Here is a 72,089-nt window from a genome sequence, read left to right on the forward strand (position 1 = left end):
GTTGTAGTTCAAAAAAAGTAACTTTTACAAGCTCTGAGAGGAAGGCAATGGTAACCCCCCTCTGAATACTGCTTACCATGAAAACCCTATTCGTAGGGTTGCCATAAGTCAGGATCGACTTGAAGGCAGTCCATTTCCATTTTCCTTAGAGGAATAGGTGTGTCTTGGCAGTAGGACTGTGTGTAACTTAAATCTCCCTGGGTGCATTTAGCTTAATCCCTCCAGGTGTGACGGGGCTGTTGGGAAAATGGCATGACCCCTGGCTGGCCCTCCACGGTGGAATTTTTGTCCATTGTGCTGTTATGGGCAGGGGCACCACTACAGCTATTTTGGTGTTCCCACAGTGTCAGAATGGCATTTCCCCAACTGTCCATCACTGCCACTCAGTAAATTCCACCGGAGAGATGGGCAGGTGGCCTAGTGGACAGTGCTGAGCTATTTGGCCCACCAACAACTGCTCAAAGAAGCCAGGTGTTGCCACCATCCTGGAATCCCACAAAATCTGCCAGGTCAAGTATCATCTTTGAATAAAACACGGGACTGAGAGATGGTTTTCCAAATGGCAAAAGGGAAAAGCAAAAACAGCACATTTTATTTTCTATGAATGTGTTGACTTATTCATTCAAAACACTGTTACATGGACCTTCATCAAAAAACTATCAGGGCAGTTCGTAACATTATAATATAAAACAAGCCAAATGTCATAAATCAATAAATACAATGAAATAAGGCTAAGGATGAAACATTTTTAAACTCCAGAAGCAGCCCCTGCAATTAAACCTTCAATGAGAAGATGCCGTTGTATAAATCTATGGTGCGGCCACATTTGGAATACTGTGTACAGTTCTGGTCGCCTCATCTCAAAAAGGATATTCTAGAGTTGGAAAAGGTTCAGAAGAGGGCAACCAGAAGGATCAAGGGGATGGAGCGACTCCCTTACGAGGAAAGGTTGCAGCATTTGGGGCTTTTTAGTTTAGAGAAAAGGCGGGTCAGAGGAGACATGACAGAAGTGTATAAAATTATGCATGGCATGGAGAAAGTGGATAGAGAAAAGTTCTTCTCCCTCTCTCATAATACTAGAACTCGTGGACATTCAAAGAAGCTGAATGTTGGAAGATTCAGGACAGACAAAAGGAAGTACTTCTTTACTCAGCGCATAGTTAAACTATGGAATTTGCTCCCACAAGATACAGTAATGGCCACCAGCTTGGATGGCTTTAAAAGAAGATTAGACAAATTCATGGAGGACAGGGCTATCAATGGCTACTAGCCATGATGGCTGTGCTCTGCCACCCTAGTCAGAGGCAGCATGCTTCTGAAAACCAGTTGCCGGAAGCCTCAGGAGGGGAGAGTGTTCAGCACTCGGGTCCTGCTTGCGGGCTTCCCCCAGGCACCTGGTTGGCCACTGTGAGAACAGGATGCTGGACTAGATGGGCCACTGGCCTGATCCAGCAGGCTCTTCTTATGTTCTTATGTTCTTAAGAGCTTAAAAACTTTATTTTAACACTTAAATGGATGGAGCCAGCCACATTATCTCTTTTGAAAGGAAATTGCACAGGACAGAAGTCGGCACAGAGAATTTCCCGTCTCTACTGCCCACTGGACTAATTTGTCTTAAAGGTGGACACATGAATAGGGCCTCTGAAGCCAATTTAAATTATGGGATGTTCATCTGGATGTCTACAGCACTTCAACTCAGCCTCTCTTTTCAGTAACAATATGCAAGCAATTTTCACAGAAAGGGCATCTTGCCAAATGCATTTAGGGGAGCAAATGCAAGCCAAACCGCCACACTTTCCCTTCACTCTTCTGTCGCCATCTCCAAGCATCTTAACAGCAATCTTCACTACGGGGCCTGATCTATTCTCATCATTAATGAACAGTGGAGTTAATCATCTTTGAAGCTGAAAGTGAGGAGACTAAAGAGAGCCGTGCCTTGCTGTCTGCGGTTTGTCCCCCTTTCCTGCCAGCAGTGTGGGCTCTTGTTCAGAAGCCCCCAGAGAAGGCCCTTCCAGGTTCAATTGCCTTGCAAAAAGCTCTGAGCTCTGTGCAAAGGTAGGTGAGGCAGCTGCTACTGAGGCTGGTCCTCTGGGGAATGGTGCCATCGCGATGGGCTCCACCCTCCAGGCACTTCTGGGTCCAGAGGAAAACTGCAAGATCTTTAAGGGAATAAAAACAACCACCTTGGTTAGACATCAGGAATCTTGACTTAGGACTTGTGAGACAGACTCATACCTTTCTGGTTGGATTATTCTATCCATATAGCAGATAATCTCTGTTATCTTTTCGGCGCCGATTGAAGACCTTCCTCTTTCAACAAACCTTTTAAGTGGAGACCTTATCCCAATCTGCGTCTGTGTTGGAATTGCTTTTTAATATGTTTTTTAAACTTTTTTTAAAAAAATATGTTTTTTAACCTTTCTTTTTAAAGATGTCTTCAAAACTCTTTAAAAAAATGTTTTTAAAGTTGTTTTGTTTTAATGTATTGAGGTAGATGGGCCAATGGCCTGCCCGGACAAGACAGTTTCCTATGTTCCTATGACTTACGGATAGCTGAGAAAAAAATACAGTAGTGTACGCATTCAGGTGTACTAGAGTTACCATTATTTGAGGTTCCAGTCCTTCCCCTTGAATGGGGTAGTGCTAACCAGATAGTAAATATGACTGTGTTTCAATTTCTGCTATCAAATAAGTACAACCAGATCTAGTGTGAGATTATTGTTATTTTATTTGAAGGGGGTTGAGAGGAAATATTTGGTTCAGTTTGCCAACAGAAGATTCAACAATGGCTCCGTGCTACTTCCAGGATCATAGGCAGCATGCCTCTGAATACCAGTTCCTCGAAAAAACAGAAAAAGAAAGGGATTCAGCTGCTGTATCTGTACTTGTAACATACAATCATCTCAAAGTAAATGTACTGCCTTCAAGTCGATCCGACTTATGGCAACCCTATGAATAGGGTTTTCATGGTAAGTGGTAATAGTATTGTAAGAAACGTGGTTTTCCTTAAGGGAAAAACCCCCTATGAGACCCTCAAAGTGGTCCCCTGTGGAAGACCCACGACAGAGACAATTGTGAAGCAGTTTTAAAGCTTTATTTTCGTTCTTGCAAGAGCGGGTGTCTACCAGAAGGCGGACACACCCAACATGACATCGGTACAGACTTTTATCCCCTAGCCCGACGCAGTGGGTCCCTCCCTTGTTTCCTTATTGGACAAAGTACTCCAAGGTTTACAACCTATCAGAGCCGCCTGTCCCTGTCACATGAAACTCCTCCCCTGTTTACATCTCCCACTCCTCAGTTTTAGGCTACCTTATACCCTTATTTATTATTTCCCATATATGGTATATTGCTCCCCTCCCCTCCTCATTAACTAAGCATAAAAACTCCCTTTACATCAAGCAAAGCAATGAAGGACTAAAAACATCAACTGAATTAGTCAAGTGTAAATCCCCTTTCTATTTTGAAGTGGAACTTGACCACAAGTTGTCTCGTTCTGCTGCTTTGTTTGAACTTCAGACAGCCACGTCCTGTTCTAAGAAAAAGCCCCTTTTCTCTATCTACATTAACTCCAGCCTCTATAGAATATCTATTACAAACAGTCTATTAACCTATTAACTATTTATTCTTAACAATAAAATCACATATTTTATTTATCCTTAGAATATTCTGAAAAAGCAACATATTATATACATTTCTCACAGTATCCACTCTTGGTTTAGGTTATTTCACACTAAATAGTAGGTTAGGCTATATTACCGTGCACCAGTGGTGTAGTTGTCCAGGGTCTCAGGGGGTGTCAGACCCCTCACCATTTTGGGAGCAGGGTTGCAGCCAGGTCATACGTACTTCATTGTCCTTTCCTGCTGATTGGAGCCAATCAGAGTGAAAGGAAAGGAGGTGAGTTAGCCACTGAGAAGCCTCTTCTCAGTAGCTAACACACTCCTTATTCACGCTGATTGGCTCCTCAGGATGTCTGCTATCGTGGAAGAAGGGGCATGGCGGAAGGACTGAGGAGTGTGAAGATGATAGTGGAGAGCAAGCAAGCAAGCGAGGCAAACTCCACCGATACATACAGGGAGAGAGTCAGCTCAGTCCTTGCTAAAAAGGGCAGCTTCAGCCTTCCTGAAACACAACCACAAGCTCTGTTTCCCTAGGTTAAAGAAAGGTCAGGCTGTTCTAGGTGGGAAAACAACAAACACAAAAGACTTGCCTGGAAGGCGCAGCCCCTTGCTGAGATTAAAAGCAGCCAAAACCTTAAACAGCCCCGCCCCTCGCTCAGGAAGGAAGCCTGAGAGAATACTAAAGAGTTAAGCCCCAGCTGATAGCCATCAGCCTCAAGTAACACATTATTGGCTGGCAGCAGTAGCTGGGAGGAACCAGCCACACATATAAAGTCAGAGCACCCTAGCGAGGGAGCCTGCTCCACGAGCTAGAGGGAGCCCCAGCTGACAAAGCGTCAAGGCGAGTTAAGCAGCAGAGCGAGTTCGGCAGCAGGGCGAGGAGGCCAGGGCCCCCCACTCTGCCCGTCTGTTCCCTGACCTCAACTAAACCGCAGTTTCCAACCCATTGACGTAATAAACCTTAAACAAAACTATGCAGGTAAGAAGCCAGCAGGGGTGTGAGGGCTTTCCAGTGTTTTGCACCGCCTGCAGCATGTACGACTGTCTGCCTGTTGGACAGAAGTCGTGGGTGTGCTCTCGGTGCAATGAGCTCCTGGCTCTCCGGGAACGACTTCATTTCCTTGAGACCAAGGTGGCGGACCTGGAAAAGCTGAGAGAGGCAGAGAGGTGTGTGGAGGAGGCCTTCAGGGACGTTATAGCTGTGTCCCACTCCAACGATGATAGCTCTCCTGCTATCATGGACAACGATGGTCTCGGGGAAGGAGAGCATCCAGCTGAGGAAGAGGGAAACGATCCCTTAGAAGGGACCCATTCCTTGGGGGATGAGCAGCTATCCTCTCGTGCCGAGGATATATCTCCAGGGGGTGGAGGGATCCTTGTAGTGGGTGATTCGATCATTAGGAACATAGACAGTGGGGTGTGTGATGGGCATGTAGACCGCAAGGTGTTTTGCCTGCGTGGTGCGAAGGTTGCGGATATCGCCCGTCGTTTAGATAGTTTGGTAGACAGTGCTGGGGAGGAGTCAGTGGTCGTGGTGCACGTTGGCACCAACGACATGGGGAAATGCAGCCGTGAGGTCCTGGAAGCAATATTTAGGTTGCTAGGTAGGATGCTGAAAGCCAGGACCTCCAAGGTGGCTTTCTCTGAAATGCTACCGGTTCCACGCGCAGGACCAGCCAGACAGGACCAGCTTCACAGTCTCAATGCGTGGATGAGACGATGGTGTCGGGTGGAAGGGTTTGGATTTGTTAGGCACTGGGGAACATTTTGGGACAAGCCGGGCCTGTACAAAAGGGACGGGCTCCACTTGAACCAGAATGGAACCAGACTGCTGGCACTTAAAATTAAAAAGGTGGCAGAGCAGCTTTTAAACGGACTGAGGGGGGAAACCCGACAGGAGCTGAGAAAGGTCCAGTTCGGAATAAACCTCCCCCCTGGGATAAAAACCAAAGAAATGATGAAATTTTAAAAGGGGTAGGCCTAGAAGTAGGCATTGTGAGAGCAGGGGCACAGAATATAAATTCAGAAGAGCAAAATTACCACAGGCCTAACCACAAGTGCCAAAGACACTTGAAGAGAGACACTGCTTACAAGTGCCTGTACGCTAATGCTAGGAGCCTCCGAACCAAGACGGGAGGACTGGAGTGCTTGGTCTTAGAGGAGAGCATTGATATAGTGAGCATAACGGAGACCTGGTGGAATGGAGAAAACCAGTGGGATACGGTTATCCCTGGATATAAACTATATCGGAAGGACAGGGAAGGACGTATTGGTGGCGGATTCGCTCTATACGTGAAAGAAGGCATTGAATCCAGCAAGCTCGAAACCCCAAAAGAGGCAGACTCCTCCACAGAATCGTTGTGGGTGGTGATACCATGCCCCAGGAGGGACTTAATACTGGGAACAATCTATCGTCCCCCTGATCAAAATGCTCAGGGAGACCTGGAGATGAGATATGAAATTGAAGAAGCATCCAAACTAGGAAATGTGGTAGTAATGGGTGACTTCAACTACCCGGACATAGACTGGCTGCATATGTGTTCCAGTCATGACAAAGAAGCAAAGTTTCTAGATATTCTAAATGACTATTCCCTAGACCAGTTGGTCATGGAACCGACCAGAGGGACGGCAACCCTGGACTTAATCCTCAGTGGGGACCGGGACCTGGTGCGAGATGTAAGTGTTGTTGAACCGATTGGGAGCAGTGACCACAGTGCTATTAAAGTTACCGCCAGGGCCAAGAAGATGCCAGCATGGTTAACGAGCAAAGTCAAGGAAGCACTTAGAGGCAAAAAGTCTTCCTTCAAAAAATGGAAGTCTTGTCCGAATGAAGAAAATAAAAAAGAACACAAACTCTGGCAAAAGAAATGCAAGAAGACAATAAGGGATGCTAAAAAAGAATTTGAGGAGCACATTGCTAAGAACATAAAAACCAACAACAAAAAATTCTATAAATACATTCAAAGCAGGAGACCATCTAGGGAGGCGATTGGACCCTTGGATGATAAGGGAGTCAAAGGTGTACTAAAGAACGATAAGGAGATTGCAGAGAAGCTAAATGAATTCTTTGCATCTGTCTTCACAGTGGAAGATATAGGGCAGATCCCTGAACCTGAACTAACATTTGCAGGAAGGGATTCTGAGGAACTGAGACAAATAGTGGTAACGAGAGAGGAAGTTCTAAGCTTAATGGACAATATAAAAACTGACAAATCACCGGGCCCGGATGGCATCCACCCGAGAGTTCTCAAAGACCTCAAATGTGAAATTGCTGATCTGCTAACTAAAATATGTAACTTGTCCCTCGGGTCCTCCTCCGTGCCTGAGGACTGGAAAGTGGCAAATGTAACGCCAATCTTCAAAAAGGGATCCAGAGGGGATCCCGGAAATTACAGGCCAGTTAGCTTAACTTCTGTCCCTGGAAAACTGGTAGAAAGTATTATGAAAGCTAGATTAACTAAGCACATAGAAGAACAAGCCTTGCTGAAGCAGAGCCAGCATGGCTTCTGCAAGGGAAAGTCCTGTCTCAGTAACCTATTAGAATTCTTTGAGAGTGTCAACAAGCATATAGATAGAGGTGATCCAGTGGACATAGTGTACTTAGACTTTCAAAAAGCGTTTGACAAGGTACCTCACCAAAGACTTCTGAGGAAGCTTAGCAGTCATGGAATAAGAGGAGAGGTCCTCTTGTGGATAAGGAATTGGTTAAGAAGCAGAAAGCAGAGAGTAGGAATAAACGGACAGTTCTCCCAATGGAGGGCTGTAGAAAGTGGAGTCCCTCAAGGATCGGTATTGGGACCTGTACTTTTCAACTTGTTCATTAATGACCTAGAATTAGGAGTGAGCAGTGAAGTGGCCAAGTTTGCTGATGACACTAAATTGTTCAGGGTTGTTAAAACAAAAAGGGATTGCGAAGAGCTCCAAAAAGACCTCTCCAAACTGAGTGAATGGGCAGAAAAATGGCAAATGCAATTCAATATAAACAAGTGTAAAATTATGCATATTGGAGCAAAAAATCTTAATTTCACATATACGCTCATGGGGTCTGAACTGGCGGTGACCGACCAGGAGAGAGACCTCGGGGTTGTAGTGGACAGCACGATGAAAATGTCGACCCAGTGTGCGGCAGCTGTGAAAAAGGCAAATTCCATGCTAGCGATAATTAGGAAAGGTATTGAAAATAAAACAGCCGATATCATAATGCCGTTGTATAAATCTATGGTGCGGCCGCATTTGGAATACTGTGTACAGTTCTGGTCGCCTCATCTCAAAAAGGATATTATAGAGTTGGAAAAGGTTCAGAAGAGGGCAAACAGAAGGATCAAGGGGATGGAGCGACTCCCTTACGAGGAAAGGTTGCAGCATTTGGGGCTTTTTAGTTTAGAGAAAAGGCGGGTCAGAGGAGACATGATAGAAGTGTATAAAATTATGCATGGCATTGAGAAAGTGGATAGAGATAAGTTCTTCTCCCTCTCTCATAATACTAGAACTCGTGGACATTCAAAGAAGCTGAATGTTGGAAGATTCAGGACAGACAAAAGGAAGTACTTCTTTACTCAGCGCATAGTTAAACTATGGAATTTGCTCCCACAAGATGCAGTAATGGCCACCAGCTTGGATGGCTTTAAAAGAAGATTAGACAAATTCATGGAGGACAGGGCTATCAATGGCTACTAGCTGTGATGGCTGTGCTCTGCCACCCTAGTCAGAGGCAGCATGCTTCTGAAAACCAGTTGCTGGAAGCCTCAGGAGGGGAGAGTGTTCTTGCACTCGGGTCCTGCTTGCGGGCTTCCCCCAGGCACCTGGTTGGCCACTGTGAGAACAGGATGCTGGACTAGATGGGCCACTGGCCTGATCCAGCAGGCTCTTCTTATGTTCTTATGTTCTTATGTGTGTGGCATGACTATCATGAAGGGACCCTGCACTTCTGAATTTGCAACTACGCTACTGCACTTACCTGGGAATAAGCTCCACTGAACACAGTGGGACTTAACTTCTGAGTAAATATGCATAGGATTGTGCTCTTATAGTATACAAGTGTTGTTATTGTATTGGCATGTTGCCAGCTTACATGGGCGATCCCCCTAGTTTGTAGCAAACACCCACCGCTAATGGTGCTGGTGCCACGTCCCCTTTATTGAAATGGTTGCATGGTGCCCATGGACAAAAAGTTCCCAGAATGACACAATGGCACCAGGCACAGGAAACACGTGCGAACAATCACAAACACACACACACTGCAAACATTTCATATCGACCTGAAGCCTGACAGCAGGATAAGGGGGGAATAGCACCCTCTAGTGTCCGCAGACTCTACCTGCGGTAGGCAGGGAAGCAACGCCCCTTGCCCGCCTCCGCAGTTAGCGTTCTAATCGGGGGCGTGGCAAGAAAGAAGCACTGATAGCAACACACGCGGATGCATGTGAACGCTGAACACCAAAACAGCAAGTTTAATCGTTCCGAGGGCAGAAGTATGTGAACCATCCAAATCTATCGTGCTTGAAAAAGCAGCATTTAAAATGTGGATCCAAGTCGCCATGTGAACAGGCCCCAAGTGTCATCCAGTCTCACGAACACTGATCAGGCCTTCTTAAGACTAAAGAAGCCTGTGGAAGCCCTTAGACATCTTTCCCTGCCTACGTATCAGCCTATCTGTGGGCTCATCCAGACGACTGCAAAATGTGTGACACGTGCACTATGTGTGTTTATTATTTTTCAGTTGCCCAAATGACATCGCGCAGTGTTACGCATTTTCATGGGTTAAATCCGCTCCTTGCAATACCGGCACAAATGCGATTTGCTGTTTGAAATCGGGAATCATTGCTGTGCCACAGAAAAATGTTTTTTCCATTGGGAAACAGCGAACAAAAAGGTAAAGTGAGGACTATCAGATGACAAACGGAATGTGGAAACCGTGGATTATACCACTGGATAAGCCCTGTATCTCATCCAGACTAATGAAGACTAAGAAGACCTTATTGAGACGAACTGAGCCTTTTGAATCCCTAACCCTAATGTGTCGCTGTAAATCTATCTACAAGAGGGTAGTGGGTAGCAGAGATGCTGCCCTAAGCGGCTAAATCACTGGGTATCATATATACAGTGGTGCTACCTTACAGGGCTGTCCAGTAATTTATGCTGGGCTCAAAGGGATCCCTTGTCTCTCTAACATTTTCTTCACTGTCCCTGTGATTCAGGGAGGGCTATTAAGAGGCTGGATGCCATCATATAGTTGTGTGTGTAGTCCTGGGGAGCTTTTGGTAGATTCAGTTCAATCTAGTCAATTTTGTTTTAAATATATACTCACTCGCTTAGAAAGCAGAGGAGTCTTTGGAGACGCAGCGGCTTTGAGGGATGCACACCACACACAACTCTGAAACGGAAAAAACAGAGGTGGGGAAGGGAGTTTTGATTGGCTGCCAGCGTTTGTGGTTTACTGCTCTGCAGATAGGCGGGTGGCAAGGCCACCTCACAGGGCTGGACAGTAGTTACGTACACATATCATGGACAAGCTGGACTGAAATCAGTGTCTGTGTCTTTAATTCAGAAGGGATTAAGCAGACTGGCTACCAACACACACACAGAGAGATTTTACCTCAGAAAGTACCACATTTCGTCATAGCTCTCCATACTAAAGGAAAGTCTTGCTGAACCAGCAACATGACTCCTTTGCAAACTGACTGAAACGTGCCTCCGCTTTCCAAGGCCTGTTCAGCAACAGCCAGAGAGGGAGCCACGTGCCCTTCCTACCGAGGGAGCACTGCATCCGCAAGCGGCTGATTTAGAGAGAGAAGCAGCTACAGGCAGGCGATTATGTAGAAAGTCATGCGGAGACGCTGGGCTTCCTTTTGGAAGGAGGGAGATGGGAGAGGCACTTTTCAGATTGGGAGGGGGGCTGAGTTTGGCAATGCGCTGAGGAATCGCTCAACACCCACCCTAAGTCAATTGAGAGGGCCTTGGGACTACTCTTTGTATATTAACACCTCCTGCCTTTTGGCAGATCTCAGGTGCAGCATGTCAACCCAATACAAAGCTTCAATGGAGTAAATGTTACATGGGTGGGTAGAAACACAGCATCCTGCTATTAAACATGTAATCAGTGTCTGTCCTCGGTTGAACATGGCTTCGATGCTTAAAGACAGATATAGTAATGAAAAAATGGTGACACACTAACGAAGGGGTTGCATGGCAGAATCAGTAATCTGTGACATTTTGTTGCCCTGGGTCAGTGCATGCGAATGTTGTAAGACCTTGCTTGGGCCTAGTTCCACAGCTGGCTTTCAAAGGTAGATCAGAAGTGGCTTAGTTATTATGCGCTTAAGCTCTTTTACTAACTGGATTTTCACTGTGCATTATATTTTAATTTTATTAAATTATAATTTAAGAAGGCATGGGGCAAAAAAGTAACTGCCCTGCCTTGAGAGCTTTGTAGACACAAAAGTGACGTACCTATTATTTTTCACACTATCAGGTTTTTGGTTATATAAAAGGATGTACACTTTGACCACTGGCCATTGTGTGGATCTTAGCTTTTGCGACTATAAGGAAGTTGCTAATCCTCAGATTCCAAGTAAATCTTGGAAGTGTGGCTTCGGCATCTGCCCATAAACACATAAGCACTTGAAAATGACTTTTTTTTTAACACCTTTGAATTCCTTCTGTGACTCCTGGTGCAAGAGATCTTGGGTTTGATTCTCAGAGACAGCTTTGCAGCGAGGGAATGAGGGAGTGCACCTTGAGCAATCTTTTTGGAGACGCACCATAGCTAAGTGGTGCCTCCTATGCCACTGCATCTCGTAACACCCTAATAATGAAACTGGGATAAGAGTCTGCTTAACCTGCCCTGAGGTGGGGTAGGAAGGAAACCTGCATAAATTCATATCTATTTTTTACCACTTCTGAAGTGGGGGAAAGGGTGGAGGCACCACCAAGCAACTCTGAAAGAATCTGAAGTCGAGAGGCTGGCAAGTGGCACCACATTGGTGATTGAGTGGGGCTCCCCCCAAGCAGTGCTGAATGCCTGTTATGGGTAGGGAGGGGGGACTTAGTACAAAGATTTGAGGTTTCTTCCATATGGACCTCGCTTGAGCTGAGGAACTATCAGCTTAACAGCAAACTTGAGCAAACAGCAGAGCAGCCATGATGGATGACACGTTCAGTTCTGTGTCGCTTTGTGTACACTGCTTCTACATTTTTTGCTCAAACATAGTAACGGTCATATGAGACCTTTGCATCTTGGATGATGAAAACCTAATGACAAGGTTAAAGACCATAAAGTACTATCAGAATAAGATGCTGAAGAGCAAAACTAGGGTGTCACAATGGAGGAGGAATCACAATGTTAGGTCCAAACCCAACACGCAAGCTGTCACCGTCTACTCAGCTCACATACATCCGGGAAGGTGCAGAGTTGAGAGCAAGAACCTATTGCCAGAGGCCAGGAAATAACACACAATATTACCTTTGCAAAGGGGTCCCAAGACTTGCCAGCAAGTTGCCTTTCAGAAGTGGGAACCCCGTTTATTGATACACACAAGATTTATATAGTTTCCCCAACGGTTACAAAATGGGGAGCAGACGTCATAAAGAATAGAAAACATTGCTAGACATAGTAATATCTAAGATATGTAAAAAGGGGTGCTTAGCCAGGAACATCTTGCCTTCTTTCAGACATAGGCTTGCATAGTTTATATGACCTTGAGATAAGCACTCAGAGTCAGAGGAACAAAGGATAGATATGAGCAGGGGAGGTTCGGTTACAAGTGGGATCATTAAACTAAGAATACACTCAGGTTACATCTTCTACATTTGTAAGAGTATGCGTGTCAAGGTCTACAACCATGTAAATGAAGCACAGGCATTCTTTTGTGATACAGTTGGTAACATCATATAAGACATTGAGTATAGATATGCACAAGGAAATAGGAGGGGAGCACATTTCCAGTTCAATCAGGCTTTTAGTCACTTAGCCACTGGGATGTTTGGGGTCAGGTCATCAGGAAATAAACCGATATCTACTTTATATCAAGTCAGTAATATTTCCATACCCAACAACAACATGATTGAAAATGGAATACGGCAAGGTGACATAAGAACTTTAGAACAAAGGTGTCACAATGGATATGGAATCATAACGTTATTGAAAGTGGAATGTATCCAAGTGCCATCAGAAGAGCGGTGCTGGGTCAGGCCAAAGGCCCTTCACCCTGTCCATTTTCTACACACCGTGCATGATTTTATACATCCCATCATGCCCCATCCCTTAGTCATTTTTTCCTCCAAACTAAAAAGTCCTGAATGTTGTGACAGTGACCTTAATAAGGCAATTATGGAAAAGTGGGGTGGGGGGGGGTCCAATTTATACTTTTCACGAGATAGATTATGGACATCCATAGCTTAGACCTTATGTCGGTTTGCCTATGTGAGCAAGTAAAAAGTGTTTGGGGAAGTAATTCTTGTGCTCTCACTCCATTTTTTCTGCTGCCTGTCCAGCTCTTCGACTAGCCACTGACTCTGTTTTGAGAGCCAGGGACTGGACTGGTGAAGGGAGGTAGGGCAAAAGTCCAATTCTTCTGGTGTAGAAAGAGACTCCCAAAGTTCTTGTGTGCATAAGGGCTGCGCAAGCAGATTTTTTTTTAATTGTACACTCCAAGCAACTGTGATTGATGCTTAATGTATCATGCTTAATGACATCACTCGGGCCCGCCCCTAAAATCTCAGGTTTTGGGATGCTTCTGACCTGGCAACCCTAGTCCTATCCCTAATTAGCCTAATTAGGACAGTCTCTTGATTTACTTTGTTACTATTGATGTGGCCCATCCCCTTTCAATCTCACATTTTTTTTAAAGAATGCATGCAGTGTGTGTGTGTGTGTGTGTGTGTGTGTGTGTGTGCGCGCGCGCACGCGCGCATGTGTGCAGTGGGTATAGGTGAATTGAAGATTTGGTCTGCCACCAATTTGACTACCCTCAATGTCCCTGCCCTCAAAGGAGGCTGATTAGGCACAACCCCTGACATCCTATCCTTATGTACCAGGGGATTAGCTGTTTGGGCTAATTAGGATATGTATCTCTCACCAACCCCTCAACCCCCAAACCAAACCACCCAAACAACACATTGTGATATTTTTAAAGTGGAAAACAACAACAAAAGTTACTGTTTACACAACCAATTATAGTTCATACATATATGAACTATTTATTTATTATTTCTTGATTACATTATTCCCCAGCTACTCCATGCTACCCACTAATATTTATTACAGCTGCTACCTCAGAGGGTAGTAGAGCTGCTACCCTCTAACATCTATTCTCTAATCTTTTGAAAACACATTGAGTTTAAGAACATTCCTAGATCTGCACATCTATTCCTATCAAACTCTGAAAAGCAGGGAAACTGGGTTGGCATAGTGAATGCACCAGCGGTGCGGGAGACCACGGCTCCCCCTCTTTGCACTACAGTACAAATCTGTAAAAATGCAAACACAATTTGAAACACAATCTTTCACAGTCCAATCTACTTCCTGTGCAGCTTCGACTGATTTGGTAGGGCGTGCCTCATATGGTGAGTGCTGGCAACACCTGCAATGTGCCCAAATAACAGAAACAAGACATGACACAACACAGGAAATGGATTGTGCTGTAGGGTTTGATGTGGAAAAACACATTCTGTCCTATTAGTAACAGAGTGAAACTGCACACACTCAGATAAGGAAGGGAGGGGGAAATGAGTAGAGATTGGGCCTAGTGGAAAGTTACTGAGTTATCTGCACATGTAAGTTGGAGCATGATGCAGCTTGAAATTTTCTGATTGGACTAAATAGGTCACGTGGTGTGTTTGCAAAAGGGGATATAAGGTGGAGCATTGTAGAAGCTTGCCGCTTGTTGCCTTGTTCCTGTAACACTTTAGCTCCTTACTATAGTAAGTAATAAAAGACAGCTGTTTTGCCTTTCAACCTGTTTATCCTCTTGTTCCTGTAAAAGAACCGAGTTGGTGGAAAGTTTTCCACAACAGGTTTAAGGTACCTAGTTGGTCAATAGGATAACTTACCCCAGCCCTCTCATCAAACCACCCAACCCTTAACCCCTCCCCCCAAAATCACAAACAACATTTCTAAAGTGCAAAGATAAAAAACCCAACAACGTTTACTATTAAAACAACAAGATTTGGTTCAGCAAAAACAAGAACATGTATAACACTTACGGGAACACAATAAAGAAATACAGACAGACACACGCCCAAGACACACTCTCCACACACACGCACAAACATCAACATAAAATTTTACAATTGAAACAACATGACAATGAGATATTAACTTGGGGGGGCAGTGTGTGGGGATGGGAAAAGGATGTGATGAATTAATGATCTAAGTCTCTCAAAATGAGCGGCCTCTGCATTACAAAGTTCTCATCCTCCTCCAGAGAGGAACTGGGGGGGAAATCAAGCTGGTACAAAGTGAGCTCTGATATAAGGACGGTGGCCATGAGAGCCCCTTTGCCCATCCAGTCACTGGCCTCTGGAGGGACCACAACCTCACTGCCTTCAAAGTTCAGAGTCCTCATGCGCACCTGGAGGGACTCTGGGATTTCACTCCAGTTCGATGTGATGATGGATGGAAGGAAGATGACTTCTGTCTTATCTTGGAACTTTCGTTTCAGGCCGACGGGGACAGCTCCATCAAGGCAATCGTGGAGGGAATCCAGGTTCCGGAAACCCACGCCTCCCCTCATACCCTTTGTCTGCAACAACCCTCTCCCAACACATCGCCAAAAATGACTAACTGGGTGTTGAGGGCCCTCCCGAACTCGAAGCCCAGCCGCTCTTTGCACTGGTTCACATTGAGAGACAGGTAGGGAGAGAGCCAGAGGCCCAGGAGGTGGGCCATTGTCATCTTCCCTGTGTCGTAGGATCCAGCAAAGAGGAGTGTTATGAGGCAGGGCCATGGAGCCTGCTAAACTACAATTCCCACCCCACACCCCCACCTAATGGTATGGCTGGTTATGCTTTCCCACGAGGTTTTGTGCGAAGAGTAACAAGGGCAGAAATTAAGATACAAAACTAAAGCTACGGCATAAATGTTCTGCATAATTGTTATCTTGTTCTTTGGCAAATTTCCCTCACCCACAGTGAATCCCATTGTTTGTTAGGAGCCTTAGTTTTCAGGGTCAGTTAGAGATACACACACACATACACAACATCACCAGACTTTCATACCCTCCTTGGCAGGAGGGGGGAGAGGAAAAAGTATTTTAAAACCGAGGCTTGAAGGTAGAAAAGGAGGGAGGAGAGGAAGAAAGAGGGAGGGGGGCTGAGGAACACCAGAGCTCCGACACATGTGTACTACGCTCTCAAGGAACGCATCAAGGACTGCAGGGGCAGAACCGGGGAGACTCTGGGTCTCGGTGCAAAACCTTGAGACCAAGAGATTCCTTCCTGGTTTTGGATCAGAGCTCTTCCACATAGCTTCAGCTGTATTCAACCGCCCATTCCGGGCATAGGATAGGTAATCTCTCTTACCTTTCACCTCTTATAGTAATAGGGTCCTTTGATTTCTTTAGTTTAAAGTTATGAATGGGTTAGGATATTAATGATTAATGCTGCCATGCACCCAAGTAATTCTGTAATGCTTTCCTACTCTTTCTCTCAATAAAATCAAGCTTTGCTTTATTTTGGTTTGGACCTGCATTTCTTGGGTTAAATATATACACCATTTAAGCACATTTCAGGGCAAAGCGCTTGTTTTATCCCTAGCAAAAGATCCCCTCCTCTCAAGGAGGTGTGTTTCATGGGACATGAGGGTGGCAAATTCACACACTTAGGTTCCCAAGAGCACATGTCGTAACAGGAGGCACCAGTTCTTGGGCTTTGACAGCTCCAGTGCTCTGAACACTTTGGTGAAGAACACCAAAGGTTCGCAAGGAAGCCACGCCATCACCACTTGCAAAGGTACTTTGACCCCTCGGAGCTGCTCCCCAGACAGTTCGTAGAGCTGGTGGAAGATCCGTTTGAAGTTCCTCAGAGCCATGACCACCCTGCTCTCCACTGCCATGGCGATATGCCGCTGTCCCAAGAAGGTTGTCACAGCTGTCTTGGCGTATTTCACCTTGTCCTAGCTGCAGAAGAAGAGCCTTGCGTTGTCAGTGTGTCTTCCTGGCACTGGGGACAGTCTGTGACCGGCAGCCTCAGGCTGTCGTAGAGGGCCAGAGCAGTGAAGAAGTCCTTCACCTGGTTCTTAATGACCCACTCGAAAAAGGCAGCGGCATCGAACCTCATCACCTGACCTCCAGCTGCTGCCAGCACCTCGGAAATCACAATCTGCTAGCCACACTCCTGCTCGTAGGTTGCCTTGAGCTTGAAGAGCAGCTGGTGGAATTTGTTCCCGAGGAGGGGCCTGGCCAGGTACGGAGAGCAGGTGAAGACCTTCCTGAGGGAGGCAAGCAACGCTCCCAGGCGGTGGCTCTTCCCCGTCTCCAAAGTGGCATACAATATACTGCCACCAGAGAATGTGTAGGTCACCTGTTCCCACCAGGATGACCTAAGCGCCTCCATTTTGGAAAGGGGCAGACCACCAGGAAGAGGCTGAAGGCCTTGCACCTGGCCAGTGTACTGGAACAGAATTCGGTCAGGTGGTCGGGGAGCAAGACCTTCTGCTGTGGGGGTGTTCCAATAAAGGTTTCCTCAAAGGGGACACCTTCCTGGCTGCTCCTGCCCTCTACGAGAGCACTTCCCTGACTATTGTTTGTGGAGGAACAAGAAGCCGCTGCTTGAAGAGATGCCACTGTGAAGGGAGGGGTGGGGATGTGTTGGAGAGGAGGAGGAGGACAGGAAGAAAAAATAAAATAACCTGAGTTTATGCTGTAAAGGCCAGTTATGCTTAATGATGCCTAATGAGCACAAGTGTTTTTGCCCTCACTTGCACTGACATTGCCCTATCTCTTTGCCTTATTATCAAAGTGTGTCTGTCTAAGAGCTCAGGATAGACTGCTCTGACCAGCAGCTGCTCTTCAAGTCCTTTGGCAGAAAGGCTTCTAGTCCTGCTGCTCAGGAGACAGCCAGAACTGGACCTGGGATCTTGCTATACGATGCATGTGTTCTGCCACAGAGCTACAGCCCTTCCTTAACTAATGTTGTCAGCATAGTGATGATGGGTGCCTTTCTGCCAAAGAACTTCAAGAGCAGCTGCTGGTCAGAGCAGACTATCCTGAGCTCTTAGACAGACCTGTGGTCTGATCCAGTATTCTTCAAATGTTCTACTATGTCAGCAATCCTTACAACAGCTCTGTAAGGTAAGTCACAGAGCTTGGAAAAGTTACTTTTTTAAACTACAACTCCCATCACCCTAGCCAGCATGGCCACTGGATTGGGCTGATGGGAGTTGTAGTTCAAAAAAGTAACTTTTCCAAGCTCTGGTAAGTCAATATTATTATCCCAATTACTCATGCCCTGGTCACATCCAGACTGGACTACTGCAGTGCTTTCTGCTTGGGGTAGCCCTGGAAGAACGTTCAGAAACACCACTGGGTTTTGGCATTTACTTTTCGGAGTGCATTACATCAGTTCTTTTCCATTGGCATTGGGTTTCAGTTCATTTCTGGGCGCAATCCAAAGTGCTGGTTCTTTGGAGTGTGCATTGTCTCTGTGTATACCCCATGAATAACAAGCTGAATCAGGGTGATTTGTGGCAAACTCGAATGCTCCCAAGTTCGGTTGCACCATTAACAAGGCATGTCAAGGCAGATCAGGGAGTCCCCAATCTTCTGAGTATCTCTGTTGCCTCGGTTTTCCCAAAAGGTTCAATGCACAAACTCTTTTCTGAGAAATTAGACTAAGCTGGCCGAGGGTCACCCTGCTCCTCTGAGTGTTGGGTGTGAGACCAGGCTGGAAGTGCCTGAGTTAAGACTGCTGGACTCACTTGTCTCTTTCCCCGTCATTCTTTTTTGCTAACAAACAATTATGGAATGATCTCCCTGACGAGGTGCACCTGGCACCAACACTGTTATCTTTTTGGTGCCAGGTCAAGACTTTCCTCTTCTCCCAGGCATTTTAGCATGTGTTTAATTTTTTTTTTTAATTTTTAATTGTGTTTTTAAATTGTTTTTTGTGTTTTAAAATCTGTATATTTGTTTTTAATTGCTGTAAACCGCCCAGAGAGCTTTGGCTATGGGGCGGTATATAAATGTAATAAGGAAATAAATAAATAGCTCTCTCTCTCTTTGTCCTTCATGGAGGATCTTTCCAGGAAAAGGGTTTGCTTCTGCTGCCCTGATGCCAAACACACTTATTTGGAAATAAGCACCATTTTGTTGTAGAAAAGGATAATACATTTTAAAAGTAAAGACGCATATGGGTCCTGGCCAGACCAGTGCTGACACATGGCCTGTTTCCCACTGCATCCATGATCTGCAACTCTCTAAGGGGGTCCCCTGGCTGCGGGGTGCTAGCTGCACCGCTGTGGGAGGGCTGAATCCTTCTGGGAAGCTGCACCAACAGTGTAAACCTGCCTGAGATGGGACCAGACCGATTGGCCTGCCCTAACCTGAGGCCCTCCAGATGATTTAGGCTGCAATTCCCATCAGCCAGCAGAGCCATCAGCCCCAGCTAGGGCAGCTGTGCTGACTAGGGCTGATGAGAGTTGTAGCCTAAAATATCTGGAGGGCACCACATTGGGGACGTTTGATCTAAGGCAGTGCCATCTGCTCTGTGTGGGAGTGATTCTCCAAGACCTCAGCTGGAGAGGTCTCATTCAGCCCTTTAGCCTGAGATCCTTTGAACTAGAAATGCTGGGGGTTGAACTGATTTAATTTTAAAAATGTTTACTGTGTTGGATTGTTGCTTGTATTTTAGTATTGTTTTGTTATTTATTGTATTTTTATGTTGTTTTATGTTCACCGCCCAGAGAGCTATTGCTAGTCGGGCGGTATATAAATTTAATAAATAAATAAATGATAAACCCGGATCCTTCTGCATGCAAAGCAGGCATTGCTCCACCGAGCCATATCCACTCTGGGTTGAAGCAAAGGCACACATATCCACAACCCCTCTTCTGTATTTCCCCATGTGTTTTGTGGGACCCTGACATGAGAAACAGGTTCTGGGGCTAAGCCATTATTGGCCCCAGCTTGGATGAGGCCCCACCCATTTCAAAATCCAACAAGTAGCTGAACACGCTCTTTGTGTGTGTGTGTGTGTATGTGTGAGGAATAGACAGAAAGGCAACCAGTTCTTCTCTCACTGATTCCTTCTTTAGTAAGCCACTTGCTGATATATAGATTGTTTTTCTCAGGCTTTCCTTTCCTCCTCCTTCGTCTTGCTAAATAGATAGTGTATATGAGTGCTGGCTTCATGACTCTATAGCAGCCACATGTATACTTGTGTACTCAGAACGGCTTTATTTCCCAGTAGTAATAAATCCCCAGTTTCTTTCAACCCCTCCTTTTCCCCACACTACTCACTTTCACATTCTACTGCAATATATATATCAAACCCCATCACAGTGTTATGAAGAAGAATGTTTTATTAGCACTGCCAGATAAGCAAGCAGAACTTCTTAGAAACTAACAGAGGGAACTTCAAAGCAATGCTCTGTGTCAGCACTTCACTGCTTTCAACTGAAGAGCCATTCAGGGCAAGGTTTTCCAAGAGCAGGACTTGAATCCTGGCTTTTGGGCCCCAAAGACCCCGACGAGTTCACTTTTTGCTTTCACCTTTCGTTGTTTTGCAATGGCAGGAGACAAAGCCAGCTCTGGAAATTAGATTGCAAAGAAGCTGTTCCTGCTTTTAGCTCCTTAAACAGAGAATGAAAGACAATGAATATTGCAAGGTCCAGAGTCAAAGCAGAGGCACTGAAACAATAAAGGCGGGCGGGGGTGAGGGAAGAAGCAGCCTTTTCCATCTTGTTCCAGGATCATTGCCCTGTACCAGGTCAGGATATCGATTCCCACATTCAGGCAGCCTTAGGGGGAGCAAAGAGCATAAGGACATCCTGTGGAAAGGAAGACATTGCAATCATGTGAAGTGGAGATATAATTTCAAGCCTGGTTTATTTTCTCACAATGGTCTGGTTTGTGCGCCACACTGAGCCAAACCATGGATTCCGGAGAACACGTGAGCATGTTGGCTCCCAATCCTTTTTACCACCCAGCTGAACTAAGTCAAGGTTTTGCTTAGTGTGATGTTAAACCTGTGGTTAAGCTGTCTCTAGCTTAGGAATAGACAAATCTGGTTCTCTCACTTTCTCATTTTTCCAAACATTAATTCAACTCCCCACATTACTGCAGCAATCCCGGATTTTTTAAATAAAATGAAAATTCATCAGTATTTTAGTGTGAATTTCTCCTAATAAATGCATTTTTGTATGCAGTTTTGACTGATGTATGTATTTTTGCAAGCAATTTTCCCTATTTATTTATTTATTAAATACATGTCCTGTCCTTCCTCCCAGTAGGAGCCCAGGATGGCAAACAAAAGCACTAAAAACAACATCACAAAAGCAGACTTTAAAATATATTAAAACAAGATGTCTTTAAAAAAAAAAAAAAGGTTTAAAAGCATCTTTAAAAACAATTCCAACACAGACACGGACTGGGATAAGGTCTCAAAAGGCTTGTTGAAAGAGGAAGGTCTTCAGTAGGCGCTGTAAAGACAATAGATATGGCGCCTGCCTAATATTGAAGGGGAGGGAGTTCCACAGGGTAGGTGCCTCCACACTAACGGTCTGTTTCCTATGTTGTGCAGAACGGACCTCCTGATAAGGTGGTATCTGCAAAAGGCCTTCACCTGCAGAGCGCAGTGATCCACTGGGGATATAAGGAGTAAAACAGTCTTTCAGGTATCCTGGGCTGGTCCCAAGCTGTATAGGGCTTTGTAGACCAAAACCAGCACCTTGAACTTATAATGTAAATAAATATAATGCATTTTTGTCTGTTATTTTCAAGGTGTTACTACTAGCATATAAAGCCCTTAACAGCTTGGGACCACTTTACTTGTGGGACCCCTTGTCCCTTATGTGCCCAACTCAAGTACTTTGCTCTGTGGTACCGGCACTGTTACAGGTGCCACATAATACCCGTTCCGCACTTGTAAGAAATTGTCCCTTTAGTGTAGCAGCATCTACTCTTTGGAACTCCCTGCCTATTGACATCAAGCAGGCACCTTTGCTGTATTCATTTTGGCGCCTGCTTAAAACTTTTCAGTTTAAACAAGCCTTTCCAGACACATAGATGTTGATTGTTTTAAATATGTTTTTAATTACTTACTTATAACTCTTTTATTGATATTTTTTTTTGTAAATCTTTACATTCAATTGGTATATATATTTTATTAAATAAATTTTAAAAATGCACATTTTCTCCCTAATATATGCAATTTCATAGACATTGTTTGCATGGAGAACTGCATCACCACATTTGGAGAAGTTTGAATTTCAAAAGATAGCTAGGTTTCGCTTCTCATGTTGTTTCAGAAAGAGCAAATTAAGTAGCTTTGCCTTCAAATGCAAACTGAATCAAATTTCTCCCCCACCCCTCCTCCCGACTAACCACAACCTATAACCAAAGTTTGCTCTGGGAGAGTTAATCCCCGAGTCCAGCTTCAGATGACACGCTAGGCCAACCTTTGGCTTAGCTCAGCATAGCAGCCAAAAGCACCGGGCAGAAGGAAAGCAAGTGTGACTTCCTCTCTGCCAGCCGGCATGCTTGCACATGTGCAGTAAGCTAAGGTTTGGCCCAGTGTCACATGCAAACAAGGCCGATCCATGACTATAAACACTGGGTGCTGAAGATCTGAAATCAGTAAATATTGTTCCCCTGTTTACCTTTGTCTCCTCTTCTCTCCCTTTCCTCTGCTGTTTATTCTGCATTTGATGATAGATTAGATGTTCCTTGGGGCAGGGACCTAGCCTTTTGTAAAATGCCATCCACATCGAGGAGTAATGAGGAAGACCATTAGCCACACAGCTCTAGAACATAAGAATATAAGAAGAGCCTGCTGGATCAGGCCAGTGGCCCATCTAGTCCAGCATCCTGTTCTCACAGTGGCCAATCAGGTGCCTGGGGGAAGCCCGCAAGCAGGACCCGAGTGCAAGAACACTCTCCCCTCCTGAGGCTTCTGGCAACTGGTTTTCAGAAGCATACTGCCTCTGACTAGGGTGGCACAGCACAGCCATCACGGCTAGTAGCCATTGATAGCCCTGTCCTCCATGAATTTGTCTAATCTCCTTTTAAAGCCATACAAGCTGGTGGCCGTTACTGCATCTTGTGGGAGCAAATTCCATAGTTTAACTATGCGCTGAGTAAAGAAGTACTTCCTTTTGTCTGTCCTGAATCTTCCAACATTCAGCTTCTTTGAATGTCCACGAGTTCTAGTATTATGAGAGAGGGAGAAGAACTTTTCTCTATCCACTTTCTCAATGCCATGCATAATTTTATACACTTCTGTCATGTCTCCTCTGACCCGCCTTTTCTCTAAACTAAAAAGCCCCAAATGCTGCAACCTTTCCTCGTAAGGGAGTCACTCCATCCCCTTGATCCTTCTGGTTGCCCTCTTCTGAACCTTTTCCAACTCTAGAATATCCTTTTTGAGATGAGGCAACCAGAACTGTACACAGTATTCCAAATGCAGCCGCACCATAGATTTATACAATGGCATTATGATGTCGGCTGTTTTATTTTCAATACCTTTCCTAATTATCGCTAGCATGGAATTTGCCTTTTTCACAGCTGCCGCACACTGGGTCGACATTTTCATCGTGCTGTCCACTACAACCCCAAGGTCTCTCTCCTGGTCGGTCACCGCCAGTTCAGACCCCATGAGTGTATATGTGAAATTAATTTTTGCTGCAATCTTCGAATGCACACCTTAATGTGGTGAGGGGGTTTGAGTGTGTTGAAGAAGCTGAGAGCAATGCCGTCAGGAGTCTAGACCAAGAGGATAGACTTCTTGCAGGGGCACCCAAGGCAGAATGGTCAAAGCTAAAACACCAGACTAAGATGCATCCAAACTCAGAGGAAGGCAATGGTAAACCACCTCTGAATATCTCTTACCACGAAAACCCTATGAACAGAGTATCCAAAATGCAACACGAGATAGTGCTGGAAGATGAGACCCCCCAGGTCAGAAGGCACTCACCGAGCTACTGGGGAAGAACAAAGGACTACGAGTAGCGCTGTGACTAATGACGCTGCTGGGTCAAAGCCGAAAGGAAGCCCAGAGGCTGATGTACACAGACGCGAAAGGAGAGCCCGGAGTTGCACGACGCACACAATAGGAATATAGAATGTGAGAAGCATGAACCAGGGAAAGTTAGAAATTGTCAAGCAAGAAATGGAACGCATCAACATTGCAATACTTAGTGTGAGCGAACTAAAATGGACAGGAATGGGACATTTCCAATCAGGCAACTACAAAATATTTTATGCAGGAAATGAGAAATTTAGAAGAAATGGGGTTGCTTTAATAGTGAGAAGTGATGTAGCAAGAGCAATTAGGAGCTACAACGAAAGGTCTGAGCGAGTGATATCAATGAGATCAAATGGGAAACCTATTAACATAACCATCATCCAAGTCTATGCTCCGACGGCAAATGCAGAAGAAGAGGAATTGGAGAGATTTTATGCAGAAGTACAGGAAGAAATTGATCACACACCAAAACAAGATGTGCTGATAATCGTGGGGGATTGGAATGCAAAAGTAGGGAACAGAGAAGAATTAGGAATTGTGGGGAAATGGGGCCTAGGAAAGAGAAATGAAGCAGGAGAAAGACTTATTGAATTCTGTGAAGCCAATAATTTGTTTCTTGCAAACAAATTTTTTGAACAACCGAAAAGACGACTATACACGTGGACATCACCAAATGGTCAATATAGGAATCAAATTGATTATATATTTGGTAGCAGAAGGTGGAGAAGTTCCATACTTTCTGCAAAAACAAGACCAGGAACAGATTGCGGTACAGATCACGAACTGCTCGTATCGAAAACCAGAGTAAAGCTAAAGAAGACCAACAAAGCAATCATAATGCCAAAATACAATTTAAATAACATCCCAGAAGCATATAAAGATCAAATAAGGAACAGGTGTGAGGCTTTAAACTTAGTTGACAGAGAACCAGAAGAACTATGGAATGAAGTCAGAGACGTAATCAGAGAAGAATGCAAAAAGACAATACCTCTAGTTAAAAAGAGAGAAAGCCCTCAATGGATGACTGAAGAAACTCTTCAAAAGGTTAAAGAGAGAAGGAAAGCAAAAGCAAAAGGAGATAGAAACACGGTCAGAACCCTAAATGCAACAATACAGCGACTAGTACGTAGGGACAAAGAGAACTATTACAATAGTTACTGTATAGAAATAGAAGAGGACAACAAAAAGGGTAGAACAAGAGCCCTATTCCAAAAGATTAGAGAAATGAAAGGGAAATTTAAACCACGAGTAGGGATGTTGAATAATCAACAGGGGAACACATTGAATGACCAAGATGAAATAAAAGGAAGATGGAAGCAATACACTGAACTCTATAAAAGAGATGCCAGGATGACAGATTCATTCATGGAGGAACCATATGATGAAGAACCAGAAATTTTAGAATGTGAGGTGAAAGCTGCTCTTAAGATACTTGGAAGAAACAAATCATCAGGAATAGATGGCATACCAATACAGTTGCTACAAGCTACTGAGACTGAATCAGTCCAAATTTTGACTAAAATCTGTCAAGAAATATGGAAAACTAAACAATGGCCCACAAACTGGAAGCCTTCCATATACATCCCAATTCCAAAGAAAGGGGATCCCAGGGAATGCAGTAATTATCAAACTATTGCCTTAATATCCCATGCAAGTAAAGTAATGCTCAAGATTCTACAACAAACGCTCTTGCCATATATGGAGTGAGAAATGCCAGACGTCCAAGCTGGATTTAGGAAGGGAAGAGGCACCAGAGATCATATCGCAAACATACGTTGGATAATGGAACGGACCAAGGAATTTCAGAAGAAAATCACCCTGTGTTTTATAGATTACAGCAAAGCCTTTGACTGTGTAGATCATGAAAAACTATGGAATGCTTTAAAAGAAATGCAGGTGCCACAGCATCTGATTGTCCTGATGCGCAACCTATACTCTGCACAAGAGGCTACTGTAAGGACAGAATATGGAGAAACCGATTGGTTCCCCATTGGAAAGGATGTGAGACACGGGTGTATTTTATCACCCTATTTATTTAATCTATATGCAGAACATATCATACGGAAAGCAGGACTGGACCAAGAAGAAGGAGGTGTGAAAATTGGAGGGAGCAATATCAATAATTTAAGATATGCAGACGATACCATACTACTAGCAGAAACCAGTAATGATTTGAAACGAATGCTGATGAAAGTTAAAGAGGACTACAGCTGAACGTCAAGAAGACTAAAGTAATGACAACAGAAGATTTATGCAACTTTACAGTTGACAATGAGGACATTGAGCTTGTCAAGGATTATCAATATGAAGACAATAGTCAAGAAATGAGAAGAAGGCTAGGACTGGGGAGGGCAGCTGTGAGAGAATTCATGGAGGACAGGGCTATCAATGGCTACTAGCCATGATGGCTGTGCTCTGCCACCCTAGTCAGAGGCAGCATGCTTCTGAAAACCAGTTGCCGGAAGCCTCAGGAGGGGAGAGTATTCTTGCACTCGGGTCCTACTTGCGGGCTTCCCCCAGGCACCTGGTTGGCCACTGTGAGAACAGGATGCTGGACTAGATGGGCAACTGGCCTGATCCAGCAGGCTCTTCTTATGTTCTTATGTCCTTAGAGAACTAGAAAATGTCCTCAAATGTAAAGACGTATCACTGAACACTAAAGTCAGGATCATTCGGACCATGGTATTTCTGATCTCTATGTATGGATGTGAAAGTTGGACAGTGAAAAAGGCTGATAAGAGAAAAATCAACGCATTTGAAACGTGGTGTTGGAGAAGAGCTTTGTGGATAACATGGCCTGCAAAAAAGACCTATAATTGGGTGTTAGAACAAATTAAACCAGAACTATCACTAGAAGCTAAAATGATGAAACTGAGGTTATCATACTTTGGACACATCATGAGAAGACATGATTCATTAGAAAAGATAATAATGCTTGGAAAAACAGAAGGAAGTAGAAAAAGAGGAAGGCCAAACAAGAGATGGATTGATTCCATAAAGGAAGCCACAGACCTGAACTTACAAGATCTGAACAGGGTGGTTCATGACAGATGCTCTTGGAGGTCACTGATTCATAGGGTCGCCATAAGTCATAGTCAACTTGGAGGCACATAACAACAACATGCATAATTTTACACTTGTTTATATTGAATTGCATTTGCCATTTTTCCACCCATTCACTCAGTTTGGAGAGGTCTTTTTGGAGCTCTTCGCTATCCCTTTTTGTTTTAACAACCCTGAACAATTTAGTATTGTCAGCAAACTTGGCCACTTCACTGCTCACTCCTAATTCTAGGTCATTAATGAACAAGTTGAAAAGTACAGGTCCCAATACCGATTCTTGAGGGACTCCACTTTCTACAGCCCTCCATTGGGAGAACTGTCCATTTATTCCTCCTCTCTGCTTTCTGCTTCTTAACCAATTGCTTATCCACAAGAAGACCTCTCCTCTAATTCCATGACTGCTTCCTCAGAAATCTTTGATGAGGTACCTTGTCAAATGCTTTTTGAAAGTCTAAGTACACTATGTCCACTGGATCACCTCTATCTATATGCCTGTGGACACTCTCAAAGAATTCTAATAGGTTACTGAGACAGGACTTTCCCTTGCAGAAGCCATGCTGGCTCTGCTTCAGCAAGGCTTGTTCTTCTATGTGCTTAGTTAATCTAGCTTTCATAATACTTTCTACCAGTTTTCCAGGGACAGAAGTTAAGCTAACTGGCCTGTAATTTCCGGGATTCCCTCTGGATCCCTTTTTGGAGATTGGCGTTACATTTGCCACTTTCCAGTCCTCAGGCATGGAGGAGGACCTGAGGGACAAGTTACATATTTTAGTTAGCAGATCAGCAATTTCACCTTTGAGGTCTTTGAGAACTCTCGGGTGGATGCCATCCAGGCCCGGTGATTTGTCAGTTTTTATATTGTCCATTAAGCCTAGAACTTCCTCTCTCGTTACCACTATTTGTCTCAGTTCCTCAGAATCCCTTCCTGCAAATGTTAGTTCAGGTTCAGGGATCTGCCCTATATCTTCCACTGTGAAGAGAGATGCAAAGAATTCATTTAGCTTCTCTGCAATCTCCTTATCGTTCTTTAATACACCTTTGACTCCCTTATCATCCAAGGGTCCAATCGCCTCCCTAGATGGTCTCCTGCTTTGAATGTATTTACAGAATTTTTTGTTGTTGGTTTTTATGTTCTTAGCAATGTGCTCCTCAAATTCTTTTTTAGCATCCCTTATTGTCTTCTTGCATTTCTTTTGCCAGAGTTTGTGTTCCTTTTTATTTTCTTCATTCGGACAAGACTTCCATTTTCTGAAGGAAGACTTTTTGCCTCTAAGAGCTTCCTTGACTTTGCTCGTTAACCATGCTGGCATCTTCTTGGCCCTGGCGGTACCTTTTCTGATCTGCGGTATGCACTCCAGTTGAGCTTCTAATATAGTGTTTTTAAACAACTTCCAAGCATTTTCGAGTGATGTGACCCTCTGGACTTTGTTTTTCAGCTTTCTTTTTACCAATCCCCTCATTTTTGTGAAGTTTCCTCTTTTGAAGTCAAATGTGACCGTGTTGGATTTTCTTGGCAATTGGCCAGTTACATGTATGTTTAATTTAATAGCACTGTGGTCACTGCTCCCAATCGGTTCAACAACACTTACATCTCGCACCAGGTCCCAGTCCCCACTGAGGATTAAGTCCAGGGTTGCCGTCCCTCTGGTCAGTTCCATGACCAACTGGTCTAGGGAATAGTCATTTAGAATATTTAGAAACTTTGGTTCTTTGTCATGACTGGAACACATATGCAGCCAGTCTATGTCCGGGTAGTTGAAGTCACCCATTACTACCACATTTCCTAGTTTGGATGCTTCCTCAATTTCATATCTCATCTCAAGGTCTCCCTGAGCATTTTGATCAGGGGGACTGTGATGTTCCTATATTAATGTATATATGGTAAGTGTTGTTGTTTTAGAAGATACATGGTAAGTGAAGAGGGGGAGTGACTGGGCAGTAGAATGCAAGATGATTGGCTGAGTGTTTAAAATGGCTGAATGTATAAAAGGAAGAGTGAGAGTGGAATCTGGGGGGGGAGAAGAGAAAGAGTGGGTTGCTTGGTGGGGTTTGAGAGAGTTGTTTGCCAGGAGAGAGTGAAGAAGGAGGGAGGTGGAGTTCGGATTAGTATTGAGTAAAACCATATGCTTATGTGCCTTAAGAAGAAATCTTGTTAATCTTGTTAGCTTTGTTATCTGTAATAAATACTTAATTTGGTTTACCAAAGGCCTGATCCTTGGCTGGGGTTTCACAGACCAGAAGGGAGGGTAAGGGAATGACCAAGGCTGAAGGGGAACTGTAACAAATGGTGGCAGCGGTGAAGAGAGTAACAATACCAGTATTCAGAGTCTCTGGGAATACTAGTATTAGAACGTGACTGGTGGTTGCCTAGCAGGGGGATCTGTTGAGATCTGTGCTAGAGTGGATAGATAAACCAGAAGAGAGTGCGGTCCGGACTGGTGGAGTCCCTGGTGGTGCCTAGAGACAGGCAGTAACCACGCGCAGGTAGGAACCTGACAGGGAGAGCCAGGGAAGGACGCATCACAGGGACGATAGATCGTTCCCAGTATTAAGTCCCTCCTGGGGCATGGTATCACCACCCACAACGATTCTGTGGAGGAGTCTGCCTCTTTTGGGGTTTCGAGCTTGCTGGATTCAATGCCTTCTTTCACGTATAGAGCGACTCCGCCACCAATACGTCCTTCCCTGTCCTTCCAATATAGTTTATATCCAGGGATAACCGTATCCCACTGGTTTTCTCCATTCCACCAGGTCTCGGTTATGCTCACTCTATCAATGCTCTTCTCTAAGACCAAGCACTCCAGTTCTCCCATCTTGGTTCGGAGGCTCCTAGCATTAGCGTACAGGCACTTGTAAGCAGTGTCTCTCTTCAAGTGTCTTTGGCACTTGTGGTTAGGCCTGTGGTAATTTTGCTCTTCTGAATTTATATCCTGTGCCCCTGCTCTCACAATGCCTACTTCTAGGCCTACCCCTTTTAAAATTTCATCATTTCTTTGGTTTTTATCCCAGGGGGGAGGTTTATTCCGAACCGGACCTTTCTCAGCTCCTGTCGGGTTTCCCCCCTCAGTCCGTTTAAAAGCTGCTCTGCCACCTTTTTAATTTTAAGTGCCAGCAGTCTGGTTCCATTCTGGTTCAAGTGGAGCCCGTCCCTTTTGTACAGGCCCGGCTTGTCCCAAAATGTTCCCCAGTGCCTAACAAATCCAAACCCTTCCACCCGACACCATCGTCTCATCCACGCATTGAGACTGCGAAGCTGGGCCTGTCTGGCTGGTCCTGCGCGTGGAACCGGTAGCATTTCAGAGAAAGCCACATTGGAGGTCCTGGCTTTCAGCATCCTACCTAGCAACCTAAATTTTGCTTCCAGGACCTCATGGCTGCATTTCCCCATGTCGTTGGTGCCAACGTGCACCACGACCACTGACTCCTCCCCAGCACTGTCTACCAAACTATCTAAACAACGGGCAATATCCGCAACCTTCGCACCACGCAGGCAAAACACCTTGCGGTCTACATGCCCATCACACAGCCCACTGTCTATGTTCCTGATGATCGAATTGCCCACTACAAGGATCCCTCCACCCCCGGAGATATATCCTCGGCACGAGAGGATAGCTGCTCATCCCCCAAGGAATGGGTCCCTTCTAAGGGATCGTTTCCCTCTTCCTCGGCTGGATGCTCTCCTTCCCCGAGACCATCGTTCTCCATGATAGCAGGAGAGGTATCATCCTTGGAGTGGGACACAACTATAGTGTCCCTGAAGGCCTCCTCCACACACCTCTCTGCCTCTCTCAGCTTTTCCAGGTCAGCCGCCTTGGCCTCAAGGAAATGAAGTCATTCCCAGACAGCCAGGAGCTCATTGCACCAAGAGCACACCCACGACTTCTGTCCAACAGGCAGATAGTTGTACATGCTGCAGGCAGTGCAAAACACTGGAAAGCCCCCACACCCCTGCTGGCCTCTTACCTGCATAGTTTTGTTTAAGGTTTATTAAGTTAATGGGTTGGAAACTGCGGTTTAGTTGAGGTCAGGGGACAGACAGACAGAGTAGGGGGCCCTGCTGACGAAATCACTCTGCTGCTTAACTCGCCTTGACACTTTGTCAGCTGGGGCCTTGATGCTTGGCTCCTGGCTCATGGTGACCCTAGGCTGCCCTTCCTACTTATTACTCTGAGCTGTTTTAATTTAATGAAATAATGAAATAAATGGGTGCTACTTACACTCTTCTCATTCTGCTGCCTTGAAGCTTCGTCAGCTGGGGCCTTGACACTTCATCAGCTGGGTGCTCCCTCTTTATAATAACACATTTCAGCAGGCTCACAAAACTACAGTTCCCAGCATTCTTTGCGGGGAGCTATGACCACTCATCTAGTTTCAAAGAGGTTAAACCTATGGAGTAGATATTCCCTGTGTCCACAGTCGGATACTTCCCATCACAGTCTAACTGAATAGAAATACCAGGGACTGATTTCATGTATCTGTAGGACTCCTCATACAAACCTACTCATTTGGTACAATCCTCACTCTAGGCCTATCACTCATGTCCACATCATCAGGGGCTTGGGCAGGGCTTTCTCAGTGGTGGCACCAAGGCTGTGGAACTCCCTCTCTAAGGATATCTATTGGCTGCCCACTCTTCTATCCATTTGGCAGCAAGTTAAAAGTGCTTTTATTTGGCCAAGCATTTGGTAAAGGAGTTTTTGTGTTATTCATCCGCTGCTGTTTTTATTTCAGTGGTTTTTTCTGACGGTATTTTATTTATCCCATTTTAAAAGCTTTCTTTTGTAGGCTGCCTTGGATATTCAAGAATAACAGGAGATATTTGAAATAAATCATGGTTTCCGCAGTTCAGAGATCATGGTAAACTGTGGAGGAGGAATCAACAGGGGTGAGAGGAGGGAGGGAGGAGAGGAAGGAGGGAGTGCACAACCCTGGTCAGGGTTGTTAAAACAAATAGAGATTGCGAAGAGCTCCAAAAAGACCTCTCCAAACTGAGTGAATGGGTGGAAAAATGGCAAATGCAATTCAATATAAACAAGTGTAAAATTATGCATATTGGAGCAAAAAATCTGAATTTCAAATATACGCTCATGGGGTCTGAACTGGCGGTGACCGACCAGGAGACCTTGGGGTTGTAGTGGACAGCACGATGAAAATGGTGACCCAGTGTGCGGCAGCTGTGAAAAAGGCAAATTCCATGCTAGGGATAATTAGGAAAGGTATTGAAAATAAAACAGCCGATATCATAATGCCATTGTATAAATCTATGGTGCGGCCGCATTTGGAATACTGTGTACAGTTCTGGTCGCCTCATCTCAAAAAGGATATTCTAGAGTTGGAAAAGGTTCAGAAGAGGGCAACCAGAAGGATCAAGGGGATGGAGAGACTCCCTTACGAGGAAAGGTTGCGGCAGTTAGGGCTTTTTAGTTTAGAGACAAGGCAAGTCAGAGGAGACATGATAGAAGTGTATACAATTATGCATGGTATTGAGAAAGTGGATAGAGAAAAGTTCTTCTCCCTCTCTCATAATACTAGAACTCGTGGACATTCAAAGAAGCTGAATGTTGGAAGATTCAGGACAGACAAAAGGAAGTACTTCTTTACTCAGCGCATAGTTAAACTATGGAATTTGCTCCCACAAGATGCAGTAATGGCCACCAGCTTGGATGGCTTTAAAAGAAGATTAGACAAATTCATGGAGGACAGGGCTATCAATGGCTACTAGCCGTGATGGCTGTGCTGTGCCACCCTAGTCAGAGGCAGCATGCTTCTGAAAACCAGTTGCCGGAAGCCTCAGGAGGGGAGAGTGTTCTTGCACTCGGGTCCTGCGTGTGGGCTTCCCCCAGGCACCTGGTTGGCCACTGTGAGAACAGGATGCTGGACTAGATGGGCCACAGGCCTGATCCAGCAGGCTCTTCTTATGTTCTTATGTTCTTATGATCCTTCAAGCCATGGAATGAGACATCTGAACAATCCATACACCAAGGGAACCTCAGGACCAGGGCTGAATATGACCCTTGAGGACTCTCTCTCTCTCTGGCCATTGGAACATTTCTTGTCCGCATCCCCTCTCCACAGGCCACATCCCTCGTTGGCCCACCTGTATCACTCTCCTTGAGTGCTTTTACTTGCTGGAATGTGTCTTTGAACTCTGATTATGCCTCTTTCTTGCCCGGATGGGGGATCAGAGATGGGTGTGAGAGCCTGTGTGGAATGTAGCCTGTACAAAGGTAAAATTTCCTTCCAATGTTCCACCCATTTTTGCCTCTGGCCTCGCTCACCACTGACATGTGGCCCTAAGAAGGTTGCCCAGGAGGGAAAGCGGCCCACGGTTGCCTATCTCTGCTGTACATTCTTCTGATTGTGTTTCCTCCTGCTTTCTAAACACATCCCCGGTCTTTGTTACCTGGCGAGGAGCAGCATGGAGATTGCTCAAACCGCGCTGTTGCAGGAGCGGTAAGGGGAACCCTTCAGCAGCCAGCAAGTCTGAAAGAGAAAGAGACGTTCGCCATGGGAATGTGGACGAGGGCAGGCACAAGTCCCCCTTTCACCCAGTGTATGGAACACAGAGGAGGATCACAGGCACTGTGCCTGCCCCCAGGCTCTGCACCATCTGCTGCACGGCGGCACAGGGGTGGTGCACTTATGCCACTGGACATGTGGAGTTTTGAAGCGGTGGCAGTGTGCCACAATCTCCACACACTGAGTGCAACATTGAGTGAAAAGGGCTAATATTCTATGGAAGTGATGAGTTTCCCTTTCAAAATCTCCCCTTCACTTGGTTTCAGGCAGTCATTTTTTTTTTTTTACTGTTGTTAAATTCAGAACTCACTTGACGTGGTTAAAGCAGAAAATATAGAGGAACACAGCAAAACACAAAGACCGTAGCCAGGCCAGGCTTCTCTATCCTTATGTCCTCCAGCTATAACTCCCATCAGCCCCAGCCAGCATGGACAATGGTCAGGACTGATGGGAATTGTAGTCCAGCAACATCTGGGGACCCAAAAATTGGGGAAAGTCTTCCACTACTAATACCCCCACCCCCACCCCCACCACACCCCATCCGTCCTTACGGTTCTGATGCGGTAATAGGAAGGAAGTCACCACAGGTGAGATGGCGCCCATTAGATGTTGAACCTGAAACAGAAATGAAGGAAAACAAATAAGGCAGAACAACAACAATAACAGTAATAAATAAGGTCCCCCCAGTTAATTGGATAGTAGAGTTTTGGCTCTGTTGTTCCTTTGCATCTGTGTTGCTTAATGATGGTGCTGTTTTTATAGACCTGTTATTTAAATGTATAAAAGGGTTTTAATGTGTAATTGTATGCATGATTAGAATGATTTGATTGTTGAACAAATTACTTCACGCATAAGGACGGGCAAGAAATTTAATTCAGTTCACAACTCAAGCCAAATCTATCAAATTCTGCTGCTGCAGGGATGAGACTGTGCTGGGACCATCAAGGGGCAAGCATTTCCACCTGCCTTGCCCCCCACCCCTGCTCTTAGTGACATTTGTTTGGGGACTGTCCTTTACCAGGAAGATGAATGTTTTTGGTTTGCTGTTCCTGTTTTTTTAGCTTTTCCATTATTGTTAGTTTTTATTGTTAGTCTCTTAATGTTTTGATGTTTGCATGTTCTGCTTTGTACGTCGCTTAGAGTGGCTGACAATTCAGCCAGATAAGCGACTAATAAGTCGAATAAATAAATAAATTCAAATTTCCTGAAACAATATGAGAACCGAAACACAGCCATCCTTTGAAATTTGCACTTCTCCAAATTTTGTGACACAATTTTGTGATGCAATTTTGTGATGCCATCCAAATAATGTTCACAAAAATTCATGTGTTTGAGGAAAGTATGTATAAGAATGAATACATGAGTGAAAATAACGCATTATATGATAAGAAATTGCTTGCAAAATTGTGTAAAAATGTAAATGTACTGCCTTCAAGGCGATTCCTAATTATGGCGACCCTATGGAGAGGGTTTTCATGAGGCTGAGAGGCAGTGATTGGCCCAAGGTCACCCAGGGAGCTTCATGGCTGTGTGGGGATTCGAACCCTGGTCTCCCAGGTCATAGTCCAACACCTTAACCACACTAATGTGTACATTAGACAAAACTACCTAAAATGTGTTTATTAGGAGAATTTCGCACAAAAATGTTGGAGAATTTTCATGAGGATTTTTTTTTAAAAAAATTGCAAATTCCTACAGATATGTGGAGAACTGAATTTAAGAATAGAAAAATTACAAACTGAGAGAACCAACAGGACAGAACTTTATATCCTTACTCAAGAGGGATATTGCCAGGGAAGTAGTAAACAAGTTTTATAAAACAAACAATTTTAAACATAACTACAAACCTGCAAAGGGCAAACACTATCTATAAAGACATGTCCTACTTTGCCCCTTACACAGAAAGGAATGACTTTTCTACAGAGTTGAGCAAAACCAGCCTCCCAAAATTCTCCACACTATTTGTGGGTGGCAAAATTGGGGTGGGAAGCTGAAGGCTTATTAAGTTTGTGGCTGCAGTGAGATTTGAACTGGGGAGGGTGTGGTCTGGATCACAGGTTTAGCCACACCTTCCTTGGGATTTGCTACTTACATCAAAGTCTCCAATTGAAGAGTTAATCAGGGAGAGATTGCTAATCCTGAAAGGAAGCAATAAAACAGGAAAATTAATAAAAAGTGATGTTTTCTGTGGGCTAAAAAGTTTCCCTTTGCTAAGGAATACACATATTGCACAGGGGGGTAGTTGTCCAGAGTCCTGGAGGGTCTTAGACCCTTTACGTTTTTGAGAGCAGGGTCCCAGCAGGGTTCCGATGTTTACAAGCCAATCGGCATGAAAGGTGAATGTGTTAGCCACTGAAAAGAGTCTTCTACATACTTCCTTGTCCTTTCCTGCTGATTGGAGCCAATCAGAGTGAAAGGAAGTGAGTCAGCCACTGAGAAGACTTTTCTCAGTAGCTAATACATTTCCCTTTCATGCTGATTGGCTCCTAGGGACGTCTGTTGTCATAAGAGAAGGCATTAAAAGGATAGAGAAGCAGAAGCAGTGCTGAAATTTGGCCAGGTTATTCTATAATATGAGGCTGTACAATCTTAGAAGGGGTGTGGCTGTGAGGGGGCGTGGCTGTGACTATCATGAAGGGACCCTGCACTTCTGAATTTGCCACTACACTACTAATCTTGCCTCTGTGAAACAACCAGAAATGCTGTATTTAAAATATCCAAGAAAGAAATGCTCTTGGGTGGGTGGAAATCCATGGAAAATGGTTGAAAATATGGTATTTTAATCAGCATAAACAAGTGCAGTGACTTGAGTGGGGGTTGGACTTGATGGCCTTATAGGCCCTTTCCAATTCTATTATTCTCTGATTCTATGACTTGCAGCCAGAGAAACAATCTGGTGGTATAGAACTGGATGCAGGGAGAGGGTGGCGTTGTCTGTGGCTTGGCTCCTGCTTCGTCCTCCACAAAGTTAAGGGCCCCTTCCATCCACAAAGGGAAGTGGGACCCAGTGAGGGCTCCTGCTGGAGCACATTTTTCACCAATGTCCCCTTGCATCCCTCTGGGCCGTCTCTTATGGTGTTCTGGAGAGTCCTCCAACCCACCAGGACAGTTTTTTGAGGGGCAAAGAGGCTGCAGGACAACGCCCAGATAGGTGAAAGTCCCCTCACCCACATCCGTCAACAGGAGCATCCCGTGGACAGAACTCTCCTCATGGGACACTTCTGCCAGTGGAAGACAAGGGGCAACTCTAACCACAAAGGGAAAGAGAGAGACACACACCCACATGCAAACACCAGCAGGGCTGTAGGGAGCAGTGGGCGCACCACTGCATCTGCAACCCTGCCATTCACTGTAGCAGGGGTGGAAGCAGCGGGGAGGACAATCCCTGTGCCTGCTTGAAGATGGTGCAGCGACCAGGCCTGGATGAGGCTTGATGCTATTGCACTATGGCAGTAAAATCAGCTCAGCCCCCCTCTCTTTCCCCCTTGGGAACCACACATTTTGGGGCTTTCTGCTGGCTCTTGCTGGTGAGAATCCACTTGATGGCACTCCTGCCTGCTTGCATGTTCCGCAGGCAGAAGACGGATTGTTGCACTGATCAAGTGACCCTTTCATCACTCCATCAGTGCGGCCGGCAGGAGGCTGGCTCAATCAGCAGAGCTGGGTGGAGAGACACACTTTCCCAATCCAAGTCCTCCTCCACCTGGTGTAAGTGGAGGTGGGTGGTGGTGGATTGCTCTCTTATTTAAGATCTAAGCCACTCTTTGCAAGTTTAGCTAGGCCAGCTTCTCTTTCAATGAGTACCAGCCAGGTGCCTCTGGGAAGCCAACAGCCAGGGCATGCAACAGAAACAAGCAGGCTGGTGTTGTGAGATGCAATAATCAAAATGTCACATCCTGAGCTGACTATGTTGTATTGTTTTTCTTTTACTTCCCCTAAAGTAAATGGCTGTGGAGCTACAAAATCTAAAAGGTTTCACCATTTTTTAAAAGAGCCCCCAAACAAAGGCAGATCATTTCACTCCGCTGTTTTTGGAAACCTAGTTGTTACTTTTTTGCAAATAAACCAGGAAAAGTAATGGGCAAAGAAAAATGCTGCCAGTATTGCCCAAAATGGAATCTGAACACTTGCTGCAAAACTAGATGCTTCTCACTCAGGAGCTGGTCTACAAAGACAACCCAATCCTTTTTTTTCTTTTTCTTTATTTAATTTATTTATTACATTTGTACCTCGCCTTTCTTTTCATGCTAGAAACCCAAAGTGGCTTACATGTGGTTCCCAGGTGGTCTCCCATCCAGGCACTGACCAGACCTGACCCTAGCAGGGAGCTGGCCTCATGTGCCTTCAGACCATAGCCTGGGACTTAAAAAGATGACAGTAGACATTTCAAACAGATTGAATTGATATAATTAAAGACTGAAGCCACTTCTGTCCTTTGTTTGGCTCCCCTTCTCTCTCCACATTTCAAATGCGCACATTCTTCAGATGAACGCAGAAAGTCCCAGCTTCAATCCTCAGTATCTCCAGGCAGGGCTGAGATTAACGTCCCCTGCCTGAAACCCCCGAGAGCCTGTCAGTGCCAACGATACTGAGCTAGGTGGACCAATGGTCTGACTCGATATAAGGCAGTTTCCTAAGTCTGATAATTTCAAGAGCAACAGCAGAGTTGACAATGACAGGACTACTCTGGGTCTTGTAGATTGCAATACAAAATGCACAACGAGCATGATAGATCCAGTCTGCAAAAAAGATGTGGATCAGCCAGAATAAAGATAAGACTTTAAAAGGCCCAGAGAAAACAGGTTTAGTAAAAGAAGGATGCAAAATAATTAGTAGGGGTTGTTTTACCCTTTGAGGCGAAGAGTGAATCTCAGTTTCCCTTCGACAATAGAAACACGAGCAATCGAAGTAACTCCCTGTGATTATAAAGAAGATTTCTGTTAGCATTAACTGCTGCTGCATTGCAAACGGAATCCTGGAGGGAAAGAAAAACTCCCAACATGCCCTGCTTCTGGATGCCCTGCAGGCGTCTGGTTGGCCACTGTGAAAAACAGGATTCTGGACTGCATGAACCTTTGGTCTGGTCTAGCTGGACTCTTTTCATATCCTGATATTTTGAAGCAAGAAACTCAGTTGCAGTAATACCTCAGTTAACAAATCCTCCAGGACAGAAGCTCCTTTTAACAAAATCTTATTTGGGTGTTTGGGGGCATGGAGGGTGCACACTCTGACATAATCAAATTTGCAGATGGTACAAAGTTGGGGGGCATAGCTAATACCGTGGAAGACAGAAAGAAAATTCAAAGGGACCTTGATAGGCTGGAGCATTGGGCTGAAAACAACAGAATGAAATTCAACAGGGATAAATGCAAAGTTCTACACTTAGGAAAAAGAAACCAAATGCACAGTTTATAAGATGGGCTCAGCAGTACGACATGCGAGAAGGATCTTGAAATTGTTGATCACAAGCTGAACATGAGCCAACAGTGTGATGTGGCTGCAAAAAAGGCAAATGCTATATTAGGCTGCATTAACACAAGTATAGTTTCCAAATCGCGTGAAGTACTAGTTCCCCTCTATTCAGCACTGGTTAGGCCTCATCTTGAATATTGCATCCAGTTCTGGTCTCCGCACTTTAAGAAGGATGCAGACAAACTGGAACAGGTTCAGAGGAGGGCAACAAAGTTGATCAGGAGACTGGAAACAAAGCCCTCTGAGGAGAGACTGAAAGAACTGGGCATGTTTAGCCTGGAGAAGAGAAGACTGAGGGGAGATATGATAGCACTCTTCAAGTACATGAAAGGTTGTCACATAGAGGAGGGCCGGGATCTCTTCTCGATCATCCCAGAGTGCAGGACACGGAATAATGGGCTCAAGTTGCAGGAAGCCAGATTTCAATTGAACATCAGGAAAAACTTCCTAACTGTTAAAGCCATACGACAATGGAACCAGTTACCTAAAGAGGTAGTGGGCTGGAGGCATTCAAGAGGCAGCTAGACAGCCAGCTGTTGGGAATGCTTTGATTTGGATTCCTGCATTGAGCAAGGGGTTGGACTCGATGGCCTTATAGGCCCCTTCTAACTCTACCATTCTATGATTCTATAATCAGAATGTGTCTCCTTGTCTACTGGACTGTGGCTGCTGCAGGCAGCTCTCTCACGAGTGGCTGGAATGGTGCTTCTTGCAAGGTGGCACGGGTGCCTCTGTAGCAAACAGTGCTTCATGTGCCCTGGAAGCACTGTTTACTTCAAATGCATCTGCTCGAGTGTAGGGGAGGATGGCAGAGAGAGAGAGAGAGAGAGAGAGAGAGAGAGACCAAGCACAGTGTGGTGGCAGAGCTTGGAAAAGTTACTTTTTTGAACTACACTTCCATCAGCCCAATCCAATGGCCATGCAGGCTGGGGCTGATGGGAATTGTAGTTCAAAAAATAACTTTTCCAAGCTCTGTGATAGCTGCCCCTTGCCTGCCTATTCGAGTGTATGGAGAGGACAACCATGCTCAGAACTTTAGAATGCTATAGCAATCACTCCAAAGAGCATCACAGGAATCAGCAAAGACAAAAGATACAATCAAAGCAATTTGCTTTTGGGTAGGTGCATCCGCTTCCCAGAACACCTATTTACAAGTAACTATTTACCTATGAGAAGGCATTTGAGCATAAGCAAGGGATAATGTTCCAAAATGTTTCTTATGAGACCAGTGTGGGAAACTTAGGAGCTCCTTAGTGAAGTAATAACTTCCCAAAACTAAAACCCAAAAGTGGTTGGTGCAAATTCTAGACATTTGCAAACATTTTTCTAGTGTAAAATATGGTGCTTTTTTTTGATGCTTCAGATTTTATTTTTTAGGTGGCACAGGTTAGAGCTCTGACAGCGTATTCATGGCATGTCAGGATGTTTGATGGCACAATTAACCAAACACACTGCTTGTTCTAGAAATGTTTTAAGATGTTTTGTTTTAAAAAATGTTTTTTAGAAAAAAATGTTTTGGTTTTAAGATTTTTTTTTAAAAAAAATCTTTTTTTTCATTTGTTGTTTGCACCCTGGGCTCCTGGGAAGAAAGGTGGCATATAAATAAAATAAAATAAAATATTGGGGCACGGTGGGGGTCCAGTGATGTTGGTCTAAAAGCTATGTACAACCCTCCCCTGCAGTGTTGCAGAGGACGTTTGGGGTGCATCTCCCAGAATGGCTGTCTTGGGTACACATTCCCAGTCCCACGCATCGCTGAGCCACTTCTAAATCAAAGCCAAGGCTGATTGTGATGGTTCAATTACTTACAGCATGAATGGTAAAGAGATGTTGGAGAGCATCCGTGCCTTCTGGATCACCATACACCTTGACTTCTATATCCTGCTGCACCTGGATCCTTCCTATGGCCAGAGAAAGCTCTGGAGCCCCATAAGCAACCTGGAGTGTCTGTATTGTACCCTGCAATCATGAACATGAGGAGAAGTCTGTGCACAGTTAGGCTCTGGAAAGCCCTTACTGGGCCAGCAGTAAATAAAGAAAGTATCAATATTGATAGTATCTTACAGATCAAGCAAAAAAGACAGATCCTTGACCCAAGGAGCTAATCCTCTCCAAGGAGTGAGGGGATTAGTAAAAGATTCAATAGGCTCCTCTTCCCTCCCTCTCACCCTGTTTCTGCAAAAGGAGGTTGGTGTGCACCACCCAACTATGTATCCACCCACCCCATTCATCCTGAGGTCTGCAAGCCACCAATCGCTCCTGTGGGACTTGCCCATGTTGTTGTTGTTGTTGTTGTTGTTGTTATTATTATTATTATTATTATTATTATTAACTTTATTTATACCCCGCCGTTTTTCCAAATTGGAATTCACGGCGGCTTCCAGATAAAAAACAGATACAATTAAAACCTACCAAAGTTAAAAGCATATAATACATAAGTAAATAAATATAGACAGATATAATTAAAAATGAACTCTAATTTTAATAAACTGTTTCTGATAATTAAAAACTATACTCATAAAATCAGAATAATTAAAAAATAAACTGGCAAAAAACATATAACATCCTTTGGGGCCTATCCATGGCTGCCTTCGGAATCAAAGGCTTGCTGAAATAAGGAAGTTTTTACCTGTCGACGAAAGGACTGCAGGGAAGAGGCCATTCTTATCTCCTTAGGGAGGGAATTCCAAAGCCTAGGGGCAGCCACCGAGAAGGCCCTATCTCGTATCCTCACTAGTTGTACTTGTGCAGATGAAGGTATTGAAAGAAGGGCCTCTCCTGAGGATCTCAGGGCCCGGGCAGGCACATAGAGGGTGATGCGGTCTGACAAATAGCCTGGACCCAAGCCGTATAGGGCTTTATAGGTCAGCACTAGCACTTTGAATTGTGTCCAGAAACAAACTGGCAGCCAGTGGAGCTTTTTTAACAGGGGAGTTGTATGGTCCCTGTAATCAGCCCCAGTTAACATTCTGGCTGCAGCACGTTGTACCAACTGAAGTTTCTGAGCAGTCTTCAGAGGCAGCTGTGATGTTCCTATATATTAGTGTATATATGGTAAGTGCTGGTTGTTTAGAGTATACATGGTAAGTAGTGAAAGAGGAGGGGGAGTGAATGGGCAATAGAATGCTTGATGATTGGCTGAATGTTTAAAATGGCTGACAGTATAAATGAAAGGATGACAGGTAAATCTGGGGGAATGTGAGGTGGTGAATTGTGGAATCTGGGGGGAGAAGAGAAAGAGTGGATTGCTTGGTGGGGTTTAGAGAGTTGTTTACCAGGAGGGAGGTGGAGTTCGGATTAGTATTGAGTAAAACCATATGCTTATGTGCCTTAAGAAGAAATCTTGTTAATCTTGTTAGCTTTGTTATCTGTAATAAATACTTAATTTGGTTTACCAAAGGCCTGATCCTTGGCTGGGGTTTCACAGACCAGAAGGGAGGGTAAGGTAATGACCAAGGCTGAAGGGGAACTGTAACGAATGGTGGCAGCGGTGAAGAGAATAACAATACCAGTATTCAGAGTCTCTGGGAATACTAGTATTGGGACGTTACTGGTGGTTGCTTAGCAGGGGGATCTGTTGAGATCTGTGCTAGAGCGGATAGGGAAACCATAAGAGAGAGCGGTCCGGACTGGTGGAGTCCCTGGTGGTGCCTAGTGACAGGCAGTAGCCACGCGCAGGTAGGAACCTGACAGGGAGAGCCAGGGAAGGACGCATCACATGTGGTGTCAGTAGCGGTGGGATACGAACAACAGAGAATCTAGATACGAACCAAAGAGAGTCCCAAAGACACGTGGTGACAAAGGAGACTACGTCACAGGTGTTGGCTGTAGCAGTGAGATACGAATACTAGACAATCCCTAATAGTTGTGTGGCAAACAGAAATAACAAAACAAGATTTCTTGTGAGAGTGACTGGCAAAGAGTGTGTGGCAAAGAGTGAGTGAACTCAAACACCATGGCTGAATACATAAAAATGAAAAGAGAGGAGCTGGTGGAGAAGTGCATAACATTCAATTTACCTCATGAGGGTAAAGGGGTAGATGAATTGAGGGTAGCACTTATAGGATTTGCAACTGCCCAGCAAAAACAACCTGTCAGAGAAGAGACCCCAGAACGATATTGAAGCAATCCCGCTTATATAGAGTACTTGAGAGAGAAGTTGAGGATGGAAGGTGCAGAGAAGGAAAAACAGAGAGAGTTGGAAGCTGAGAGATTGAGGATGGAGGCTGAGGAAAAAGACAAGCAGAGAGAGTTGGAAGCTGAGAGATTGAGGATGGAAGGTGCAGAGAAGGAAAAACAGAGGGAGTTGGAAATTGACAGAATGAGATTGGGGTTTGAGGAGAGGGAGAAGCAACGAGCATTGGATGCTGAATTACAAGTAGAAAAGTTAAAATTTGATAGAGAGAAATTTCACTCTGAGGAGACAAGGAAAGAGAGAGATGGAGCAAAAATAAAAATTACTCCAAAGGACTTTGCTGTCTATGAGCCTGGTCAAATTTACCTCAGCACCTTTGAAAAAGCAGCTCAGTTGTGGGGGCTACCTGAAGATAAATACATGCAGTATTTATCAAACCTGATTAAAGGGGAATTGGCTGAGGTATACCAATATTTCCCCTCAGACAAGCCCGTCACCTATGCTGAATTCAAAGAAGCAGTGTTTAAAAGATTCAGACTGGGGCCTGATTATTTTAGAAAGCTTTTCAGAAATTGCCAGATACAGACAGGGAGGTCTTTTGTGGAACTGGGAGCAAAGTTGATGGATATATTTGGAAAGTGGATGAGTAGTGCCAAAGCTCAGTCAGTGGAAGAGGTGAAAAGCCTCATGATACTGGATCAATTATACCATCAGTTACCACCAGAAATAAGGCTCCTGGTCAAAGACTGTTCCCCTACATCTGTGCAGGAGGCCGCAGAGATGGCGGATCACTTCGCCTCCAATAGAACTGGCTGGGTGGGGAAAACATCAAGAGAGTTTAAACCCAGACCATATAGTGCTGGCAGAAGGGATGTGGTACCACAGCGAGTGAGTCCTCCATTAAAATCTGAAGGGCACAGGACACCCCAGAGTGGATCTGTGTACCCTAAAAGTGAGGAGAAATTATGCTACAAATGTGGTAGACCGGGGCACCTACGTTTTCAATGTGAGGTTGCCAACCCCATTAGTAATCCTGCTCAGACAAGGGCAGTGAAAACAGAGCCCAAGGCTTTAGAAGCAGCGAAAAAGGTTCAGTTTTGCCAGATAAACTGGACAGAAGTAACAGACCTTGATTCAAGTCTGAGAGAGGAAGTGAGAGTACAAGGGGCAAATTATTGGGCATTGCTTGATACTGGTGCCGCTCAGACATTACTGAGGCCAGATTTAATAAAATCTGAGGTAATATTACCTCAGGAAACTGTGACTATCCAAGGAGTGAGGGGTCAACCAGAAAGTTTGCCTGTGGCCCTGGTGGATATGACTTGGAGAGGCCGAGAGGGCCGATATAAAGTAGGCATTAATGCCCAGCAACAAGAACCAGTAATACTGGGAAGGGATGTAATGGGCGCCCAAGGAAAGATCTATGTAGTGACCAGACAGCAAATTGGCAGAGAAAAAGAAGCCATATTAAGGGGGGCTGAAACAAACAGGGTGGAATCTGTTAGCCAGCCTCAGGTCACCATAGCAATCACTAGCAGGCCTGCTGAAGAAGACAAACTGTATCAAGTGGTCTCTGGGGAAGAAGCAGAGCAATTCAGGGAAGAGCTGCATAAAGATATCCGTTTGAAGCAGATAAAGGAACAAACCCTGACCCAACAGATTCCTTTCACTGACAAACTGAGGAATCAAGTTGTGTGTGAGAATGGGATTTTATATAGACTGTGGATGCCTGCTGAAATAAAGGATGAATGTGAACCAGTGAAGCAATTGATAGTACCTAGCAAATACAGAACCAGATTGCTAGAGGTAGCCCACGATGTCCCATGTGCAGGACATCTGGGAATAAAAAAGACCAAGAGGAGATTGGCTGCACATTATTATTGGCCAAATATCTCCAAGGATGTAAAACAACATTGTCTATCTTGTGGAATATGCCAAAAGGTGGGAAAGAGTGGAGTAAAGACCAAGGCACCCTTAAAGCCCCTTCCTATAATTGGACAACCCTTTTATAGAGTGGGAATAGATTTGGTGGGCCCTTTTTCCAAACCCACAAGGCATGGCAAGAAATATCTAGTGGTGGTGGTGGATTTTGCCACCAGGTACCCAGACGCAGAAGCACTGAGATCTGTAGAAGCCCCTGTAGTGGCAGAGGCTTTATTAAAAATCTTTATGAGGCTGGGTTTCCCTCATGAAGTGCTGACAGATCAAGGCAGTGTATTCATGGGAGAAGTGATGCAATGTATGTGGAAATGTTGTGGTCTAAAACATCTAAAGACCACTACTTACCATCCCGCCACTAATGGGCTAACTGAGAGATTTAATGGAGTTTTGAAGGGCATGATCAGAAGCTATGTTCAAGATCACCCACAAGACTGGGATGAACGTTTGGGATGCTTCTTATTTGCATACAGAGAAGTCCCCCAGGAGTCAACAGGCTTCTCACCCTTTGAACTAATGTTTACTAGAAAAGTGAGGGGACCTTTGGAACTGCTAAAAAATTCATGGGAAGGAACTCTGGGAGAGTACAAAACTTCTGTAGTAGATTTTGTATTGGAATTCCACAATAAATTAACATCAATGATGGAAGTAGTGAAAGAGAATTTGAGTCATGCACAGGAGAAGCAAAGTTACTGGTATGACAGAACAGCCAGAGAACGTGTGTATGATGTGGGAGATATGGTTATGGCGTTCATACCCAGGAAACATGACAAATTACAGGCTAACTGGGAAGGACCATATACCATCAGAGAAAGGCTTGACACAGTGACATATGTAATCACCACAGACCAATTAAACAAAAGCAAAGTGGTTCATGTAAATATGTTAAAGCCTTACCATACCAGGGATGCAAAGGTGTTGCAAGTTACCTTATTCCCTGAGGGAAGTGGGCCTGAACTTCCAGATTTGGTACAGGAAAGCAAAGACAAAGGAGGGGTAGATCAAGTGGAATGGTCAGAGGAGGTAGAGGAGGAAGTAAAAGAGGAGATTCTGAGAGTTTTGAAAACCTATAGGAATCTCTTTAGCAACAAACCTGGCCGAACCAGTATAGTTATACATTCCATTGATACTGGAGATCATGCCCCAATCAGATCTGTTCCGTACCGTGCGAATGGGAAAGTTTTGAATGAGATCAAAAAGGAGGTGGAAGATATGCTGGAATTAGGAGTGATCAGGGAATCCATCAGTCCCTGGGCCTCAAGTATTGTCCTGGTTCCGAAAAAAGATGGAACGACAAGGTTTTGCATTGATTATCGGCTAATCAATAAAATTACTGTCCCAGATGCGTATCCTATGCCTAGGGTAGACGCAATGTTAGAGTTATTGGGGGCAGCAACCATTATCTCTACACTAGATCTCTGTAAAGGATTTTGGCAAATGGAAGTAGACGAGCAATCCAGAGCCAAAACTGCTTTCAGTACACCAGATGGGTTATATGAGTTTGTGACCTTACCCATGGGACTAAGGAACTCACCAAGTTCATTTCAGAGGCTAATCAATACTGTGTTGCGAGGCATGTCAGATTTTGCAGTGGCCTATATCGATGACGTGGCCATTTTTAGCAAGTCGGTGCCTGAGCATGTCCAACACCTGACAACAGTATTGGAGGCCTTAAGAAAAGCAGGCCTCACAATAAAAGCTAAGAAATGCCAGTTTGGACTAAAGGAAGTAATCTATTTAGGACATAAGGTGGGGAGTGGGAAAATCACCCCCTTATGGAGCAAGGTGGAGGCAATACAAGCGTGGCCGATCCCCTTAACCAAAAAACAAGTAAGGGCATTTCTGGGTGTGGCTGGATTTTATAGGAAGTTTGTGAGAAATTTTGGGGAAATAGCAACCCCCTTGCATGAATTAACAAAGAAGAAGTGTTCTGAGCGTGTGGTATGGACGGATGAATGTCAGAAGGCTTTTGATCTACTGAAGCAAGCCTTGTGCCAAGGACCCATATTAATAGCACCAGACTATGAGAAACCATTCATCGTGGCTACAGATGCGTCGGACCTCGCGCTGGGAGTCGTCTTGCTACAGGAGAGAGAAGGCACCAGACATCCAGTGGCGTACCTGAGTCGCAAGCTGACGCCGAGGGAGAAAAACTATTCGTCGGTCCAGAAGGAGTGCCTAGCGGTCGTGTGGGGACTGAACAAGTTGCGCCCATACGTGTGGGGACGAAGATTCACAGTGACTACGGATCATCGGGCCTTGTTATGGTTGCAGACTATGAAAAACCATAACACTATGCTGCAGAGGTGGTCCTGGGCCCTACAAGACTATCAAGTGGACTTCCAGTTCATCAAAGGCAAGGACAATGTACTGGCCGATGGACTTTCCAGGCAAGTGGCTGGGACTGCAGTGACGTGACCAGACAGAGGAACAAAGAAAGACATTTTCCCCATAGAGACTTTTATTTGTTAATGCGACGTATAAATCCTGGAACAGGAATAATACTCTGCCGTTGTTTAAGGGGGGGGGGAAATGTGATGTTCCTATATATTAGTGTATATATGGTAAGTGCTGGTTGTTTAGAGTATACATGGTAAGTAGTGAAAGAGGAGGGGGAGTGAATGGGCAATAGAATGCTTGATGATTGGCTGAATGTTTAAAATGGCTGACAGTATAAATGAAAGGATGACAGGTAAATCTGGGGGAATGTGAGGTGGTGAATTGTGGAATCTGGGGAGGAGAAGAGAACTGAGTGGGTTGCTTGGTGGGGTTTGAGAGAGTTGTTTGCCAGGAGAGAGTGGAGAAGGAGGGAGGTTGAGTTCGGATTAGTATTGAGTAAAACCATATGCTTATGTGCCTTAAGAAGAAATCTTGTTAATCTTGTTAGCTTTGTTGTCTGTAATAAATACTTAATTTGGTTTACCAAAGGCCTGATCCTTGGCTGGGGTTTCACAGACCAGAAGGGAGGGTAAGGTAATGACCAAGGCTGAAGGGGAACTGTAACAAATGGTGGCAGCGGTGAAGAGAATAACAATACCAGTATTCAGAGCCTCTGGGAATACTAGTATTGGGACGTTACTGGTGGTTGCCTAGCAGGGGGATCTGTTGAGATCTGTGCTAGAGCGGGGAGAGAAATCATAAGAGAGAGCGGTCCGGACTGGTGGAGTCCCTGGTGGTGCCTAGAGACAGGCAGTAACCACGAGCAGGTAGGAACCTGACAGGGAGAGGCAGGGAAGGACGCATCACAGCAGCCCCACGTAGAGTGCATTACAGTAATCTAAACGGGATGTGACTAAGGCATGTGTCACCGTGGCCAGATTGGACGGGTCAAGGAACGGGTGCAGTTGGCGCACTAATCTCAAAAGTGCAAAAGCCCTCCTGGCCACTGCAAAAACCTGGGAATCTAAATTTAAAGCTGAGTCCAGGAGGACACCCAAACTGTGAAGCTGTGTCTTCAGGGGGAGTATAACCCCATCCAGCACCGGCTGTATAAGCCCTGATCTGCCTTACGACTGACCAGGAGCACCTCTGTCTTGTCTGGATTAAGCCTCAATTTGTTCACCCTCATCCAATCCACCACTGACGTCAGACACCGGTTTAAAACCAAGACAGCTTCCTTGGAAGAAGATGGAAAGGAGAAATAGAGTTGGGTGTCATCAGCCTACTGGCGGCACTGAACTCCAAACGCCTGAACAACCTCTCCCAGCGGTTTCATGTAGATGTTAAATAACATAGGGGACAAAACTGAACCCTGAGGGACTCCACAGGCCAACGGCCAAGGAGTCGAACAGGAGTTCCCCAATACCACCTTCTGGGTTCGTCCCTCCAGGAATGACCAGAGCCACTGCAAAACAGTGCCCCCAAGTCCCATCCCAGCTAGGCGGTCCAGGAGGATACCATGGTCGATGGTATCGAAAGCCACTGAGAGGTCCAGCAGAACCATCAGGGACACACTCCCCCTGTCCAGTTCTTTGCGTAGGTCGTCCACCAAGGCAACCAAAGCCGTCTCCGTCCCATACCCAGGCCTGAAACCAGATTGAAATGGATCTAGATACTCCGTTTCATCCAGGAATCCCTGGAGCTGGGAGGCCACCACACGCTCTATTACTTTACCCAAGAATGGAATATTGGACACTGGCCGGTAGTTATCCATGTTCAAGGGGTCCAGGGAGGGTTTTTTCAATAAAGGTCTCACAACTGCCTCCTTTAGGCACCTTGGAATTCTGCCTTGTTGTAAGGAGACATTGACCACTCCTTTCACCCACTCAGCCAGTCCCTCTCTGGCCTTTTTTATAAGCCAGGAAGGGCAAGGGTCCAGCAGACATGTGGTGGCTCTCACCTCTCCAAGGATCCTGTCCACATCCTCAGGCTGCACAAATTGGACAGAATCCATCAATATTGGACAGGCAGGCGCCAAAGTTACATCCTCTGAGACTGTATGAATCCTAGCGTCTAAGTCGGAGCAAATCTGAGTGACTTTACCCGCAAAATGTCGTGCAAACTCTTGACAGCGGGTTGTTGAGTGGTGTATATTATCCTCTCGGTGGTCCGAATGTAAAAGACCCCTAACCACTCGAAATAGCTCCGCTGAACGAACTCCCCGCAGATGCAACGGCAGCAGAGAAAAAAGATTTCTTTGCTGACCGTACTGCCACGGAGTAGGCCTTCAAATAGGCTCTAACTCGTGTTCGGTCATACTCCGAGTCTTCCGCCAGCGTCGCTCTAGTCTCCGTCTTATTTGCTTCATCACCGCCAGCTCCTTGGTAAACCAAGGGGCAGGTTTGGCTCCACTACGCGAGAGGAGATGCTCAGGAGCGATCATGTCCACCGCCCTGGCCATTTCCTCATTCCAGGGGTCAACCAGGGCTTCGAGGGGATCGCCTGCTAAGGTGGCAGGAAAATCCCCAAGAGTCCTCAGGAACCTATCTGGGTCCATCAGGCTCCTGGGGCGGACCATCCTAATCGGTCCCCCACCCTTGCAGAGGTTCTGAGTCCCAGTGAGTCTAAACCCAACGAGGTAGTGATCTGTCCATGACAAAGGAGCCAAAAAAAGATCCTCCACACCAAGATCACCATCATCCTTCTCCACACAGAAAACAAGATTCAAAGTGTGACCAGCAGCATGAGTGGGGCCAGTTACTACTTGGGACAGACCCATGTTCAGTTTCACATCCCCACATTCCAGTTTCTGCCCCCTGCAAATCTTCCCTCCACCAGAGGTAGGTCTTTAGTAGGACCCAGCAGGACCTCCCTCTGCTGTAATCTGAGATTGGGTGGCTATGCGTGAGGAGGGAGCTTCCAGCTTGGTCCAGACTTGGCCAACCTGGTGCCCTCCAGAGGTTTTGCCCTACAACTCCCAGCAGCCCCAGCCAGCTAAAATGTTGGCTACTGTACTCAGGTAGACTTTGCATCCAAAGTTTGGACTGAGAAAATGTCCCACTTAATGCTCTTATTCCTAGGAAAGCTTGGTGCTACCCATTTTCTGCTTACTATCTTTTCTTTTTAAGAAGTTTGAAATGATCTGGTGCGTTTGAAGCAATCTTGATGCCATATACAATGGTTAAATTCTGTATTCTTGTTTCCAGTTTGTGTTGATTTGCCTTTGGCAAAGAGGCATTCAGTTGAGATGCTGGTTTAAGCATAGCAATAGAAAATTGGAGGCTTTTGCAAATAAATCACATTTTTCTTATCCTCCATTGCCTTGTGAGGTCTGCTGAATCCTCCCCTTCCCCCTGACTTAGCTGGGACTTCCTGGGATCTATCTTCCACTTTTCGCCCAGATGGGAGATAGGATTGGAGAAAAGTGCTGCAAGTCAGGCAGCATAAGAACATAAGAAGAGCCTGCTGGATCAGGCCAGTGGCTCATCTAGTCCAGCATCCTGTTCTCACAGTGGCCAACCAGGTGCCTGGGGGAAGCCCGCAAGCAGGACCCGAGTGCAAGAACACTCTCCCCTCCTGAGGCTTCCGGCAACTGGTTTTCAGAAGCATGCTGCCTCTGACTAGGGTGGCACAGCACAGCCATCACGGCTAGTAGCCATTGATAGCCCTGTCCTCCATGAATTTGTCTAATCTTCTTTTAAAGCCATCCAAGCTGGTGACCATTACTGCATCTTGTGGGAGCAAATTCCATAGTTTAACTATGCGCTGAGTAAAGCATGGGAGAGTAAAGCAAGGCCAGGGGGGAGCCTTTCAGCCAGAAACGCTAGCTTTCCAGAGACCCAGTGGGTCACTGAGGCTTACTGGGAGGGGCAGGGACAAAGCAATAGAGAGGTCAGCATGGTGCAAATTCACTGGCAGGAGCACCAGTTTGGCTTGCCTAAACAAAAACATTTTTAGCAGGCACCGAAAACAGTACAATGAAGATGCCTGCCAAATATCAATAGGCAGGGAGTTCCAGAGAGTTGGTGATGCACACTAAGAGGAAGCAAGGCATTGCCACACTACAAATAATAAAATACATACATTAGGAATGGACAAGAATTTTGCTAAAATCACACTGATAGTACGCAGGTTTGCTATCTTTGCAGACCCATCCTGAATCCTGTGAATTCCCCTTGCTTTTCCCGACACCGGATTTTTTTACAGTATGGAACTTTGCTTTGCTAATGTGAAACTGACCAGCCTGCCTCTTTGCTTTGCTAACTTGAAACTGATAATTCTGAGTCTTTGCTTTGCATTAAAGTGATCTATTGCTTTCTCCCAGGGCTCTGGGGGGGGGGGAGGAGGATCCAATACCATTCATAGAAAGAATACAAGGCGAAGGAGGGGGAGGGGGGGCAGGTACTGGGCAGCGGGAAAGCCACTTTCCTTTCCAAAATGAAAATCTTGTTAACAATATCATTATTTTTCAGGAGGAGAAAAACTGAAAGATAAAAGCAAAGGATAGTGGGAAAGTAACTGCCAAGAATGGAATCGCTTGCCAGTTGGACAGAATGCAATCGAACAGGCAACAACAAGTGGACCCCATTGCTAACATTTATACATGACTGAGCGGGTGGCTAGAAATGATTGCTGTTTACAACTACTGACCTTAAAACCAGGGACAGCTGCCATTTCTTGACTGAATGCTGCAACCTTTGAAGAAACAAAAGAAAAGAAAAGAGTTCAGATTCCCAGTTTTTTTCTAAACCAAATGTTAACCCAGGCTGCTTCTGAATCTGAATGGGTGAAGGGTATGTGGAAAGGGGGTGCCTGACCCTTTCCCTTCTGCTCCTCTCCTAGCTCCAAATCACCCTCCCTATGCAGGTTTGGTGAGAAAGAGTTTTCTGTTATCCCCCCCCATGGGTGAAAAGGCAGTTTAGAGAGAGTGATTTAGAGCTTGAAAGTTTCAAAGTAGCAAAAGAGGAAACCTGAACGCAACAGTTATCAGAGGACTCATTTGTAATTTTATTTTGTGGATGGGAAAGATTGTTTTTTAAACCCCCCTAACTTGATTTTAAAAAAAATCCACATGACCCTTCTAATGTGAATTTTTACAATGCTCCTTGATGCGTAAGGCTTCTAGGTCTTAGGTTATGATTCTCACTCTAGGCATGGAAGAGATTGAGTTGTAATGCCGGACAACATAAACCACTTTGGGATTTGATAATTCAGTGTTGTATAAATAAGTGAACGTGGGTAGGAAGAGAAGGCCAATGGGACGGGCGGTAATCCAGTGGCCGTGCATCTTCATGCAGATGTTCCCAGCTTCAATCTCTGGCAGCATCTCCACTTTGAAATGTGGAGCACAGCTGCTGCTCAGTGTCAGCCAGCTTGGTGCCCTCCTGAGGACCTGTTGGCTGAGGCTGATGGGAGTTGTAGTCCAAAACATCTGGAGAGCACCAGGCTGGGGAAGGCTGATGTAGACAATATGGAGCTAAATGGATCAAGTCAATATGAGGCATCTTTCTGTATTCCTCTTAGATTGTGATGGATGGATCTATCTCATTTCCAGCCTGATTCACTTGCACATGTGCTCCCTCATAAATCTGCCCTACGACCACTTTCATTTGCAATACTTTTTTTTAAAAAAAAGTTTATATTGATGAGGTGCGCCTGGCGCCAACACTGTTATCTTTTCAGTATCATGTCAAGACATTCCTCTTCTCCCAGGCATTTTAGCCTGCGTTTTTAAATGGCTTTTTTAAAATGTGTTTTTTAAATTTGTATATTTGTTTTTCATGTTTTTAATTGTTGTAAACCGCCCAGAGAGCTTCAGCTATGGGGCGGTATATAAATGCAATAAATAACAATAACAACAACAACAACAACAACAACAACAACAACAACAACAACAATAATAATAATAATAATAATAATAATAAAATAAAGTTTAGCTCGCAGCGGAATTCACAAACACTGAATTCTTCAAGCAGCTCTGCGTTTAGATTCAGTACTGAATTTCGCAATGTTCCACCCAAGCCACGGCCCTGAAGATCTGAGGTGGTTTCAAGGTATCCTTTGACATCAGTTTCCAAATTATGCATTTAAAAGATCATTTATTTATTTATATCCCACCCTTCCTCCCTGTAGGAGCCCAGGGCTGCAATTTCAAAAGACTAAAATGCAAAAGGAACACCTAAACACGTTTGAGGTGTCAGGTTTTAGTTTTGAAAAACTGAAGAAATTTGGAGTGTTCCTCCCAGCATACCTCCTGTGGGCTGTCAGTATTTAAGGCCTTTGGAGTCAGTATGACTTGGAGCAGAGCATTCAGGAAGTGGTCCCTGAGGAGCATGTTCATCAGGGAGTCGCCCAGTGGTGCATGGGGAAATGAGTTGGTGCTGGTGGGGATCACATAGTTCTGCCCTCCCGGCAGAAGGATGCTGTCCTGGAAAGAAAGGACAAGCAAGAATAACTAGCATGTTTAATCTGAGACCACTTTAATCAAGCCAAATCCTATATATTAATAGCAAACTCATTCTCCAAGTGGGGAGGTTCTTTATGCTGCCGAAACACACAAGAGGGAAGTAACACGCAGGCTTGGGGTTGCCCCGAGTTTGGCAGGAATACACAAAGGCAGGAATACACACTGGCTGCCCATTTGCTACCTGGCCAAGTTCTAGGTTCTAGTCTTGGTGCACAAAGCCCTATACAGCTCAGGAGCAGGATACCTTATCCCTTACGTACCCAGTCGATCAGTGCACTCTGCAGGTGAGGGCCTCCTGCAGATGCCATCTTATCAGGAAGTCCTTTCTGTACAACATAGGAAATGGACCTTTAGTGTGGTGGCACCTACCCTGTGGAATTCCCTCCCCTTAAATATTAGACAGGCACCATCTGTGTTATCTTTTCGGTGCCTATTGAAGACCTTCCTCTTTCAGCAAGCTTTCTAAGTTGCGACCTTATCCCAGTCTGCGCCTGTGTTGGAGTTGCTTTTTAATATGCTTTTAAACCTTTTTAAAAAATAATAATATGTTTTTTAACCTTTTTTTTAATGTCTTCAAAGCTTTAAAAAATTTTTTTAAGGTGTTTTATTTTAATGTATTTTAAAGTCTGTTTTTATGATGTTTTAAAGTGTTTTTAGTGCTTTTGTTTGCCACCCTGGGCTCCTGCTGGAAGGGCAGGATATAAATCAAATAAATAAATAAACAGTGAGAGCCTGTATAGCATGAGGGGGCATCTGCTCGTGCAATGGGGTTTCCCTTCCCTTTCGTCTCCTCCCCGCCCCCGTAGCTTCACATGCAACCCCCAAATCTGCTCTGGAGGTTGGGAGGCCCTCCATAGCAGATTTGGGAGTGGTATAGTGAGGAGGGGGAAGGGCAAGAGAGACTCAAAGTCCCATTGCGCAAGCAGATTTCCATTCTGCAAGTGGGCTGCCACAATTGGCTCTCTCTGAAAATCATGGATGGGTCATGGTTGACTGCCTGGAAAAGGAGCACCCCACACGGCAACTTTTTGTTGCAGGTATCACTTTGTGTTGTCTGAATATTACTCTATAAAGAAATCACAACCAAAACTTTTATCCACCCATCCATTATCCCCCAACACACACATACTCACTCTCTCTCTTGACTTGTAGCTCATACTTGCATAAAATCTTGGTGACACTGAAAATCTACATATCAATTTTCAGTCACTGCCAAGTTTGGATAACTGATTAGGGCTTTGTCATACGAAGACAAAGGAGGCATCAAATTAGAGTTCAGGGCACATAGTTTTGTCAAAACAGCAATTGGTTTGCCCAAGATAGGAGATAAATTCAAGCCAGAAGAAGTAGAAAATATCTGTGAGAAACCTTGGTTGCAACTGTAGATACTAGCTGCGAGAGCTCTGGTTTTAGAGGAGTGAAATGAGCCTTGCCTAGCCATTGGCTCAGCTGCTGTGTCATGGGATGCTTATAAACATTCCAACTGCTCAGAAGGTTAACAGAAACTGTTGGTGTACAAGGCCAGGGATAAGTGGCCTTGTTGGTGGAAATGGGTGCAGGAAAAAGAGGAGACAGCTCTGGCAGTAACTACCTGTTAGACTGGGCCGTAACAACACACAAATGTGTTTTCAAGTGTTGAAGATTGTCCAAGAACATGGCTCAAATCTGCACATGGCATTACATCTTGTTATGATTAAAATATGTCTGTATCCAAGGCTGGCACCAGGCATGACTGGACCCTTATGTCCCAGCCTGCCCTGGGCCTGCAGTGCCTCAGCCCAACACTCTCTCCCAATACATGTGGCGTGGGGCTAATAAACCCACTCGTGCATCCCACCTACCTCTCACATGATGTGAATGATGTGCACACATAGCACACATGGCTGCCATCAACCAAGATGGCGGAGGGGGCTTCAGACCGTTGGGGAAGTCTCCGCTGCCATCTTGGGTGATGGCAGGCAGGAAAGTGCAGCACACACGGCATTTACCCTGACGGGAGAGGTAGGTGAGGCACGTCGGCAGACATAGCAAAGCATGCGCTGTCTGTATGGGGGGGGTGCCTGGGAACTTCCTCTCTGTGATCTGCAACAGTGTCAGGTTGCAGGACCCAACACTGCTGCAGATCACGGAATTGGAGCACTGTCCTCCCACCCTAAGGAGGTGGCCTCTGGCGCCGGCCCTGTCTATACCTGTACCTATACTTTATCGTTACAAAGCAACATGTAGGGAAAAGCCACTGAGGGAGAACTGTAATGGATTAGACCTTGGTAGCCATTCTGGGGTGATGTCCCCCTGCCCCCAGCCACCCACAACAGCCCATATTTACTTGATAACCAAGTTGCATGGCACCGTTGTGAAGAGAGATGAAAGAGGGATAGAGGTGGATCCTGGCTTCATTTACATATGATGACATTGAGCCTGTGGGAGAATGGCAAAGGAAGAGACCATCAACAGAGGGAACAGACAGAAAGGATGCAACAAATGGGCCTTCTCAGTGGTGGCCCCAAATTATAGAATGATCTCTGTCATAGAATGATAACACCAGTGGCGTCACTAGGGGGGTGCGGGGGGTGCAAACTGCACCGGGTGACACCATCAGAGGGGGTGACACCCAGAGCCACCCCTAGGCACTGGGAAGGTGCCTTCTTCTCCGCCTCTCCCCATGCCCTTGGCTCGGGGTTGATTAAGCTGAAAAGAGCTGTCAGAGGAGTGAGAGCTCGGAGAACATCGGAGGAGGAGTTGTTGGACTGGGCCGTGCTGCAGCACATGAGGATCTGGAACAGGCACAGCTTCCTCCTTCCCAGTTCAGACTAGCCGATCCTTGGGCCCCCGCCCGCCGGCTTCTCTTGTGGGCTGCAGCGGAGAGGGCGGCCTCTCCGGGGAAGCCTGGCTGCGCTCGCCATCGCCCTCCCTTTCCTGCTGCTCCAGCTCGGGCTGTCTCCTTGCCCCTGCGCCTCCTTTTCTCGTGCCCGGGCATCTATTCTCCTTTCCCCCTCCCCACCCGCACTCTTGTTGCTGGTTGCCGCCCCCTCTTCTAGCGATTCGGAGCCACGCACTTAATCCTTTCCTCTTTTTGGGGGTGTGGGTGTGAGGTATGTCCCAGCCTCGAGTCGCGTTAGCTTTAGCAAGGTTTTTGGAGTTGGCTTTGTAACAGCGGCAGGCTGTTTTCTTTCTCCCCTCCCCTCCATCCCCTGAGGAGAAAAGAAAACATATTGCAGGGGTTTTCTTTGGGTTTTTTTCGGGGGGGAGTCGAAAGGGGGAAAAAGCGTGCCCCGTCCTGAAGCAGCTCTCCTTATTACGAAAGCTTTGCCAAACTCTTCTCTGTTTAGGTTCTCTTCTTGGACAAGAGCTCCTTTTGTGGCCTTGTTTCATTTCTGGGGGGGGTGCTTCCTCTGATGAAGCATCTCCCTGGAACCAATTTCCTTTGATTTTTATCTTTTTTTAGACACCATGAGTTACCGCACTGGGTGACACCAACCCTAGTGACGCCACTGGATAACACTGTTATCTTTTTGGCATCAGGTTAAAACTTTCCTCTTCTCCCAGGCATTTTAGCATGTGTTTTAAATTGTTTTTAAAAAATGTGTTTTTAAATTTGTATATTTGTTTTTAATGTTTTGTTGTAAACAGCCCAGAGAGCTTCAGCTGTGGGGAGGTATACAAATGTAATAAATAAATAAATAAACAAATAAATGCAAGCCTGACTGAAGCAAATGGAGTTTCCTGTTAACCGCTCTGTTCTTGTTCAAGAGAGACAACAAAGTTATTGTCTAACTTCCTGACTGCAGTGTCCTTTAAGTCTTCCATGATGCTTTGCATCAGTAGTACTTGTGAATAAGGAAAAGACAGAGAAATGAGGGAAATGTATAGAAAACTGAGGAAGAGCCTCACCTTGAAGCAAATTCAGCACATTTTGTAACACCATGTTGACAACTGGGCAGAGCTGGGGGGAAAGAAAAACAAGAAATCACTAAGACAAGGCAGCTCTGCTGGTCTATTCCGAGAAATGTAAACAGCAACAGGAGCATAACAGTGTTTAATTAGGGTCAATAGAACAAAGCCATGGCCACTGAGCAAGCGTTCAACAATTTAGCAGGCTGGATGTTAAATAAAAAGGAGGGGGATGCAATGGAGTGTGTGAGTTTGATGGAAAGCTAAGGCCTTCAGATTGCAGCTGCCTGGAGAACAATGAAGGTGGGGTTGTATAGATGCAATTTGTTAGCTGGCCAACGTGGTGCCCTCCAAAATGTGTTGGACTCCAACTCGCATAATCTCTGATTATTGGCCATGCTTGCTGAGGCTGATGGGAGCTGTAATCCTGCAACTGGGAAAGAGATGTAGGTCAATGGTAAACCATCTGCTTGCATGTAGAAGATCTCAGGTTGGATCCTAGAGTCTCCAGATAGGTTGGGGAAAGACCCCTGCCTGGAATCCTGGAGAGCTATTGCTGTTCAGTGCAGACAGTCCTAAGCAAGATGCATCAAGCAGTGTCCTACATTTCTAAGAAAGCAACACGTTAGCACAGATTGCACAAAAGCATACGGAGTCAAAAAAAATGGATGAACTCCATCCCTTTGAGAATGCAAAAGCCAACTGCAATTCTTGTCTGTTTTGATAAGGTGCTGGACTACAACCTGGGAGACCAGGGTTTGAATCCCCACACAGCCATGATGCTCACTGGGTGACCTTGGGCCAGTCACTGCCTCTCAGCCTCAGAGGGAGGCAGTGGTAACCCCCTCTGAATACCGCTTACCATGAAAGCCCTATTCATAGGGTCACCAGAAGTCGGGATCGACTTGAAGGCAGTCCATTTCCATTTCCATTTTGAAAGTTCATCAGAGCAGACGGGTCCCATATGAATCAGAGGCAAAGAAAAATGGCCTCTAACTATTAGGTAACACTGCTCCTATATTGGCTTGGTACATGAGTTAAAACGGATATCCAGTTTTGCAAATGTACGGGCCACCACTTTTTTTGCTTCTGCTTCACAAAAGAACCGTGTGTTCCAATTAGTGCTAGTGCTAGATCCAAACTAGGGATGAGGAAGGAGTTCCCTTCGGTTCACATTTTCACATGAACCTGCCAAGGGTGCAGTTGCTGAAAGAGCACATGAACTGAAACGCAACCTTCCTTCAAAACTCGCACTTCCATGAATCTTGTGATGCCGTTCTCCAACCAAAAATGTCTACAAAAATGCAAAGAGGAAGGGAAATGATGCACAAAAATATATATGTTAGTGAAAATAAGATACAAAAAACAATATATTAGGGGAAATTACTTGCCAAAACTGTTTATGGTTGCAGTGGCCAACTTCGTCTTGGCCGCTAGGAAGCTACGGGCGAGCCATATTAAGATTTTTAATGTTTTATGATTACTCAAATTGTAACTGTTTTAGCCTCCCCGACTTTTACCTGTATTTATCTGTTTTATACTTTCTGTACTTTGCAAACGCCTTTGGCTATACGCAATAAAGTTTGTTGTTGTTGTAACTGTTGTTGTATTGGAATTATTACTGCCCTATTGAGCTTAATATTACTCTGATATAAAATGACATCGGTTTATTTCCCCATGACCTGACCTCTCACCTTCCAGTGGCTCCCTGAATAAAAGCCTGATTAAACTGGAAATTGCAGTACTTCCCCTCTCACATCCATGCCAAGTATCCTGTTTACTAGTTACACTTGTATTACAAAGGGTTGCATATGTAGCTATAGGCCTTGACACGTAGACATTAACAAATGTAAAACATGCAACTTAAGTGTTATTCTGTCTGTTAACTATTCTTCCTGTACCCTGTTTCCCAAACCCCTATCTGTCTTTGTGCCTTGTAGCTTGAGGCGCTTATCTCAAGGTTGTGTAAAATATGCAAGCCTCTGTGTGAATGAAGGGATGGAGCCAGCCTTTGATTATCTTGACTACCCTTTACTGCCCATGAAGTATTGCTGTGTCTTCTTTTGTTTCATGACGTCTGTTCCCCAATATTCTGTAACTGTTGATGAACCTATATAACCCATTGTCTTTCAATAAACGGGGTTCCCACTTCTGAACAGCATCTGGCTGGTAGGTTTGGGACCCCTTTGCAAAGGTAATTCTGTGTGTTATTTCCTGGCCTCTGGTAATAGATATTTGCTCTCAACTCCGCACCCTCCCGGGTGGATGTGAGCTGAGTAGACAGTGACAGCTTGCGTGTTGGGTTTGGACCTAACACTGTTTATGAGAAATGTGGACAAAAATACTGATAAATTTTTGTGAGGACTTAAAAACAAATAAACACTGCAAACTGAAGGATAAATGTGCAGGAGTAAAGACTGGGAAAACAAGGAAGTGAGGAAAGCGGAAAGTGGCCTGTCCGCCCATCCCTAATCCACACACATACACACATAATTGCAAGGGAACGCAGCCATCGTTAGGGTTTAACGACACAGGGGCTGCATTACTCCCAGGTCCGGCTGCCAGTGAGCATCTCGAGGGGATCAGCAGAGCCAATGCTGGCACCAGCTGACCCAGGCAGACCACTGATCTGGCCCAGCAAAATCACCCTTTCATTCTTCAAGAGAACCAGAAGGAAGAGCCACCTCTTTCTGCAGGAGGTGGGGGACCATCTTCTCAAGAACGTTAATCACGGTTCGCAGAATGGTATTCAGGGCTTGTGTCAGAGGTGCATTGCTGGAACAAAAGTGAGAACATGTCAGTCAGATGACAAGTCTTCCTCAGGCATTGCGGCTGCTTGTGAAATGAGGGAGAGAGTGGGGGTGCATGCTAGCTCTGCCCCCTCTCTTATTTATTTATTTATTTATTCATTCATTCAATTAATTAATTAATTAGTATCCCACTCTTCCTTCCAGCAAGAGCCCAGGGCGGCATTCTTGTAGTCATTGTGCCTGTCCTCAGGGCCCTCCACGTGTTGGGGGGCAAACACCTGCAGCAGGAAGCCTGCATGATCATGTGAGCACAGAAGCCTTCCCACTGCCCTCCAACATATGGAGGGGAGAGAGTGAGGCACTGTCTCAGGTGACAAATACTGAAGGGCACAGACTAAACAGAGCTGTGTGCAAAAGCTCTGGTGCAACCTCCCCTGCACCCCCTAAACTAGCTTGCCATCCTCAGGTGCAGCTGAGAATGCTGCCCCATTGGCAGTAAAGAAGTAAAATTCAACTGCCAATATAGTTGGCTTTTGTACATGGAATTGGAGAGGCACCGTTTTGTCCTTCACCTTGAGCCAGCCCTGGGACAGGCACAGGGACGCCACAGAAGGAGCCGGAATCACACCCGGTGTTTAATGACATGCCAGCTCGACTGCCTTGGCCTCAGGAGTCCAGCATGGTCAACCTTAGACAAGCCCCTGTGAACAGTCTGATTGACTGATTGATCTGAGGATTTTTTTCTCCAAGTGGAAATGGTTGCAGAGGCTAGGAGGGGCAGCCTCCTGTCCCCCACTAACCTGCATCATTGCCAGCAACAGGAAGAGGCTGCCTGCAAAGGTTGCTGGGTGGCTTTCTTGCATCTGCAGGAAACCCAGTCAGCACCATTGTTTGAAGGCCAAAATGTTTCCTCTTCCTCCCTAAGCAGCAGATAAGCAGAGTTTTGGGGGGAGAGTAAGCAAGGGGGAGGCAGGCATGGGGACTAGGCAGGTAAGGTGGTCATGTGTCATGCTTTAGAAAGGACAGTCCTCTATTTGCAGGAGTTCTCTATTTGAGGGGCTGTTCAGTCCAAGTCTGGCTTCAAGATAAAGGCTTCAAGATAAGAAGGAACCCACCCACCCACGCACACACAGGAGCCTTGATGATGCCCACCTGCAGTCAACACCTGGACAGCAGACCGAGCAAGCACACAGCTCCCCTGGTCACAGCCTTCCCCACTGAGATGTGATGCACTCTATGCCTATTTAAATTATAAAAATGATTTCTAAAATTCACTTCGCTCTATGTGAATTAGCATACGCAAATGTGTAGGCTAGTGTGGTATAGTCTGAACTTCCAAGGAGCTGTCCAAGCTGGAGCTGGAAGCACCAGCTGCCACTGGTGGTGTCTATTCTGTAATTTCTCATGAAACACTGCATTTTGGTGCATTCCCCCCTGAACCAGCTTCAATTCCAGGTGAGAAAAAGAATGACCGAGCTCTATTTTAAATGGCCGTGTGTACACAGCCTAAGAAAACAAGTTTAGGGCTTCTGCAGGTGAACTGAACTGTGGCAGGTGGAACAGGCCCTTGGGGTCAATGAGAGGAAGACAAAATATGGTCCTCATAACTCTCTAGGTACACTCAGGCATTCACTTCAACCTGCTATTGTGTATCTGCAGTTGGGAAGCAGGCTGGCCACACAAGCCTTGCCCACAATGCCCCTGTGCTTGTCAGTTCCACCCACTCAGTCTCCAACCTTCCTGGGTTGATCAGGGAAGGCTTGCAGGGGTCTTTTACTTATATTTGCTTAAATGCGAGTAGAACCCTTTGTGCAATAAAGCAGGGTCCTCGATGACATGGGATGGTCTACTCACACCAAAGTCAACACAAGTAGAAGCTCCCAGCAGACCTTTCCTACTCAGACACAGGAAGGTCAGAGACAGATGTGCATAGGGATGTTGGAAGCAGTGCTTGCATGCATGCCTCTGTCCCCATCCCCAGCCAAGTAGGTCACGTGAGATTCAATCACGCACTCGACGTCGGGTGTTCCCAATGCCAGTTGCCAGAGAGGAACAATCAGGGTGTGGATTTGGGGAGGTGGGGGCAAGCATTAAGAGTTCCTCGACTTCATTTGCCCACAGTCATCTCTAGGTTGGGTCCAAAGGGTTAAACATTGCCTGTTCATCAGGCAAACAGCTAAGCATGCCTTTTGTCTTCTAAAATTCATATCGTGGATTACTGCTAAATTCCAGTTACTTGAGAGCATGAAACACAGCCATTAACCTTGAGAAAATTGGACTGTTTGTTATATATAAAGAGTGTGGGGTGCAGCTCTACTCACTTGTTGAGGAGTGTGACTCTCAGGTGACCAAGGTTATTGTGGCAGTTTCCAACAACCATTTTCATGTGTCCATCTCTTGGGTCTCTCCACATCCGAACTGTGGCCTGGAGGTCCATGAACAGTTTCACATGAAGAAGCCTGCCCAGATAGATTGGGCTAGAAATGGAAAAAGATGTCAATGGATACCTTTACCAACTTGCAAAGTTTGTGTGAGTGACCATAACTCAGTAGTGGCATGCGTGCCACACACCTTGCATGTGAAATGTACACAGTTCAGCCCTTGGCATCTCCAGCGAGAAAGGAGTTTGGGTCTCAGCAGGGCTTGAAAAGATCTCTGGGACTGCCATTACCAGTGTACGGGACGTCTGACCCAGAGTAAGATAGCTTCATACGTGTAATACACCTTGAATGGAGGCAGTTCACACATAGAGCTGCGAATCAAAAAGTGTTGGGTAATCAGACTGTGAGAAAACAAGTGATGCACGTGTGAACTGACCCTTCTACTGGGTCAGCCCTGTGTTGTCTACTGTTACTGACTGTGGCTTTCCAGGATCTCAGCCAGAGGATCTGTAAGTCATTCTATGTGAGATTGCACAGCTCTACATCCCCTTCACACAGAGACACACCGTTCTACTATGCTTTGAAACCAACGGTCTTGTATCAGTGCACCAGCATCCTGTTCCATCCAGTCACCCTTAAAAAGAACAAAGGAAAACCACTCACAGATGTACTTCAACCTCCAGATCTGCTGGGATTGTCACATAAATGTGGTTTTCCATCTCGTCAAAACGGACGTCAAGTTTCGGAAGTGTCACATTCTTGATCTTCACTCTGCTCATAAGAAGGGAAAAGTATGAAGACCCTGAATTGGGCTGGCTGCATATAAATACTGGGAGCCTTGTGAAGCCTTTGCCATCCTGGCACCCTCCAGATGCTTTGGGCTACAGCTCCCATGGCTGGCAAAGCCTGGCCTTGTGTATGAGCTCATCCCTCACAACCCCCTTCAGACACAGAAGGGAATAAGAGTGTACAACATCAGCCCCTCCGATTGGCAGGCAGTATGAAGCCTCTGGATTGGCCAGCTCTTCGATAAATGTCACGGCCCAGCCTTCTCTGTCTTTTCCTGGTCAACAGTGCACCATCTTCTGCTGTCTGCTCTCCAGGACCTACCACCAGTTTTGCTAGTTTCAAACTCATGAGCCCCCAGATCCAGTTCCAGCAACTGACACCCCCCATCAGGATCCTGTACACCTCTCCAAGTCTAGATTCCAAAGGGAAACCATGACCTAGGGAGGAGGTGGGCTCTCCAACACTGGAGGCGTTCAAGAGGCAGCTGGACGGCCACTTTCTGTCGGACATGCTTTAATGTGGATTCCTGCATTGAGCAGGGGGTTGGACTCGATGGCCTTATAGGTCCCTTCCAACTCTATGATTCTATGATTCAGGTCTAGCCACCAAGGGACCAGCCTGGCTCTGAAACTCAGCGGACAATACCTTTATGGTATGGGGAGGCCGTTTCTTTTGAAACTAATGGGAAGGGGAGCCCTTACACATGGGACCCTACTGAAATCTGTAGTCCCAAATCAAGGGCTGAGCTTATGATACTTCAGCAGAAGGTGTAATATTTTATGTTGCCCTATTTGGTAGCTCACTCTGGATACGCGGCATCACAACACAACACGCAGCTGTGCTCACCCTAAGATGTTGCCAATCAGGTTGCCCAACAGTCCTCCAACAAGTGGGATGTCCCCCAGCAAGCCACGTGTGCCACCTGTTAATATGTCCTGGAGGGGCAAGTTTTGGAGACGACTTATCAAATCTTGGCTCTCCATCCATTGTGAAATTACTGAAAGCAAGTGCGAAAGGCCAGTTTAGAGTTTGCCAACAGGGGTGTCCATTGGGATGGAGGGACTGTTTTGTTCCTAGACTTGGGAGCCTAGTGAATCCATGGCAGATTAGATGTTTGATGTCCTGATTCATCTCTCTCTCTCTCTTAGCCACACCATAGACTTATTTCACTGTTATTCCGCTTTAAGCAGTCGTGGCTTCCCCCAAAGAATCCTGGGAAGTGCTGAGACTTGTTAAGAGACCCCTGTCTTCCCTCCTAGAGCTACAACTCGCAGTGTGGTCTAACAATCAATCCCTGTCCCCCCAGGGAGCTCTGGGAATTGCAGCTCTGTGAGGGGCACAGGGGTCTCCTAACGATGCAGCTGCCTGGTAGGTCCCTTCTTTTGGGGGATTACTCCTGCCTTTCCTTCCTTAATGCTCCCCACACTGGAAGCCCCTGATTACTGTGGACCACCTTTCCTGACCATGGCGATCTGGGGCTGTCTCTCTCAACTCAGCTAGACTAATGCCTGGATTCCTCCAAATCAGCCTAGTTCTCAGACTGCACCTGGATCCGGTGCACAGCCCTCATTTTAACCAACTTTGGTTATATGCAAATTGTGTATACTTGCAGCAACAGTAGGTACGTAAAGCAATATAATTGTTGAGGATGAACAAAGGCAATGGTGCAGGGTAGAATCCTGAGGCCCTTCCTAGCAAGACCAAAAGCCATTTGAAAACTATGGCATTAGGAGTATTTATTTGTATGGCCTGTGGCTTGCACATAAGGAGAGAAAAAGGGTGTTGGGCAGCAATTTGCAAAGCATACCCACCCCATATGGAGTAACACAGAAAAGGAAAAGAAAGCATGCCGGGGTCAGGGAGGGGTCCTTCAAGACCCTCGTGCAAGACTTACAGCGCTGAAGCATCTCTGGGCTGAGATTGACGATTGCCTGAGGACTGGCATATACTTGGGCATTTTGGGCCAGAAGGCCACAGAGGATGGTAAGGGCCAAAACCAGAAGCATCTTCAGCCCCTGAGCCTGTTGAGAAATTATTTTATTATTATTTATTATTTATTAATAAATATGATCTCAGTTGGTGTTATAAGTAACAGAGGAGAGGAAAAGAAAGAGCTGACAGTGAAACGTTGAACAAGGGAAACAGGGAAGGAAACTGAGGGGTGTGTGTGTGAGGTTTAAGTATTTTTCTTTGCCGTTAGACTCTCAGTTCCTCCAGGAAGCATCAAACATTTGAGCTTTGGAGAGCAGGAGCGCCAGCTGTTAGACCAAAGACCAAACTAGATGGGTTGTTTGTCATGAAGTTTGGCCGTGCATGCTTCTGCAAGGGAAAGTCCTGTCTCAGTAACCTATTAGAATTCTTTGAGAGTGTCAACAAGCATATAGATAGAGGTGATCCAGTGGACATAGTGTACTTAGACTTTCAAAAAGCGTTTGACAAGGTACCTCACCAAAGGCTTCTGGGGAAGCTTAGCAGTCATGGAATAAGAGGAGAGGTCCTCTTGTGGATAAGGAATTGGTTAAGAGGCAGAAAGCAGAGAGTAGGAATAAACGGACAGTTCTCCCAATGGAGGGCTGTAGAAAGTGGAGTCCCTCAAGGATCGGTATTGGGACCTGTACTTTTCAATGGGCCACTGGCCTGATCCAGCAGGCTCTTCTTATGTTCTTATGATTAGAAACAACAATGGCCAGCACAGGGAGGAACAGGGTTGGGGCCATGGGATGGAATCCCATTAGCTAGGGAAAGGAGAGAGATTTGATTCAGTTCACATTTAATCTATCAAATCGGCACTTTCCAAAACAATATGTGAACCGAAACACAGCCATCCTTCAAAGTTCACAGTTATCCAAATGTTGTGATGCCGTTTGCCAGCCAAATCATGTTTACACAAAGAGGGAAGGGTACATGAAAATGAATATATATGAGTGAAACTAACATACAAAAATGCACAGGGCCAGTTCTAAAGGGCAGCCAGGTGCAACACTGGCCCGGGGCCTCCGGAGCTACAGGAGCCCCTGAGGGGTCCCTGAGGGGCCCTCCGCTCCCTTTCTGCGATCCGTGATCTGCAGCACCATCCGCCTGCCCGCCATTCCCTTGCCTCACCTACCTGTCTCCTGTCTTTTACCATTGCCCTTAATGACGATGGTGGCCGCGGTTTCCCTAAGGGACTGAAGCCACGACCACCATCTTAGTTGATGGCAGAGACGTGCCATCAACAAAGATGGGGGCGGAGGCTTCATCCTCTTAGGAAAACCACGGCCGCCATCTTCATTAAGGGCAATGGTAAAAGACAGGAGACAGGTAGGTGGGGGCGTGGGGGGCCGCACACGAGCTGCACACACTCGTGCTCACATGCACACGCCGGGGCCCAGGGCAAGTTGATGCCCATGGGCCCCGGCATGCCTGGAGCCGGCCCTGAAAATGCATTATATGATGAGAAATTGCTTGCAAAAATCTGTCTGTTAGCAGAAATTCACACTAAAATGCTGAAGAATTTTCATGAGCATTTAAACACACACACACAAAATTGCTGCACAGTGTGGAGAACTGAATTTATGATTGGAAAAATGAGAAACTGAGACAACTAAAAGTGACAGATCCTTCCATCCCTCACTTTAACCCTTTGCCCATGTGCCATAATCTGGTTAGAATCCCCACCCGCAACTCCACCCCTGTTGTTTGCAATAGGACAGCCTTTCCCAACCAGTGGGCCACCAGATGTTGTTGGACCACAACTCCCATCAGCCTCAGCCAGCATTGCCAATGGTCAGGAAAGATGGGAATTGTGGTCCAACAACATCTGGTGGCCCACTAGTTGGGAAAGGCTGCAATAGGAGGAGAGCTGTCATGGCTGTCAATGGAAGCTTTCCTTCCATTGTAAGTAGCAGGTATAGGGATGGACTAATCTTTGTGTACATTTCTCTTAATATATGCATTTTAAAATGTAATTTTGCCTAGTATATGCATATCTGCAAGTGATTCTTCCCTAATAGAATGCAAAATGGAGGACGCCATATGAAAAAACTCTGGCACCTTAAATATAGGTAAAATGAATTTTTAAGTGGGGAAAAAATCCACCCAGATTCTCCTTACTGGAATATGCTTACAAAAAAGCAAGTCATTGTATCCCATGTAGCACTAAGTTAAAGTCACTTACCAGTGTACTTATTCCATTGGAAAATGATTTACATCAACAGCACATCGTAGCTAAAGAGAACGCATAAGCAGCTTGCTAGAGTGGTAACCTTGTTGCACAATCTTTTGTTCAAGCTATTGTGCAATGAGTTTCCACTAGTGCAATTGTTACATTGGATTCCTCTGCTGCAAAACATTAAAACACATCTATCTGCTACTGCAAACGCTGCTGCCCAAGAGGACAAAGAGTGTTGAATACAAGACAGCCCTATATTTTCCTGTTTGGAAATTTATCTTTTTTAACAGTGGTACTCATGCTAGGTAATTAGCTGGGGTTTACAGAAAGTGTGGCTAAAAATGTCTGATTTTGCTAAGCTGTTGCTTAAGATTATTACATTAAAATGGACAAATAAGAAAAGATTTAGCATCATTTTCTAAAAAACGTTCAAAATCTAAATTTAAAATAAATTTTGAAAATAACAGAATTTCAGGCTGACAACATATAAAACATGGATGTTCATTTCCTTTTATCTAAAAAGACATTGTTGTATGAAGATAGTACAATCCCATCAATCAACCTCTCTTCATTATGCAAATGTAGAATCCCTCTCCTCCAATGCCTTATTTTTCAGAAATAGATAGATAGATAGATAGATAGATAGATAGATAGATAGATAGATAGATAGATAGATAGATAGATAGATAGATAGATAGATAGATAGATAGATAGATAGATAGATAGATAGATAGATAGATAGATAGATAGATAGATAGATAGATAGATAGATAGATAGATAGATGGATAGACGGATAGATGGATAGACGGATAGATAATATACACAATGAGGAGAGGCTGAAAGAACTGGGCATGTTTAGCCTGGAGAAGAGAAGACTGAGGGGAGATATGATAGCACTCTTCAAGTACATGAAAGGTTGTCACATAGAGGAGGGCCGGGATCTCTTCTTGATCGTCCCAGAGTGCAGGACACGGAATAACGGGCTCAAGTTGCAGGAAGCCAGATTTCGACTAGACTTCAGGAAAAACTTCCTAACAGAGTGGTACAACAATGGAGCCAATTACCTAGAGAGGTAGTGGGCTCTCCGACAGTGGAGGCATTCAAGAGGCAGCTGGACAGCCATCTGTCAGGAATCCTTTGATTTGGATTCCTGCATTGAGCAGGGGGTTGGACTCGATGGCCTTGTAGGCCCCTTCCAAATCTACTTTTCTATGATTCTATGATTCTACACATACTTTGCTGGGGGGGATCCAATCAGGAGTACATAAGGAAATTACCAGGCTAGAATATAAACTGCTACAAAATAATGGGCTATACTGTTAAAGAACAGAAAAGTAACCATTGCTAAAATGGTGAAACATCAGATGGAAAGAAATCCACAGTATGCAAAACAGTAAAGCCTCCATCAGGGGCCAGGAAGAAAAAAATCTGAATTTTTTAAAAGCTGAAAATAAATAATTTTGTAATACCTGCATGCATGTTGGACTGCCTTCAAGTCAATCCCGACTTATGGCAACCCTATGAATAGTGTGTTCATGGCAAGCGGTATGCAGAGGAAGTTTAGCATTGCCAGAGCTTGGAAAAGTTACTTTTTTGAACTACAACTCCCATCAACCCCAGCCAGCATGGCCACTGGATTGGGCTGATGGGAGTTGTAGTTCAAAAAAGTAACTTTTCCAAGCTCTGCTCCCCCTGAGGCTAGTCCTCCCCAGCTGGCCAGGGCCTGCTCAGCTTGCCACAGCTGCACAAGCCACCCCTTTCCTTGTCCATAACTGCCAGCTGGGGGGCAACTGGGCTCCTTGGGACTATGCAGCTTGCCCACGGCTGCACAGGTGGCAGGGCACGTAACCCCTGAGCCACTCACTGTGGAGGTGATCTTTAGCTGGCCCTTGACACCCAGTAGAGATGAGCGGAGATTTGAACTCACAGACTCTGGACTCCCAGCCAGGCTCTCCTCCCCACTGTGCTATACCAGCTGTTGTTTTATAATAACAAAAGTAAGCAAGTGGAATTTCTCTCCTTAGCACCACTGAGGAATATTTAGAGTATGTGCTCCTGTATTGGGAGACATTCTGCCAGTACCTGGAGCTTTCTGGAACTTTCTTACCTAGAAAGCCAAGCCTTTGTCGCCTTCTCCTCTGTCTGTCTCATGAATACTAGATACCACTTAAATACCCCATGAAGGAGGAAAAGCAAAGGCATATGAAACTGCTCACGCTGTTACTAATAACCAAATATTTGTATATCGAATGAATCCTCCCAAATAAACAAATATTGATCAGCGCCAGGAGCAAGTTTCAAGTTCAAAAGCAAGTACCGAACCAGGACTGTACTCAGGGAATTCTGGCATTATGAAGCTTCTGGTTAAGGCTTAGGTGAAATCTATCATGAATCAAAGGCTGGGTACCCCCACTGGCCCACGTTTATGTGCATTTGGGGGGACATGGCAGTTGAGCCCCAATTGGCTCAATTTGCCCAGCAGGCAAATGCTAAGACTTCAATGCATTATGATTTTGGGTTGTTTCTGCAATATTTCTGTCCCTAAGCTGTGCTTGTTTCACCTTTCTGGTAGCCACAGGTTATGGTAAGACTGAAAGTGTTCTGCCAATAGACTAGAAGGGGAATTTGTGGAGTTCAGTTCTACATTTGAACTTCAGTGTATATCCTCTGCTTAAAATAGAGTTTGGCATAGGAGTTCAGCAGGGGAGATCAAAGGGGAAATCCCTATTTTTTTCCCTTGTACCACGCACCATGCACCAGTGGGACTCTCCTGTTTACTCTAAAGGGGGGCAGGACAAAGCACAGGCCATTCAAATACAAGTAGAAAGAAAGAAACAAAAAGCAGTAGAGACTATGGACGGGAAGGATACTCCAGTGGTGGTGACCTGCAAGGTGTGTGCCTTGTTTGTTTTCTTGCCTGAGAGCAACATGGCACACATGTGCAACAATGGCAAGCTGGTGGCTCTGTTGGAAGAAAAAGTGAGGGGTCTGCAATGGCGGGTGGCCACACTGAAGAGTATAAGAGAAAATGAAGAGTTCGTAGATAGAACACTGGAACAACAACAGCAAAGAGAAGTACAGCATGTTGAAGCAGAAGAGGAGACTGTTGCGGACAGCAACAATGGAAGAAACTCCATGGAAAAGGGTGACAGGAGCAGAAGTGCTAGAAGACACCCATCACTGATGGAACTACGGAACCACTTCCAGGCTCTTGAGGATGAGATTAGAGGACAGTCTGCAGGGAAAGAATAACAGGGGACCCCTCCCGACAGCGAGCGAGAGGCTGAAGCTCAGTCAAGCAGAGGCAATGAAACTACAGCCCACAACAACAAGAAAAGAAGAGTAGTAATGGTGGGATACTCCCTCCTGCATGGGATTGAAACCCACGTATGCTGAGAAGATCCATGGACTCGCCAGGTATGCTCTCGCCTTGGAGGATGGATTAGAGATGTGACGGAAGGGTTGCCATCACTCATAAAGCCCATGGACAGATATCCCATTCTTCTCATCCATGTGGGAACGAATGATATAGGCAAGCAGAGCTATCAAGAAATCACATCAGACTTTGAAGCTCTGGGAACGAAACTCAAGGCCTTTGGGGCCCACATAGTTTTCTCATCCATCCTTCCAGTACTTGGAAGAGGAGTAGAAAGGGAACGAAAAATACTCTGGGTGAATGAATGGCTACGAAGGTGGTGCTGCATGAGAGATTTGGATTCTGGGTCCATGGGCTATGCTTCCTGGAAGATGGACTGCTGGCAAGTGATGGGTTGCACCTCACAAGAATGTGTTTGGCCACAGAATGGAGAACTTCATCAGAAGAGCTTTAAACTGAATCCTAAGAGGGAAGGAGATATAAACTTGGTGGTAACGACTAACAAAGGCTTGTGCATAGTAAGAGGAACTGAGGGAATGACTCTAATGGGGCCCAGTAATAGTCTTCATTAAAATGTAGGGAGGAATCCAGGCTGTAAATCACATGGTCTTCGATGCCTGCATACCAGCGCCCAGAGTATAGGAAACAAACAGGACGAACTTGAACACTTAATACAGGAGAGTAAATACCACCTGATAGGTATAACTGAAACTTGGTGGGCTGACTCCCATGACTGGAATGCAGTGACTAAAGGATATAACTTGTTCAAAAAGAACAGAAAGAATAGAAAGGGAGGCAGAGTCATGCTATATGTTAAAAATGTATATTCCTTCACAAAAATACAGGAGGATGACCTTGGTAGCTCCACCGAGTGTGGTTTACAATAAATGGGGTAAGGAATAAAAGGAACATGGTGGTTGGAGTTTACTACCAACCACCCAATCAAGAAGAAGATCAGGATGAAACTTGAAATGTTTT

General features: G+C 45.3%; 1 long non-coding RNA gene across 1 annotated transcript; it reads right to left on the minus strand.

Moving 5' to 3' along the window:
• Window positions 1-20,194: 20,194 nt before the first annotated feature.
• Window positions 20,195-35,672, minus strand: LOC133386524 (uncharacterized). Its single transcript, XR_009763184.1, has 4 exons — window positions 35,476-35,672; window positions 33,935-33,998; window positions 33,268-33,347; window positions 20,195-20,607 (listed from the first exon to the last, which is right to left on the minus strand). It is a non-coding gene; the product is annotated as an uncharacterized LOC133386524 (long non-coding RNA).
• Between the last annotated feature and the right edge of the window lie 36,417 nt (window positions 35,673-72,089).

Source organism: Rhineura floridana, chromosome 6 (assembly GCF_030035675.1).
Source record: "Rhineura floridana isolate rRhiFlo1 chromosome 6, rRhiFlo1.hap2, whole genome shotgun sequence".
Lineage (NCBI taxonomy): Eukaryota > Metazoa > Chordata > Lepidosauria > Squamata > Rhineuridae > Rhineura > Rhineura floridana.